The 60,948-nt window shown below is 38.3% G+C and overlaps 7 protein-coding genes across 11 annotated transcripts; 3 read left to right on the forward strand and 4 right to left on the reverse strand.

Annotated features, from left to right (window-relative positions):
- The first annotated feature begins 2,324 nt into the window (after positions 1 to 2,324).
- LOC121504927 lies at positions 2,325 to 7,658 on the forward strand. Its single transcript, XM_041780035.1, has 5 exons — positions 2,325 to 2,370; positions 2,474 to 2,812; positions 7,036 to 7,146; positions 7,258 to 7,292; positions 7,413 to 7,658. Exons 1-5 carry the CDS (start codon positions 2,325 to 2,327, stop codon positions 7,554 to 7,556), a joined length of 675 nt encoding a protein of 224 aa, XP_041635969.1. The 3' UTR covers positions 7,557 to 7,658.
- A 4,862-nt stretch (positions 7,659 to 12,520) lies between these two features.
- On the reverse strand, positions 12,521 to 19,988 carry LOC121504754 (HAUS augmin-like complex subunit 4). The gene is made up of 9 exons (XM_041779814.1): positions 19,808 to 19,988; positions 19,208 to 19,347; positions 18,201 to 18,332; positions 17,779 to 17,919; positions 15,504 to 15,600; positions 15,248 to 15,393; positions 14,974 to 15,104; positions 13,081 to 13,149; positions 12,521 to 12,910 (listed from the first exon to the last, which is right to left on the reverse strand). The coding sequence occupies exons 1-9, from the start codon at positions 19,872 to 19,874 to the stop codon at positions 12,724 to 12,726; spliced, it is 1,110 nt and encodes a 369-aa protein (XP_041635748.1). The 5' UTR covers positions 19,875 to 19,988; the 3' UTR covers positions 12,521 to 12,723.
- A 3,895-nt stretch (positions 19,989 to 23,883) lies between these two features.
- On the reverse strand, positions 23,884 to 30,160 carry LOC121504484. 2 transcript variants are annotated; one of them, XM_041779287.1, is made up of 7 exons: positions 29,217 to 30,160; positions 28,964 to 29,120; positions 28,779 to 28,873; positions 25,472 to 25,573; positions 25,314 to 25,394; positions 25,172 to 25,236; positions 23,884 to 24,237 (listed from the first exon to the last, which is right to left on the reverse strand). In XM_041779287.1, exons 1-7 carry the CDS (start codon positions 29,269 to 29,271, stop codon positions 24,046 to 24,048), a joined length of 747 nt encoding a protein of 248 aa, XP_041635221.1. In that variant the 5' UTR covers positions 29,272 to 30,160; the 3' UTR covers positions 23,884 to 24,045. The 2 variants fall into 2 exon arrangements, with proteins under 2 accessions (XP_041635221.1, XP_041635219.1); XM_041779285.1 differs by having other exon boundaries at positions 28,779 to 29,120.
- Positions 30,161 to 35,064: 4,904 nt separating this feature from the next.
- rbm4.3 (RNA binding motif protein 4.3) lies at positions 35,065 to 39,293 on the reverse strand. The gene is made up of 4 exons (XM_041779284.1): positions 39,183 to 39,293; positions 36,823 to 37,241; positions 36,100 to 36,740; positions 35,065 to 35,734 (listed from the first exon to the last, which is right to left on the reverse strand). Exons 2-3 carry the CDS (start codon positions 37,229 to 37,231, stop codon positions 36,121 to 36,123), a joined length of 1,029 nt encoding a protein of 342 aa, XP_041635218.1. The 5' UTR covers positions 37,232 to 37,241; positions 39,183 to 39,293; the 3' UTR covers positions 35,065 to 35,734; positions 36,100 to 36,120.
- Positions 39,294 to 41,779: 2,486 nt separating this feature from the next.
- Positions 41,780 to 42,936, forward strand: tifa (TRAF interacting protein with forkhead associated domain). The gene is made up of 2 exons (XM_041779288.1): positions 41,780 to 41,939; positions 42,102 to 42,936. Exon 2 carries the CDS (start codon positions 42,102 to 42,104, stop codon positions 42,687 to 42,689), a length of 588 nt encoding a protein of 195 aa, XP_041635222.1. The 5' UTR covers positions 41,780 to 41,939; the 3' UTR covers positions 42,690 to 42,936.
- A 146-nt stretch (positions 42,937 to 43,082) lies between these two features.
- On the forward strand, positions 43,083 to 49,321 carry LOC121504214 (TRAF-interacting protein with FHA domain-containing protein A-like). 3 transcript variants are annotated; one of them, XM_041778893.1, is made up of 3 exons: positions 43,083 to 43,226; positions 45,355 to 45,751; positions 48,432 to 49,321. In XM_041778893.1, the coding sequence occupies exons 2-3, from the start codon at positions 45,355 to 45,357 to the stop codon at positions 48,530 to 48,532; spliced, it is 498 nt and encodes a 165-aa protein (XP_041634827.1). In that variant the 5' UTR covers positions 43,083 to 43,226; the 3' UTR covers positions 48,533 to 49,321. The 3 variants fall into 3 exon arrangements, with proteins under 3 accessions (XP_041634827.1, XP_041634825.1, XP_041634826.1); XM_041778891.1 differs by having other exon boundaries at positions 45,355 to 49,321; XM_041778892.1 differs by lacking the exon at positions 43,083 to 43,226 and adding an exon at positions 43,560 to 43,616 and having other exon boundaries at positions 45,355 to 49,321.
- A 1,053-nt stretch (positions 49,322 to 50,374) lies between these two features.
- On the reverse strand, positions 50,375 to 58,958 carry LOC121504512 (RNA-binding protein 4B-like). Of its 2 annotated transcripts, XR_005991471.1 has the most exons (6): positions 58,899 to 58,958; positions 56,254 to 56,680; positions 55,509 to 56,145; positions 51,927 to 52,006; positions 51,446 to 51,522; positions 50,375 to 51,363 (listed from the first exon to the last, which is right to left on the reverse strand). XR_005991471.1 is itself a non-coding variant. In XM_041779325.1 (4 exons), the coding sequence occupies exons 2-3, from the start codon at positions 56,660 to 56,662 to the stop codon at positions 55,529 to 55,531; spliced, it is 1,026 nt and encodes a 341-aa protein (XP_041635259.1). In that variant the 5' UTR covers positions 56,663 to 56,680; positions 58,899 to 58,958; the 3' UTR covers positions 52,015 to 55,226; positions 55,509 to 55,528. The 2 variants fall into 2 exon arrangements, 1 of the variants encoding a protein (XP_041635259.1); XM_041779325.1 differs by lacking the exons at positions 50,375 to 51,363; positions 51,446 to 51,522; positions 51,927 to 52,006 and adding an exon at positions 52,015 to 55,226.
- Positions 58,959 to 60,948: the final 1,990 nt, after the last annotated feature.

Below are 60,948 nucleotides of genomic sequence, written 5' to 3' on the forward strand. Positions count from 1 at the left end.
TGCAGCAAAAGTTGTGCTGGACTTGCTACAGAACTTTCTCCATGCTTGCACAAACACAGCTTTTCCAACTGTGATGACAAAACAGACACCTGACTGGACCCTCCACCAATGTCAGCAGTTTGGATCTGACCCAGTTAGAGTTAATGGAAAAATTTTGAGAAGAAAACAGGCATTACGGAGGAACGGTAAGAGAATTCCCACATGTCAGGACATTATTTCTGTTTGTGAGTAAACTTGTTCAGCTCTACAGTAAAAGACAGACTATTGATATGGTGGGATCTTTACAGAAGCGTGTTTCTGCACCTTTGTGTGGACGCAGATGCTCCTGAAACGCTGTGCATGGGGACGGGATTATTTTTGAAGAAGAAAAAAACTTTGGTTTTGAAAATGTCACACAGACACTAACTATAGACCAGGAGTGATTAGACACACATGTGTGATCATATCAACACAAATATGAGTTCAGAAATCCATTTCCGTAAAAAGTCTTGAGGGGGAGTAGTCAGATTTTCTTTCAAATCATGTGTGACTGTGGGTAGAAATCATCAGAATCAAATCAACAAACAGTCTGTTTTGACTCACCTTACAGATGAACGCAGGTTGGAGTCAGTGAGATGAAATGCAACAGCAATAAAAGTCTCCTGATGCCTAAAAAAAACGCTGTTTCCATGCAGCACAAGCCATAAACTCCTCTGAGCTGCTCAAAGATGTGTAGACACTGGCATCGCCAAAGGTGGTTTTAAATCATCCATGGTGGCAGGACAGACTTTTTGTCATCTTAACATAAAAACAAACTTTGCCCAGGTAATGACTCAAGTGGTTGCCATGGTAGCTTCTTCTTTCTCCTCCTTGGTGGGTTTGTAAACCAGCTACGTTTGTACCCCCCACCTGTTGTGTTAGACTGAGTCTATACACTAGTGAGCCTGGGAAGGGATCAGTCTTGCTAGTGTGAAAGCAAGCCAGCAGAGGAAGGGGGAGGGGGTTGAATCAATTTGAAACAACTGGGTCTTGTGTGAAAGCACTCTCTGTCTACCAGGTGAAGCCACGTCATCATCATCATCATCACTCCAATACCAAGGCATAACCAGATGTGTTCTGCTGCCCTCTAGTGTCAAAGGTGCAGCAGAACACATCTGGTTTTGTCTTGGCGCTCATATATTCTGCCATGTCATTGTTGCCAATTAAAAACCACACATGGCCCAAAAGTCAGAAGTAATTTTTGGGTTAGATGCTCCAGTTACCAAAGACTCACTGAGGGGAAAAGTCTGGAGATACGTCAGAGCAAATGTGGTTCTGATTTGGCCCTCATACGTTTTGCCATGCCACATTTCAGCCACAGATCCCACATGAATGCCACATTGGCCCAAAAGTTGATGCTATCAGAGAGGGAATGTCTCTGATTGGTTGAGATGTGAATTTCCAGCTGCTACAAGCTGCAGACAGTGAATGGTAACCGCTGAGCTCTGTGAGGATGACAGAGGGCACCACAGGCATTTGTAGTAGCTACTTTTCACCTGTAGAGGGCAGTCACCATGCACATGTATTTGACACAGAAGTGTCCATCTAAATACCCATATTCAGAGATTTTTTTTTTTTTTTTTTTTTTTTTTGGTGTTGCTTTAATAGCTGAAATCATTTCCTAAATTTAATCAGATTCCAGGAAACTTCAGTCGACCAGTTATCTCTGAAAAGGAAGAGAATCATGGCGTCTGTGCAGTCTCATTAAACCTCTAATCTCTGTTCACGCTCACCACATAACAGCCACAGCGAAGTCAGCTACCATCCTTTTACACTGTGACATGCACTCAGTCTTCTCATCACTGCTAGAGCTTATCTTTCACAGGCATTATTTTTATTAGAATAATTCAGTTCCTGGTACTGAGCCCTGTGGGACGTCACAGGTCATGCATAGGCATCTTGACCTGTGGTTGGCCATCTGAGCAAAGATCATCCTGTTACCATGTCTTCAGCCAGTCATGAGCTAGCCCTCCTCCACCACACCTTTACATCTTTACATTAAGTCATGGTTGACTGTATCAAAACCCTTTTTAAATCGATAAATTTTCTGTGTTTTGTTTTCAAAGTCACTGAACAGCCATCCAGTAAGAGCACCTAACTAAATTATGATGCACATCAGAAAATAAAGAAATAAAAAAAATGGCTGATTGGTTGTGATCAGGCTTTTCACATTTGAGTTACTAAAATAGTAAATGGCATCTCTATGCTGCACAGACCCCGCCCCTTTGATAGACTCCGCCTCTTTAAACCTCATGTAGGACATCTGCTGTATAAAGAGTGATAACAGTCACTCAGTCTTGTGCACAATGAGGAAGTTTATCTTGGTGTCAGCTTCTCTTCTCTGCAGCCTCTGTAAGTACGACACTATTTACTCCTCACCAGTGACTGCTCTGATTATCATTTAGAGATTTAAATTATTACATCCTCAGCTGAAGTGGTCACATGTCTGTTTCAGTTTGGATGGTTGGCTCTGAGTCTCACACTCTGGAGGTCCAGCCTGGTGAAGATGTCACACTGCTCTGCTCCAACTTTACCAGTTCTCCTACTCAGATTACCTGGTTTAAACTGGTCATCAGAAGAGAGTTTCCCTGCGTGGCCCACATGCTTCAGTATGGTGAACCTGCTAGACTCTGCAGTGGATTTCAAAAGGGAAAATTTGAAATGACATCAAACAACTCGACTGTTTTTCTCCACATCAAAGAAGTGGATTCATCTGACTCTGGGCTGTATTTTTGTGGGTATAAGGTGGGCAGAAATCCAGTGATTGTTGATGCTACATTTTTGGAGGTGCAGGGTAAGTTTCTACAAAGTTTATTCCATCTTTTAAGTTCCTTTGAATGGGTTAGTGATGCACTGATACTACTTTTTAAGCCTAAGCATAGGTACATAAATTTGGGTATTTGCCCATACCGAACAAAAATATGAACTCTAGGGCAGTTCTTAGAATTATTTTGGAAGTATGAACCAGATGAAAGTTTAGCCATATCTCCATGTAGTGTTAATGTGATGAATAGGAAGCCAACTCATAACACTTTTGAGAGCATAGTACAATAATTTAACCAAGCCCCTCATGATTTAAAACTGTGCCGACGCCATTTGCAGCAGTACATGCATCCGTTAGCATGTTTACACATTCACCTTTACAGACCAGATACCTTTCTCAGCCCAGGTACCAGCTCTTAAACTTGGGTATTCACCCAAATTATTTTAAAAGTATGTTTTAATTACATCAGATGTTTCCCATTCTGTCCTCCTGACAAGTTAGCAGCATAGTCAGCACTCTACTCTGCTTTTGTCATCTTCATTTATGACAAAATATTTCCAAACTGCAAACACAGCTCCAGCTTCAACCACCTGTTCATGTACTGAGAGGCTACTGTCCTGCTGAGTACAGTTTCTGCAATCTTATATCAGGTTAACTACTTACTGTTAACCCTCAAATACCAACATGACGGCAGCAGGCTTTTACCGTACTCAAATGTTGCAAGTAATTAAACTTTTCAATGTCACTCAAATACTGTAAGGCTCTCTGTGGCCACATGCTTCACCTCATATGTATATTAGAACTAATTCATCTACTTACCCTACTAATAACTAATCTATTCACTGCACTAATTTCTAATTTAATCTACTTCGGTGTTTCTCAACCATTTTTCCCTGGAGCCCCCCCAGGACCCAGGAGAGAAGAAACAATTACATACTGCTGTTAAAAATCAACATAAATTTTAATTGTTTCACTGATAAAACCTTAAAAAAGGCCTATGCATGGTTTTGTTATCAAAAGACCTTTGTATAAAGTACTTAATAACTGCTTTATCACGGTTTTAAACAATATTTGCAAATCTAGTTTTGGCAGCCTCAGAGCAGACAAAGCCCCACCCCCCTAACATTTTTGGCGCCCCCCTTGGGGGTCCTGGACCCCAGATTGGGAACCAATGATCTATTTACTGTACTCAAATTCCTATATGATTCATTTTTTCACTGTTACTCAGATTGTGTGAGAAGGCTCTCTGTGGTTAAGTGCCTTATTTCTGACGCTTATGTGCACTTATCAACTATCTGGAATGATCCTATCTACCTCGTGTAAATCTGACCACATCCTTATAATTTTTTATTCTGCTCATGTCTAGTCAGCATGCTTGCACCCTTTGCCCATCTCGCAACCATACTTTCAATACACACGGCTTGTATATACTAAAAAAAATCTTTTAACACTTCATTTAAAAAGCTAAACAGAGTCAGAGTCAGTAGTTGGAGTAGCAGACTGAGGTATGCAGAATGAGATGAGTGGAAGATCTGGACTAGATGCTGATGAACTGAAAGGAGGTGGCTGGGGTGGAGGCGGGTCGCATTGAAATGATCGGCTGACTGTAAAAGAGAGAATGACAGATATAGAATATGGCAGGTGCATGATGATTGTTCAAATTACATTGTGGCAGAAACTGATTAGCTTAGTACTTGAGAGGGAACGCCCATAATCAGCTGATCACAGGAGCGGGAAGAGAGAAAGAATGGAAGAAGGGAGAGGTGTGAAATGTCCTGACATGCCAAGATTTTCCTCAGTTTTCTTTCTCCACAAAACCGACTACACTGATCGCAGTTATACTGATGGAAAACTTAAGAGGGGTATGGGGGCAGAATTTTCCCAGCATGCTCTTGAGCATTGTGCTTTAGGACTAAAAGTCAAAGGAAGTTATTTAAATATGATCTGATGTTGTCTGTTATGCGGTATGCACTGTTAAGACGATTTTGCATGTTAAAGATGAAAGCGTTGCTTTTGTGGTTTGACACTTTGGCAGCGTGAATGAAATTACCGAGTCGATTGCACACAGACACTGAAATGTGTCACAATATGAGCGGCATTTGACTACATTTAAAGTAGAAAGTATGATTATGTGATTCCAGTGATAAACAGTTTATGCTAAAGCTTCATGTATTTTAGTCTCCAGTGCTTAAAAATCTGTGGGCCATATTCAAGTACAATTGAGTTAATCTAACTTAACTTAAAATATTGATACCTCATAAATACTTCATGTTGTTTTGAACATCAGGTCTGATGAGTGTAGTGATGATGCTGCAGGTTTTGTACCTTGCATGTTCAGATGAACTTACTACAAATGTAGAAAAGTTGATCAGTTGACAAAAGACAGTCAGTAGATATTTGTTGGCTCATATCAGACTTGATTTTCACAGACGTTTGTGTTCACAGGTCTGTTTTTGTCACCTCAGATCACACAGCATTGACACTGCCAAACAAGCTGCAACAAGCATTTCACACTCATTTTCACACTTGCACAAGAACTGTAGACTATGTTTCTCTTTTATGCATAACAGCTGCTCTACAATGTTCCATATGCATACACTGTTTTTTAATTTTTCCTAAAACCTCGGTATAAGCTTTATCAGTCCTCAACAATTATATTTCTATCTGGGTTTTATTTGACAACATTACCAATGATGACAACGGCATCTTTTTGCAAAATAACTTAAAATCTAGTGTCCCAAACTATTCAAAACAGAGTTTCAAAACACTCACTAGTTTCAAAAGGACTGAAAACAGAAATCTGTTGTGATGTTTTGCATTAGGAGGTCATTTATAAAGGTATTTCAAAATCAGAGCTATTTCAATGAAAAACATTTTTACAGATCCAGTTCTATATTAACATAAGATCCCGTCTTTGATATCACCTTAACAACTCTCTCAACCGTTGAACTTGTAAGTCCATGTATAGTTTCTGCCTGTGTTTCCTCTGAGGATGCCAGAATAGCCTCCCAGAGCTGCTGTTCTGGGGTAAACTGCCCTCCATCCACCCTTATAGAGCTTCCTTTAAAGGATGCTCCACAGGTTCTCAGTAAGGTTAAGTTTTTCTCCTTTTATGTCTCCAGCTAGCAGCCAAGGGCTCAGTGGGATTTTTTGCAGCATGGTGTTATCTTTCATGACAATTTTACTCTGGAAGGCACAGTTCTTCTTTTTGTACCATGCAGTGTTAATTTTGTCAACTGAAACTATGACTAAAAATCTTTGTCGACAGCCTTTATTTCCATGACATAAACTAGACCAACCATCCACTACTCCTCCATCTGAACCATCCAGGGTTGCACAACAGGAAACAAGACTGTTTGAAAATGAGTCTTCATGTATTTCTGAGCCCACTGCAATCATTTCTCCTTGTGGGCGTTGGTTGAGGGTGGCTGAAATACAGCTTCACACACATCAGCAAGCCTCTGAAGGATTCTGCATTGAGAGGTTGTTGGGACTCCAGAGGCACCAGCAGCTTTAAATACCTGCCTCCGACTCATCAGTGAATTTTTTCACAGATGTTCTCTTAATAACGATGAATTTGCTTTTACAGAAACTTCCCTAAATATGCCCTGAATCACTCAGATCTTTTCACAGTTTGGTGGTTAATGTAAGTACCAAAACTGTGTGGCGGGAGCTTCATGGAAAGGGTTTCCGTGGCTGAGCAGCTAAATGCATGCCTCGCATCACCAAGTCCAATGCCAAGCTTTGGATGGACTGCCTGACCGCATTGTTCCAACTGTAAAGTTTGGTGGAGGAGGGATTATGGTATTGGGATGTTTTTCAGGATTTAGCGTAGACCCCTTATCTCCAGTGAAGGCCAGTCTTAATGCTTCAGCATACCAAGACTTTTGGATAATGCTATGCTTCCAACAGTTTGGGGAAGGTCCTTTTCTATTCCAACATGAGAGTGCACAAAGCACAGACCATAAAGACATGATTTGATGAGTTTGGTGTGGAAGAACTAGACTGACCTGCACAGAGCCCTGACCTCAACCCTAGCGAGCTCCTTTGATGAACTTGGATGGAGATTGTGAGCCAGAAACATCCAAAATTTGTGGAAAACCTTCTAGGCAGAGTGGAGGCTATTACATTTGCAAAAGAGGGGCAGCTCCATATGAAAGTCATTCTTTTATGTCCATCTAAAAAAATAAATCAGATTGTGAGCCACAAGCACTGAGCTGAACAGTGTTATTTCATGATCTGTTTTGTTGTAGATGATCTGGATGGAATGACAAAGCTGATGCTCCTGATCCTGGCTGGTCTGGCTGTTGTCCTCGTAATGATCATCATATGTCTGGCTGTTAAAATCAGACAGCTTCAGAAAGGTGACACTGACTTTTCTTCATGTTTCACATCCCTTTTTATCAAACTGAAACTGTATGAGTGAAAAAACCACAGCTATATCTACAGCTGACCATGTTTTATTTGTAACGTAGCTCAAAATGAAGAAAAGAACCCACAGCAGAATGAGGTAAACGTTCATTTCGTTTTTCTGTACTTTAGCTGACATGAAACCACCAAAACATGATTAATAATCAATAATATTCCTATGATTGTTATTAATGTGTGATTGGAAATATTTGATTCACAGGGTCCCGGCTCAGATGACCTGAACTATGCCGCCGTGACTTTTCATCCAAGAGCAGAGAGAAACCACAGACAGGCTTCAGACAGAGAAGTGGAACCAGATTGTATTTATTCAGCCACAAGACAGACAAAAAGCAACTGCAACTGAAAACAGAAATAATGCTTTCTTTTTAATGCAACAGTGTGTTTTGAATAGTTTCTAGAAGTGCCAACATTTTAAAAAACTTTACATTTATATCACAAGGGTCAAAAGTCCCAATCTTATGTCATACTTCCTTCTTATAACTGTCTACAAAGTAATGTCTGTAACTTTGTGTTTTTCCTGCTGCCTCTCTTGGCCAGGTCTTGAAAAAGAGGTTTTTAATCTCAATGGGACCAACCTGGTTAAATAAAGGTTAGATGAAAATAAAATAAATAATGTCAAACAAAAATTTAAAAGTAATTGTATAAATTTTCAGCTCATGGGCGGAGTGAGGGGGCTTCAGCCCAGAATGTTTTCTTAAAAGCCCCGAATCTTTCAGGTTGGTTGTTAGTATGTTGCTTATGGCCTTGCTGATAACAGCATGTAAATGTAATTTTCAAAGTAATTTAAAAAATCAGATCTTTATTTTTTTCTTTACTTTTAAGAACATATATATGGAGGAGAATTAGGGACATTTAACAAAAAATATGGTATGCATTTTTTAGAAATTCTAATAAAAACGACAGAAGTTTGACTTTATTGCAGAATTTTTAAAAAGGCATGCCGTTTTTTTAATGGCCCTAATACTCTTTTATATCAATACACTCACTGCAGTGTAAAAATACTTTTAGAATTGTTCTAAAAATACAATTTTCAGCATTTTTGTGAATAAATTAATATCTCCAACCACAATTAAGAGTTTCAATTGTAAACTTTTTCACCAAATTCCTACCTTACTTATGCAATTTTACTTAAAATGTAAACTTACGACATTTTTAGGAGGCAGAAGTAAAAATTACTGGTCTCCAGCATGGTGGATCATTGTTTTAGAATGATAATGACACTTTTAGCTCAGTCAGGTGAGAAAAAATGATGTTATTAATGAAGTATTTTTTTTCTATGTTGAACAACATTTTAAAAAAGGTGCATAAAACTGTGCATAAAAATTCTAGTGAAGTGCCCGACCCTTGGCCATCTTTAGTTTGGGCTAAGCCCCGGATTTTAAACATGTCTGGCCCCGCCCCTGATTCAGCTCCTTTAAAGTAAAAGACATAATTCAACAGAGTCCAGCCAACTGGAGATCACATGAGAGCAGTGATTGTAGTATAAAGACACCTGTGTCTGGAAGGTCCAGTCGCTGGTTAATTAGTATCCCTGGCTACCATTACACCATGGAGACAAAAGAACACAGGTGATGGAGACAAAACATTTCCAAGGTACTGAACATCCCCAAGAATTCAGTGAGAGAGACCACCAAGACACCTATGGCTACTCTGAAGGAGTAACAAGCCTCAGCAGCTGAGATGGGAGAGACTCTGCAGACAACAACTGTTGGCTGAGTTCTTCACTGGTCAAAGCTTTATGAGAGAGTGGCAAAGAGAAAGACACTTGGAGAAAACTCAGATTCAGTCTAAACTAGAGTTCACCAAAAGGCATGTGGGAGACTCCATAGTCAAGTGGAAGAAAGTTCTTTGGTATGATGAGACCAAAATGGTGCTTTTAGGCCATCAGACAAGACGCCAAACACTGCACATCACCATAAACACATCGTCCTCACTGTGAAGCGCGGTGGTGGCAGCATCATGCTGTGGGGATGCTTCTTGGCAGCCAGCCCTAGAAGGCTTGTAATAATAGAGGGTAAAAACGAATGCTGCAAAATATAGAGAAATCCTAGAGGACAATCTTAATCAGTCAGAGTGCAAGCATACTGCAAAAGCTACACAGAAGGGGACATGCCGGTAGTCAAGTGGTTAGGGAACGCACTCTGGAACGATCACTCTGCTCTTTGACCCCAGGGTCTCCACCTCTGACGTTTGATCTACAGTCATTTCCGACTGTAGTGTTCCAACTACGTATCCCAGAAGCCCCGAAATTACTCACAGGGAGCGTGAGAGCGCCCCCTTGTGCAAGCTGCCGAAAAAACACTTTGACATATATATATATATATATATATATATATGGATATAATTCATGTTTTTAGTTGCTATCATCTCCACATACGGCATAAACGTGTTTCATTTTAAAACATGCATTTTCTTTATTTCTAATCATTGTATTTACTTAAGGATATCTAGCAGGCTAACCAGCTAGTACTATGACATGACCTCTACAAATGAACACAAACATTTACTGAAGTTATCAATTATATTCAAAAATCTATTACACCATAGTTTATAAAGTGTAACACACTCAAAGATAGATTTATCTGATTTTAATAGTCAATTCATACATTTTTTTTATCACTTAAAATTTAACTGTCAATCTATTCCGATTATATTGTTGTCAAGCCTTCTATTGTAATAATTTTTGTCAGATACTTTTTGTTCCATTTAGCACTTCTAAGTATTGTTTTATTGGTGGGTTGCAAACATCTTTTTCTCTGTTTTTGTCTCGTACCCCACAGGTTTCACAGGAATGGTAAGGCAGCATTGAGCAGGCGAATGCTCAGCATCACCCACATTGGGCTCTGCCCCCTATTGCACACTGCACTGAGGGGCTCCTCCCATTGGGAAAATCTCACTACAGACAGGTTTGCTCTTCCCAGATAGAGAAACTTTACTAGGATAGTTGGCAGAAGAGTGGTACTGTGAATGTGTGATCAAAAATCTGCACAGACTGAACATTAAGGATGTACCAGGAACTGGTGGATCACTTTAAACTGAGTAAGAAAGGAGAATTCATAAATACAAATAATGAGGACTTGAGATTCTACAGCAGATTAAATTTGTGGAAGAACTACTTTTCATTCATATTAATAATATTCCCTTGTATCTGTAGCACGTCACATAAAATGAACTGAAAAGAAGAAGAGAAAGTTATAAATCTCTGCAAAATCCCCATTAATATGAACTGCAAATTTCAGTATTGATTGAAAATAAAGCAATGAATAAGACAGTTATTACCAAAGACAGAACCCTTTATTTGATGCTGCTTTTATGTCTTGGTTAGTCTTATAAACACACCTGCAGGGAAAACAGATGTAAGCTCAAGTGGTTATATTTAGGTTATGTCATTTCAAGTCAAAATGGCATTATTTAGTTTAAAATCTGTAGCAGCATTAATGATGATCCTGCTTGCCATCATTTGCAACAATTCAGCCTTATTTTCTATTTTGTTTGAATACTGTTAAAAAGGTTTTCTACTGAGTTTCCAAAGGGAATGGTGTAACAGTGTCCTCTGCCAGAGCACCTGCAAACCTGATTGGTCAAGACCGTGTACCATGGTCCAACTAGTGTGCTGCATGTTAATTTGCTTTAGAACATTTTTGTCTTTTTGATAAATGTGCTGTCTATCCATGTGATATTTTTATGTGAACTTTCAAAGTCAATTTGATACATTTTTGTGATCATACTGCTTTGTGATCATATTGATCTTTAGATGGTTTCTAGCTAAAATCTTAGCTTTACTAAGAATCTCTTTGGTGTATGTTTTCAACCAACAGTTGGGTAAATTGTTTACTTTTATGTTTTTGCATTTTTGAAGTTCATTACTAAAACAGTGACTGTGAGAAACACAATGCACTGATGTTATCAGGTACATATATGTACATTTAATGACATGCTATATGTTTTTAACCAGTGGTTGTCAGCATTTTTTCCTTAGGCCCTACCCTAGGAGAAAAGCTAAGCACCCCAGGACCCACTCAGAAATGTTCAAATCCATTGTAATTGTTTAATTGTAATCTGAACATAATATGCCCACATAAATACAAAAATCAATGTATAACCTGTCCATTGTTGCGACAGTGTGCCGCTCTTGAAAACTGCAAGAGGATTGATTAATTTTAACAAAAACCTCTAAATTCTCAAATTTTAAAAGTCATGAATTTACAAGAAAGTGGACATGTTTTACTTTAAAAGTTGTAAATGTAAGTGAACAAAAACGTAGTGTTTTTGAGATTAAAAAGTCAAAAACCAACCATTATTTTCAGTTTGGTTTCTTGAAAAATTTTGGTCTAACACTATTATAAATGTAGGGTTTTTACAATTTTAATGTTTTTTTGTTTCTGTTGTCAAAATTTAAGACTTTATAAACTTTGAAATTGTAAGGTTTTTTTTTTTCTTTTGTATATTTCCTACTTTTTAAACTCTAAAATTCTGAGGTTATTTTCTTGTAAACATCTAATCTAATTTTCCTCCCTAAAAATGTGAACTTTTTTGATTAAAAATCAACAGATTCTCTTAATTCTTAAAAAAATATTTTAGGTTGGTCTTTATACATTTTGTTTCCAATCATGATTCTTAAAAATATATATGTACATCTAATTTTGACAACCTCAGAGCAGACAGGGTCCCACGACCCCCTCCTGAGATCTTTGGGGTGCACAGACCCCAAGTTGGGAACCAATGCTTAGACAGTCTACACAACACCGTCCCTGTGTTTTATTAAAGCTTATCACTCCAAGTGTGACTGTGAATAACCTTCTGTGGCTATCAGAATAAACAGGATGCTGGGGCCAAAGGTGAAAGTTGATTCGTAGTTTATCATCACCACTACACTTCTTTCTTTTTTTAATCCTACTTTAATGGCAAAATGAACACAGGATTGCTTTCACAATTTACATTTACACATAGATTTACATGTGAACTGACACCAGAAGTCAGGCTTAAGTTGGAATCTGCAAAATAATATCCCAACATTGTCAACTGTGTTATTCAGTGACAGGATTGCAGGATAGAAAGCTATTTGAAGGACAAAATACTTTGTTTTTAACCATATAAATGTTGTAATCTTTGCTTTCTTAAACTGACGTTGACAGTAAGCAAATACAGATGTGTAGTCACATTTATACCCAGTGTAAAACTACACTGTTTATATTGAAATGTAACTTTAAAAAGGCTTGAACTCTGCATAGGCTCAGGTAGAAATAAAGAAAGTACAAGTTTTTTCCACAATTACAGACTGAGAAGATTTGACAACTTTGACAAATCTGATTTTTCTGAGGTTTATTAAACAGTTTTAAGTTAGATGTTCTAATAGAAGCTTTCAGTCATCACTACTAAACATACTGCTTTACTTACTAGTGCCACAGCTTCAGTGCCAAGCATCCTAAAGCCTGTATGTTGTTGAGATCTAGGAATCATTATGAGAAAGGGATCGGTTGGTCGTTTTCTTAGAACCACACTGCATAAGATCATTTGTTACTGTAGTTAGTGAACTCCTTCAGAGCCCAGTTTTTCATTTCAATCTCCTGCCGTAATCTGCAGTACTCCTCGGCCAGAGTCTCAAATTCTTTGCCCAAGATCTTAAACGAACCCAGTTTCATCTCAACGGACTGCTTCTCCACCTGACAGGCCTTCAGCTCGGACTCCAGCGTCTGTCTGAAAATGAGCAGTGACAACGTAAAACATTTACAATTTTCTTTGTATCAAAATTTTCTGCAGGCTTAAAGCAAGTAATTAAAAACTGAATTCTTGTTTGGGTGGAGTGGTCTGAAATAAATCAGAGTGAAAAAGGAGAAACAAATCAGAGATGGACAAAAGCCTCTTACCTTATTTTTCTATGAGCAGATATCGAGTCCACTGTGTATGTGTCCAGTTGAATTTCCACCATCTCAGTCCTTCAAGGGAAGAAGAGAAAATTAGTTATCAAAATAAAATGCATTTAAAGCCTCAATTCCAAAAAGGTTGAGATGCTGTTTAAGCTGTAAACAAAAACAGAATGCAATGATTTACAAATCTGATTAACCCATATTCTATTCACATGAACAACATATGAGACGTTGAAACTGAGACATTTTACCATTTCATGAAAAATATTAACTCAATTTGAATTTGATGGCAGCAACACACCTCAAAAAGTAGGGACAGGGCCATGTATACTAGTAAGGAAAGGCCTCTTGCTGAGCTTTCCACACCTGGACTCTTGTACTGTGAAGCCATGCTGTTGTAGGTGATGTGGTTTTACATTGTCTGGCTGAAATAGTCAAGTGAGCATATGTTGTTCTAAAACCTCAATCTACTTTTCAGCATTGATAGTTCCTTTCCAGATGTGTAAGCTGCCAATGCTAAAGGCACTAATGCAACCCCACACCATCAGAGATGCAGGCTTTTGAATGTGTGCTGATAATAAGCTAGATGGTTCCTCTCTTCTTTAGTTCCCAGGACACAGCGTCTGTGGTTTAGAAAAAAGTTCAAATGTTGATTCATCTGACCACAGACCAGGTCTCCATTTAACCTCAGTCTAGTTCAAATGAGCTTTGGCCCCAGAGTTCTGAGAGACTCTGCCTCTTCCCATCATGATACTGACCTGTTATCAGTCAGCCTATTCAGGTGTGTTCAAACTATGACCCGGGGTCTAAATGCGGCCCACGGCTCAATTTTGATTGGCCCGCAGCAAATCCTTGAAATAAATAAAAAATTACCCACATTTGAACATGACGCGTGTACTTGACTGTATTCTACTTCATAGTTTCAGGAGAAGGCGATGCTGCGGTTCTAATTCTGTAAACAAACATTTTGACAAGAAGAACTTGTTGGTGTGTTTTTTGTGTGGCTTAATTGAGACAATATTCTACATGGTAAACATACTGGCAACCTAAGTAATAACATTATCTTATTTTCTAACTCCCTGATAGGTTACAGCAGCAAATAGAAGAACCAATAATATTCCAGAGGCAGAGCCAACAGTAGTTAGGGCCAAGCAGGGCTCCATGAAATCTCACTGGCCTCCCCGTTTACCTGAAAATGATTCTCTATTTGCCTTGTAAGCCGTATAATTGAGTGTTACGCGTTAGTTCAGGCAGGCCACGGAGTTGAGCACTGCCATAATCACCCAAGCCCTCATCGACTGATGACCAGCTGACTTGCTCTAAGCATGCTATTGGCTAACAGCTCTCATGCTGCCATATTTAAATTGCTCTTGCCTGGCCACGCTCTGTTGCTCCCTCTGCAAGCTGCTCTCACAACCCTCCTCCACCCCAGCTCCTCCTTTATTCTGCTTCTGACTTCATCAGTGTCATTCTGCTATCAATGAACTAGCCATTTAGGCATACTCCATCACTGAGCATACAGTATCTTAACCTACATTATACTGGTTTTACATTCTTATACATTTATCTACGTGGCCCCCGTGAGAAAAGTTTGGACACCTCTGATCTAATTTGTTGCAAAATGCTCCATCACCTGTTTTTCATTAATACCATGTACTTCTCCAGCCTTTTTTGACACATCCCTACTTTTTTTGAGATGTGTTGCTGCCATCAAATTCAAAATTGGATAATATTTTTCAAATTAATAAATTCAACATTTGATATGTTGTTTATATTCTATCAGAATACCACACGGTTTTTATCAAATTTGCAAATTGTTCTGTTTTTATTTAAATTTGACAATAGTTGTGATGACTTTCACGTTTTAATCTTATGCTACTGAATAATCCTTACTTGATTTTCTGAAGGACTAATTCAAATTTTCCCTCAAAATAATCCAACTTCTTCTTGTCCAAATCTGTCTGAATTCTTAGCCTGTGGTCCAAGATGAGAGACTGAAGAAGCTGAATACTCTTGATCAGCTCCTGGACACAGACCAAAAACAAAGAAAATTACATGATATCAAAATACTGCATTGAAAAGACTTAACAGAATATATTTAAGTCTTCCATACACACAGTTATTAATAGGAGAATCTCTTCAACACTGAGGATATGTATAATCTTACAGAGAGGTAGAGCTGAGTCTGTCTTTGAAGAAGATTTGCGTTTTTTCTGCAGGTTTCTTTCACGCTCTCTGCTCTTTTCTTCTCTTTGTCCAGCTGAGCCGATAAATGGGAAAACTTAATGGTTTTCAGACCCTCACTTTCATTCTCTAGGTGACACAAAACAACATCAGGTCATCTCACAGAAAACTGGCGTGATAAAGGATGAACGGTGAATGAGATTTGCACCGGCAGGAATGGGCAGATCTCATTTTCCTACCCCACTCAGGTTGATAGTAGGTGAGGAGGCTCAAACACTTCTTTTTCAGATGTTTCTCCAGCTCTCCTGGAAGACCCTGTTTCATTCTTTGCACATTCTGTTGAAGATAAATGCTGCTTAAACTCTCAAACAACCAAGGCAGTCATTTTGACTGATTTCAAAATTTGCAACATCATAACTTTGACGAAATAAAACCTTTGTACCAACAGGACCCGGACATTTCCTAAATGTGTGTATACTTGATTCTAACATTTTATCATTAAACTTTCAAAACACAACAGAGATCTGAGTGTTACTATCTCGAATGACCATAGCAGTCAAATTGACTGCATGCTATTTACAAGGGGTGTCATATCTCACTATTTGCTACATTTTCCCACTCTCTCTCCTGCTCTATTGTTTGTTTGTTTTTATGCTCTGTGAAGCTAAAATCTAGCTACACAGTGCATCCAGAAAGTATTTATTTCATTTTGTTGTTACAGCCTCATTCCAAAATGGAATAAATTCATTTTTTTTCCTCAAAATTCTACACACAACACCCCATAATGACAAAAATGAAAAAATGTTGTTTCTTAATTTTTGCAAATTTATTAAAAATAAAAAACATCACATGTACATAAGTATTCACAGCCTTTGCTCAATTCTTTGTTGATGCACCTTTAGCAGCAATTACAGCCTCAGGTCTTTTTGAGAATGATACCACAAGCTTGGCACACCTATCTTTGGGCAGTTTCACCCATTCCTCTTTGCAGAACCTCTCTAGCTCCATCAGGTTGGATGGGGAGCGTCGCTGCACAGCCATTTTCAGATCTCTCCAGCAATGTTCGATCAGATTCAAGTCTGGGCCACTCAAGGACATTCACAGAGTTGTCCTGAAGCCACTCCTTTGATATCTTGGCTGTGTGCTTAGGGTCGTTGTCCTGCTGAAAGATGAACCGTCGCCCCAGTCTGAGGTGAAAAGCGCTCTGGAGCAGGTTTTTATCCAGGATGTCTCTGTGCATTGCTGCATTTACCTTTCCCTCAATCCTGACTGGTCTCCCAGTTCCTGAAAAACATCCCCACAGCATGATGCTGCCTCCACCATGCTTCACTGTAGGGACGGTACTGGCCAGGTAATGAGCAGTGCCTGGTTTCCTCCAAACATGGCGCCTGGCATTCACGCCAAAGAGTTCAATCTTTGGTGCCTTTTGGTAAACTCCAGGTGGGCTGCCATGTGCCTTTTACTAAGGAGTGGCTTACATCTGGCCACTCTACCATACAGGCCTGATTGGTGGATTGCTGCAGAGATGGTTGACCTTCTGGAAGGTTCTCCTCTCTCCACAGAGGACTGCTGGAGCTCTGACAGAGTGACCATCGGGTTCTTGGTCACCTCCCTGACTAAGGCCCTTCTCCCCCGATCGCTCAGTTTAGACGGGGGTCCAGCTCTAGGAAGAGTCCTGGTGGTTCTGAACTTCTTCCATTTACAGATGATGGAGGCCACTGTGCTCACTGGGACCTTCAAAGCAGCAGAAATGTTTCTGTACCCTTCCCCAGATTTGTGCCTTGAGACAATCCTGTCTTGGAGGTCTACAGACAATTCCTCTGACTTCATGCTTGGTTTGTGCTCTGACATGCACTGTCACCTGTGGGACTTATATAGACAGGTGTGTGCCTTTCCAAGTCATGTCCAATCAACTGAATTTACCACAGGTGGACTCCAATGAAGCTGTAGGAACATCTCAAGGATGATCAGTGGAAACAGGAAGAACCTGAGCTCAATTTTGAGCTTCGTGGCAAAGGCTGTGAATACTTCTGTACATGTGATGTTTTAGTTTTTTATTTTTAATAAATTTGCAAAAATTTATCAAAAATAAAAAACTAAGACATTGTCATTATGGGGTGTTGTGTGTAGAATTTTGAGGAAAAAAACAAATGTATTCCATTTTGGAAGGAGGCTGTAACATAACAAAATGTGGAAAAAGTGAAGTGTTGTGAATACTTTTCGGATGAACTGTATGTTGGTGTCAAATAAATAAATAAAAATCTCATTCATCATAATTTTCTTTTTGTGTCCTGAGGTGTTTTTTACCTTTCCATCAATTTATCTTCCAAATCATCCAAATTATATGCAAATAATGTCTGAGCAGTCAAAATGACTGCTATGGTCATTCTAGTAGTTGCAGAATTCTGGTAGACCGAGTATTTAGGGCTGAATAAACTTAGTTCAACACCCTTTGCTGCAAAATCAACCACTCATCCGTTGATTCATGCACCAAAAGTACATTTTATAACTCACCTTCTCTGGTGGCATGAGGTCAATCACTTGTTGAGGGCTCAGACCCAGGACCGAGGGCTGATCCTGGTTGGTAGTGCTACTGGGATCAAGCTGTCGGATACACTGAGACACCAGCAGACACTTCTCCATCGTCTCATGGAACTATGGGCAAACACATTACCATATATAGATTTTTATTGTCAATTAAGAGTAACCCACACAATTTCACGTCATCATTCTAGTTAACATGAAAATCCAGAGTAAAGCTTTCAAATAAACTATGCTCTAAAGTCTTAATTATATCTTAAGTAGCCATTTTAAACTGAATGGAAACCTAATTTTCTTACCAAGAGTGATTTTAAGACTAAATATGTGTTGTCTGTGATTAACCGTTGGTTGTTTGCGTTAATCGACTACTGAATGAGTATGTGAAATAACTGTACCATGTTCTGGTCAGGAGGCACAGTAGCATGGTGCTTCCTGATGCAGTGCTCCTGGATCATCTCCTGCAGTCCTTTGTAGAGGCTCTCAGACCTCAGCCAGTGACGCCTTTGACTCTGCAACTTCTGCTCAGCCTGGAGAACACAGCAACAGTAGCTGAAAAATACGGAAAAACCACTAAACTCTGCATTAATCAAGCACAGACAACTTCAATCTGTGTGGCTGCAGTTCATTTGTATTAACACTAGAGGTCAGTAAGTCATTCAGAATTAAATGTACATCTGAAATGAACATATTCTTTGCACAGAGTGGGAAATCCAGAAAGTTATCAAGCTATCAAGGTCTCTGCAATTTTACATCATAAAACATTTTTCTGAAATTGTTCCACAATTTTGAGAAGCAGTTTTTGCAGATTGGTAAACCTCTGCCCATCTTTACTTCTGAGAGACGCTGCCTCTCTAAAATACTCATTTTACACGTCATGTGACTGACCAGTTGCTAAGTAACCTACTTAGTAGCAAAATGCTCATCCAGCTGTTTTTCGTTAGTACCACTTACTTTTCCAGCCTTCTACTGCCCACTCCCTACTTTTTGAGATGTGTTGCTGCCATCAGATTCAAAATGAGCTGAAATTTTTCATGAATTACTAAAATGTCTCAGTTTCGACAGCTGATATGTTGTTTATGTTCTATTGTGAAAAAAATAAGATATATTTGGTTTTCACTGGCATTTTACACATTGCCCCAACTTTTTAAATTGTGGTTGTATTATTATAAACAGTGCAGTCTAGACCTGCTCTTCTTATACAGTGTAGCAAGTAAACATCGTGAATCAATGCTGCAAAAAAACAGACTGTTCTGACTGACTGAATGTGAAGCACACTGTGCTGCAATGTGTATGAAATGTGGTATATCAATGGAGTTTGGCTTAACTTATTAACCACAGCAGCAATTACCTGTAAGTCACCTGTTACCATGGTTACAAATTATACCCCTACAGCTTCCATTACCTTGTCCAGCTCTGTTTTCAGTGGGACAGTGAGTCCAGTCTGGTCCACATGCTGTGACAGAGTAGCCAGGAGTTTACAGAACTGAGGATTCTGGGTCAGATCCTCTTCTGTCATGTCGCACAGAGGGAAGGAAGCCAAAACTGGATGGGAGATCACAAGCAATGTTAAATTATTATCTACAGTCAAAGCAATGCAGTCAGTGTTACGGTTAAACTAGTGACCATATTAACCGTTGCCATGGTTACATCAGATTTAAACGGTCTTGTTTGGATTTTCCACCAAAACATAATTAATGTGATTTTTTATGTTTTAATTAAAGGCCAAACAAAGTGGCGTAAGGTGGGACTCCTTAAGCCCTCAACATATGATACGACGACAGCCACTTAAGCGTTTGACAGAAAGTCACCAGTTAACACGGTAACTCTTAAAACCATAACACCAAAACTCATTCAATATCCCAGTTGTCTTCAATGGGTGCAAATGCTGTTATAACCTTTATACATTTTCAGCCTTCATTTAAACTCCTGAAGTAGTGACATGTGAACTTTAACAGGCTAATTTCAACAACGAGAAGCAGAAAGTGCGTGTTAAAATCCTTACCCTGTTGGTGCAAACTGTCCCCCTTCCCGAGTGACGATACCTGTGAAGGCTCAAGACCAGCCGACATCTTCTGAGCTATGCTGTTCTCCTTGTTAGCCTAGAATCGTCTTAGTTTGGGGATTTCTATCTTTAACGCTGGCAAGAAATCGATATGAAAACAGACGGTGCACTTCCTGAATAAAGTTGCGCGCCTTTACAAGAAAACCGTTCTATTGGCTAACTGGCGCATGTCGTCATCACGCAGAGGATGGAACGTGTGGCGTCACACATCATAGCAACCTAGGTTTTCGGAAACTTCTCGGGTCCGGAAAAAATACACCTGTCGCTGGCCCTATCTCTTGGGGGGAGGAGACCCGAGGGGGCGCTCTGCTCTCTTCCTATCGTGGAGCAAGAGTGGGCTTTACTTCTAACCCTTCTGCTTTCTTTTTCAGGATTCGGGTCTGAGTTGTTTTTTGTTGTTGTTGTGTTTGTTGTTGTTGTTGTTGTTGTTCAGAATTTTGACTTTAAGTCAGAGGAGAGCCTTCTTGGATCTCCAACAGGGCTGTTTCTCGCTTTGTGGGGGCCCTATCCAAGAGGCTGTTTGGGGCCTCTATTGCCACACTAGGATGGAGAGATTCCTAATCCATTAGATGATCCACAACCAGCCTATTACACTTCATGTACAACACAGGCTACAGTCATGATAACCTCTCATACTGAATTATTTATGGCCGTGATCATCGACTGGAGGCCCGAGGGTCACATCAGGCCCCCACAGCTTTTTTCTGGCCCCTAGAAGTTTAATAAATCCAGACAGTGTGAAGAGAAAATAAATATGTTCTGCTGTTTACTTTTTTAAAATAAACACAGCTACAAAGACGCCCCAAAACCAACTGAGATTGGAACAATTTTCTGATGTATGAATCAGTGTTTGATATGTTTGCATAGATCAAAGTATCAGCCACCATGTTTAGGATTCATGATTATATGAATCAGCTATTCTTGACTAAAACTGCCTTCTTCTGCATCAACTTTTTTGTCAATGTTTTTCTTCATTTTTTTTAAATCTTTTAAGTCAATTATTTTGCAAGTTTTTTCATTATTTGTTCATTTTTTTTTTGTTGTTTTTTATTTTTTATTTTTTTGTCCTTTTTTCCCTTATTTTGGGAGAGTACAACATACATGCATAAGAATCGACCCCTAAAATCTGTTTCCTGCACAGATTTTCCACCAATCATCACACAGCATTTTAGCATCAAAGGTAGTCATAAGCAGCAAAACAGCCCCAAAAATGTGAAAAAAATATCTCAATGTGGCAGGCTGCAGTATAGGAGATCACAAAGCTAAAGGCTAAAATTACAAGAAAATATAAATATTTTGGCAATAATTTATTAATTAGACCAACGTGTTCATATTCATTCCTCTGAAAGTCCAGCCCCCAAATAAGAACAGAATAAAGCTGGCCCTTTTGAAAATATAGTTGATGACCCCTGATTCATGGTCTTGACTGTTTTTTTTTTCTGTGGACAGACCAAACAGTCATATACAGCATATAAAATACACACTAAACTCAATAAATCAATCAGAATCAATCCTAAAGTAATGTTCAGAGGCAAATATCTGAGAAACATCTTCCACTGGATGATAACATAGCAGGTACAGTATCTGCACAACAACACAGTTTATCATTGCAGCTTATTTAATTCTTGTATCCTACATTTGTTTTTAAACATATAAGGGATAAAGACATTTTAATTTTCCTTGGATGAAGCTGAACATTCAGCTTTGGGGCCCCCTCGTGGCTTGTGGGGCCCTGATCTCCAATGCCCGGGTGGAGACTGTGTGAGTCAAAGAAAAAAAAAAAAACAGAATTCTGAGTTATGTCTCAGAATTTGGAGTTTTTTTCCTCAGAATTATGACATCTGAGGTTTTTTTGGTCAAAATTCTGACCCAAAAAAAAACTGAATTCTGAGTTATGTCTCAGAATATGGAGGGGTTTTTTCTCAGAGTCATGAGTTTTTTTGTTCAGAATTCTGACTTTAAGTCAGAGGAGAGCTCTGAAGAGCCTCTTGGAACAATTTGACCTGATTCTGAAAATTAAACCTTTTAAACCTGGAGCTGGTTTTATGTCGGGATTATTTTCCCCTTTTAAACCTGTAGCTGGTTTATGTCAGGATTATTTTCTCCTTTTAAACCTGGAGCTGGTTTTATGTCGGGATTATTTTCTCCTTTTAAACCTGTAGCTGGTTTTATGTCGGGATTATTTTCTCCTTTTAAACCTGGAGCTGGTTTTATGTCGGGATTATTTTCTCCTTTTAAACCTGTAGCTGGTTTTATGTCGGGATTATTTTCTCCTTTTAAACCTGGAGCTGGTTTTATGTCGGGATTATTTTCCCCTTTTAAACCTGTAGCTGGTTTATGTCAGGATTATTTTCTCCTTTTAAACCTGTAGCTGGTTTTATGTCGGGATTATTTTCTCCTTTTAAACCTGTAGCTGGTTTTATATTGGGATTATTTTCCCCTTTTACACATGTGACTGGTCTTATATTGGGATTATTAACTGTCCGTTTTACAAATGACACATTCCACCACTTAGAACAAAAACCAGGTCATCATTTTTAGATAAAAATTTTAAACCGAAATTATTTTAAAAAAAAAGGGGGTAAGGCATGATTATTAAGAATTCTGACTTTTTTTCTCAGAATCTTAGCAATCTCATATAATGAATTCTTTCACTGTTGTATTCTTTTTCCTTAAATTTGACTTTATATCGATTTTGAGTTTTTAACCTTCTAATTTGACCTGAATTTTAACTTTTTCTCCTGATTCTGACTTCTCTTTTCATCTCCTATTTTTTACATTTCATCTCATTATTGTGGTAAACTTCCTCTTTTTTCATCAACTTCGCTTTTCTTCATTTGTTTGCTCCCATAACTGTTTAGCTTAAATTTGTTTTTTCTAAATTCTAATCATATTACTATGAGATGTTGCTAAAGTAAGATAACTAACGTTTTCATCTCATAATTTTGACTTTTAATCATATACTGTTTTTTATCTCACAATTTTGACTTTTAATCATATTCTCATGTTTTTTATCTCACAATTTTGACTTTTAATCATATTCTCATGTTTTTTAATCTCATAATTTTGACTTTTAATCTTATACTTACGACTTTTTATTTCATAATTATGAATTTTTTTTTTTAATGAATTGCCTTACTTTCCCGTTAGTTTTGTTTGTTTGGTTTTTTTGTTTGTTTGTTTGTTTGTTTGTTTTTTGTTTGTTTGGGGTTTTTTGGTTCCATTTCCATGTTTCTCACTGGGGAATCCATTGCAAAGCTCCAGTCTGAACCAGTTGTGATGTAAGAAAGCAGCAACAAGAGGCAGTGCAGTTATGGCAGAAGACATTAGCGTGGATGCTGCTGAAGTGCCAGTTTTACCAGAACTTGACAACATTTCTTTATTAATAGAAGAACAAAGAACAGCAGAGGTTTTTTTTTTGTTTTCAAAAACGACAAATGTCATGTATTGCCATGTCTACAGCCGCCATGGTTTGCGGTGTTATGCAGTTATCTGTGGAGCTCACTCCTTCTGTAGGGGCGCAGCTCGGTAGCGGCTACATCACGTGTTTTGTTGCTCTGATTGGCCCGTAAAGATTTGACAGAGCATTTATCTAATCACCCTCTGAGTTTTTTCAAAGGCTCTGCCCTTTCCCAAACGCTGTCTATGAGTGGTTTTACACGTCCATCTAGTGTGTCAGGTTAGGCTTCCATAATTAACTGTAGAAATAGTTTTATTATTTTATTTTAAGAAGACCAGTGCTGTGAGAATGAAACAAAACAGTTATAATCTGTTTAAAAAGACTTCATGGAAGATAGACTGGTGTTTCCTCGGTCTGAGCTCCTCCAAGAGACTCCTCTCTCCTCGCCTCTTCAAAGTTTTGTCATGAGAAGTACCCACAAAGTTGGACCAAATAGTATCAGATCGTTGCATTAACTCGTGTCTTCGCTGATACCAATACCTGCATTTTAAGCATCGGATCAGAACAACTCTAGATGAGACAGAGACAATCACTGTCATGAAGGAGAGCAAGGTAATATGGGAGGCCTCCTTTTTAATACAAGACATTGCACCCTGATCACAGGACAGAAATACCAGTAGAAGTCTCTCACATGCAGGTGGAGACTACAGAAATACGTCAGAGAAAGAAGTATGAGCAGATAAAATAAAGAGGCTGAGTAGAACCAGTTAAACAGTAGTCATTTAAAATACATTAATAATGAAGCATCAGTGCCTTGTAAAGCTGCAGTCCCAGGCACTTCCTGGGTCCATCTGGTGGCCGTATTTACATAAAGTAATTCCTCCTCATAGTTGAAAGCAGGTATGTGATTTCTCTCTGCTCTTGGAAGAAAAGTCACGGGGACATGGTTCAGGTGGTCTGAGCCTGGACTCTGTGAATCAAATATTTACAATCACACATTAATCACAATCACAAGAGCATCATCAAAGAGTCTAGCCCAGTGATACTCAACGTGGGGTTCTTGAGCCATATGTGGCTCTTTTATGTCTTAATTCAAAATATTATATATTTATAATATTATACAGAGAAGCTTTGACCTCAGAATTTATCCAGTGCAAGTCACATTGATCAGTTTATTTCTCACACTAATACAGAAGGCTTTAATTGTCAAACATAATTTTCAGTCTGTATTTTTTTGTCTGTATATTTCCATTTCCCTTATTTGCAATTTTTTGCCACTTTTAATCATTTTTTGCTGCTTTTAGCCCATTTTTGCTGCTTCTTTTTGCCACTTTTATCCTATCCTAGTTTTTTGCCTCTGTTATTCTGCTTTTTGCTATTTGCATTTTTTCCCCTTAGTTTTTGTACCATTTTTTTGCCCATTCAAGCTGCCTTTTGCCATTAAATGCCCATTTTTGCCCATTTATTGTTACTTTCCATTCTTTTTTTTTTTTTCGGGGCTAAGTTTTTGCCACTTTTTGACTATTTTGCTACCTGTAACTTACTTTTTGTCAGTTCTCCCCCATTTCTGCCACTTACTGTTTTTGTCAATTGTCACTATTTTTGCCACTCTTTGCTGCTTTTGCCAATCTCCACCCATTTTTGCTGCTTTTTGACCATTTTTGCCACCTGTAACAGTTTTTATGTCACTTCTCACCCATATCTGTCACTTATTATCCTCATTTTTGACACTTTTCTGCCGCTTTTAGACCTTTTTGTCAGCTTAAACTTATTTATTGCCACTTTAACACATTTTTCACCACTTAGATTGTGGCTCTTGCAATTGTATTTTTCAACAATTTGGCTCTTTGGTTGTGCAGGGTTGAGTAACACTGGTCTAGACAAAGAAATCTAACAGACTTTACCTCGCTCTGTTCTTCACTGTCAGCTCCAAAACAGAAACAACATGTGCGGTCATCTTCAGGCAGAGCTGTGGATTCAACACAAACCGTCAGTTTGATTTTAAACAAAAGGAGGTGAAATGTAGAAGAAAACTAAAGCAGGTACCTTCCGATGAAACGCTCTCTTCTTCACTGTCAGCGCCAAAACAGAAACAACATGGGCATGTTCGCTCACCTTCAGGCAGAGCTGCGGAGTCAACACAAATCATCAGTTTGATTTAAAACAAAAGGAGGTGAAATGTAGAAGAAAACTAAAGTAGGTACCTCCCTGAAGCCGTATAATTTCAACAGCCAGACACACGATGATCAGTGCGAGGACAACGGCCAGGATCAGGAACATCTTCCTTGCTTCTACATCTGGATCATCTACAACAACACAATTCATGAAATAACACAGAGCTCAGGTGGTTTACAATCTGCCTGATGTTTGACTGAACATAAGAGGATAACAGGGGGCCATAGATAATCTAAATTTAAACTAAAGTCTTCAGTGGGTTTCTACAGGTGTCACAATCAAAAATGTCCCCCTCTTTCCTGAACATGTGTGTTTTTGAGACCACAGGGATAATAGCTACAGTTTATTTATGAATGTAAGCAGGAAGTAGAGCATCTCTGTTTCCCCACAATCAAAATAAAAACACAACATGTCAGATTTTTACCATGGGGAAATATAAACGCTCATTTCTACTACTTAAAAAGACAAAAATATTAAAGTTGGGTAATTAAAATAAGATAACAGAATCTTAACTTCAAATAATTACATAGTCATAGGTAGGAGAAAAAAGTAGACATTGTGTGATATTAATTGCAAATGATGAGACATGGAGAGTCAAAATTTAAAAATCAAAGTCAAAAATAGGAGATAGAAAATGTACATTAGTCAATTTTATGAGATTAAGAGGCAGAATTATAAGATAAAAAGTCACAATTATTAGTTAAGAAGTCAAAATGTTCAAATTGTAATTTATTAAGAGAAAAAGTCATAAATTATTTGATTAAAATTAAAATGATAAAGCAGTCATTCATACTTATGAGCTAAAACTAAATTAAACATTTAAATGTAATGACTATCCAGTAATTATGAATTTTTTATCCAATAATTTGAATGTTTTAATTCCATCATTTCAACTTTTTTTTTATCTCATACAGACTTCTCTTAGTTATCTAAATAACTTAATTTGTCCTAGAATATTTTCCCTCATAATTTTTCAGATATTTAAAATCAAAATTAAGAATTTTTTCTGTCAGTGCACTGGTAGTCAAGTGGTTAAGGCGCGCGCCATATATGCAGGCGACCCGGATTCGAATCCGACCAGTGGCACTATTTCCTGCATGTCTCTCCCCGCTCTCTTCCCTGTTTCCGACTCTATCCACCATCCTATCAAATAAAGGCAAAAAGGCCAAAAATAAATCTTTAAAAAAAAAAGATTTTATTTCTGTCACAATTTGGACTCTTAATCTATTAATTTCTTTCCCTTAGTTTGTTATTTTACTCAAAAGTAGGTACTTTATTTTTTTAATTCCACAGTGACTTTTTATCCCTTAATGTGGACTTTTCTTTTCCTAATTTGGACATTTCTATCTCTTTGTTTTTTTTTGATCCAACAGTGACTTTTTATCCCTGAATGTGGACATTTCTATCTCTTTATTTGTTGTTTTAATTACACAGTGACTTTTTACCTCCTAATTTGGACTTTTCTATCTCTTTATTTGTTGTTTTTATTACATAGTGACTTTTTACCTCTTAATTAGAACTCTTTTCTATCTCTTTATTTGTTGTTTTTATTACATAGTGACTTTTTACCTCTTAATTTCAACTTTTCTATCTCTTTATTTGTTGTTTTTATTACACAGTGACTTTTTACCTCTTAATTTGGACTTTTCTATCTCTTTATTTGTTGTTTTTATTACATAGTGACTTTTTACCTCCTAATTTGGACTTTTCTATCTCTTTATTTGTTGTTTTTATTACATAGTGACTTTTTACCTCTTAATTTCAACTTTTCTCTCTCTTTATTTGTTGTTTTTATTACACAGTGACTTTTTACCTCTTAATTTCGACTTTTCTATCTCTTTATTTGTTTTTTTCTCTTACACAGTGACTTTTTACCTCTTAATTTCGACTTTTTACCTCTTAATTTGGACTTTTCTATCTCTTTATTTGTTTTTTTCTTACACAGTGACTTTTTACCTCTAAATTTCGACTTTTTACCTCTTAATCTGGACTTTTTCCTCATATTTTTTATATCTCTTAATTAGAACTCTTTTATCAAACAATGACTCTCTTACTCTTGTTCATTTCTTACTTTTGACTTTTAATCTCTAAATTTGGATTTTTAATCTCATAATTTGAACATTAAATCTCATCATCTGGAGTTCTTATCTAATAATTTGGATTTTTCTTCTACTAACTTTTATTTTTTATTTCACAAGGCAGACTTTTATTTCTTTAAATTGACTTTTTTTTCCTCATAATTTGTACTTTAAATCTCATGATTTGACTTTCTAACCCCTTGTTTTGAAGTTTTTATCCTTCATAAACTAGTTTTACCTTAATTTGGATTTTCAATCTCATTGTTTGGAGATTAAATCTCATAATCTGGAGTTTTAATCTATTAATTTGGAGTTTTAATCATTTAGTTTGAATTTGATATTTTGCAAGGCAGACTTTTTATTTCTTTATATGGGCATTTTTCTCAAAAAAAAAAAATTTGTAATCTCATTATTTCAATTTCTAATCTCTTGTTATTTTTTAATCCCACAATGATTATTTAACTCTGTTTAATGTGATCTTTTAATCTCATAATCTGGCCTTAAATCTCAGAATTTTTACTTTTTATTTCATAATAAGGGTGTTTTCATATTTTAATTAAGATTTTTTTCCCCTCATAATTTGGATTTCAATTTCAGAATCCAAATTTTAATCTTGTATTTGGATTTTTTTTAATTTCATATTTTTCATCTCATAATTATGAGTTTTTATCTGACATTTTTTTCTTCCTTTAACTTTGACATACTATTTATTTGTTTCAACTTTCTTTTCAAATTACAATTATTCTTCTCATACTTTCCACTTCAGCTATTTTTTAAATAATGATCTTTTTTTCATGTGGCAGAAATGGGCTTCCTTAGGAAACTGAAGGAAACAAACTTGCTGGAGATTTGTTTTCTTTCTTTATCCTCCCAGCACCTTGGAAGGTAGTGAAGCACAATGAAGCACAATAAGACAGCTGTCAAACCATGCAAAACAGTCATTTTTACTGAGCCATTCAATGGTTTTGGGTGCCCAGGAGGTTGTTTTACTGCCGTGGTATTGAAACAGTTATCAATGTGTTTTAATTTGAACCAGAAAGCTTTATTGTCCCTTTAATTTAATGTTGGTTCCTGGTACTAACAGAGGGAGCAAATGAGATCACTGTCAGCAGAAGTTTTGAGGATGAAAATTTAACAATCTTTAAAGATTTCTTCTTTTCCTTGGAATTAGTAAGAACCCAAATGAAAGTGCCTGTGCTTGGTCTGAGTGAAAGAGCTGATAGCTTTAAAAGATAGAACAAACTTTGCAAAAACTTACCATGCACCACCAAAAATGTAGGATCAATAATCTTAGGATCACTGCCCTCAGTAAAGCCACAAAAATACATCCCAGAGTCGGACGAATTCACCTCTCTGATTTTGAGAAAGACAGTCGAGATATTTGATGTCATTTCAAATTTCCCCTTTGTGAATCCCCTGCAGAAATTAACAGGTGCACCATACGTGTACATATTGCAAACACAGTGAGGCTCGCTTCCGTTGACCACTTTAAACCAGAACATCCAAGTGTGGAAACTGGAGAAGTTGGAGCAATGCAGAGTGACGTCTTCACCAGACCAGACCTCCAGAGTGTTATTCTCAGAGCCTGAGACGATCCAAACTGAAACAGACATGACCACTTCAGTCACAAAAATTCCACCTTTTCTTCTAAATGACAGATTAATAGTGGTGAGTGTAGCCGCAGAGGTGTACTTACAGAAGCTGCAGAGGAGACAAGCTGATACCAAGTCAAGGTTCCTTACTGTGAACATGATTGTATGACTGTAAACACTCTTTATACGTCAGAGCTCCTGGAAGAAGTTTGCAGAGGCGGACTATTTTTCATAAGCAGAGTATACTGCAGCATGTTATTTACAGCAAAACATGCAGATTATAGTGCAACTCAAATTCTGAATTTCTTGACGTCAATGCTGAAGGACACACCTCTAAATATCTTTTTCATTATTATAGTATAAGATCAAGGTTGATGAAGTGACCATGTGTGGTTCTTTGCCCGTTTATGTCCATTCATCCACCTTCTTCTGCTTATCCAGGACTGAGTTGGAGTAGCAGCAGGCTAAACAAGTCCACACACCGCAGGTGGGCCAGCTCAGAACCTGGACTCTCCTGCTTTAAAGCCATGCTCTTGTAATTGATGTGGATTAAGCATCTTGCTATAATATGGAAGCCTTCCTTGAAAGACACATTGCCTGGATGTGAGCATATGTTGCTCTTAAACCTCTAAATACTTTTCAGCATTGATAGTTCCTTCCCAAGCTGCCCACACCATAGACACCCAGTACCATCAGAGATGCTGATAAGCTGGAAAGTCCTCTTCCCTTTAGGCCTTGTCCACAGGGAGACGAAAACCTCATATTTCAGTTTCGTTTTGAAAACGTTTTCCGTAAACACGGGGTCGTTTCAGGAAAAGTCCGTGTAGAACAGAACCACTAACGCCTGAAAACGCTGCAGTATATACGCCACACCTGAGAGTGGCGCTGTGACGCTGCTATGGTAAAGAGAGAAGAAGATTACGGAGCAAGCATATAAAGCTTCTGCGCCATACACAAACACAAGAACAAGAACATCTGGTGTTTGCTGTTCTCCTTGACCATCTGTTGTTCTCGGTGGAGGTAAAGGAGCATCCCATTTTGCTGTAAAAGCCATAATAAGGTCAGTAGCTTCTGCAGCACGATTACAACCGTGTAGTCCGCCATTGTTGTTTTGGCAGGAACTGCGCGTGCGCCCTTAGTGGGCTATGCTTTGTATGACGTAATCGTTTCAAGAAAGATGCGCTTGACTGTCCAGACAGAGGGTTTGGATGATTACACGTAAGTATCTCATCACGTATAAGGTGAAGAAGGTATCCTTCAGAGTTATTCATAAATACTATCCTGCCAATCACTACGTGTTAAACTTCAAGAGAGACATAAATACGGATGTTTTTTCAGGGAGGACCACCCAGAGACAGTGTTACATCTATTCTGGTAATGTCCACATACCAAAAAACTATGGAAGGACTTTAGCAGATTTACCATTGATCATGTTTTCAAAGATTTTGCTTTGTCGTGGGAAAAAGTATTCTGTTTTTACAAAAGGTCAAAGAAAGAGGAAAAGCTTTTTTTCTTCTTCTTCCTCTTCTTATAAAACTGTTTATTATTTTGACCAAATTTTCCACAAATGCAAATACAGCAACAAAGAAAAAAAAAACTTTATCTTTTTTCTCAAAGATGTTGAACAATAATAAAAAAAAGAGATAAAAGGTCAAACTATGCGGTAAAAAGTCATAATTATGAGATAAAAAGTCGAAATTATGGGATAAAAACTCGGAATTATTAGTTGAAAAGTCATAATTATGAGATGAAAAGTCAAAAAAATGAGTTAAAAAGTCAGAATTATGAGATAAAAAGTTAAGATTATGAGAAAAAACAGTCATAATCATGAGATAAAAAGTTTAAATTATGAGATAAAGGGTCAAATTATTAGATAAAAAAGTCCATTATTAGATAAAAAGTCATAATTATGAGATAAAAAGTCGAAATTATGAGATAAAAGGTCAAATTATCAGATAAAAAGTCATAATTATCAGATAAAAAGTCATAATTATGAGATAAAAAGTCAAAATTATGAGATAAAAGGTCAAATTATCAGATAAAAAGTCATAATTATCAGATAAAAAGTCATAATTATGAGATAAAAGTTGAAATTATGAGATAAAAGGTCAAATTATCAGATAAAAAGTCATAATTATTAGATAAAAAGTCATAATTATTAGATAAAAAGTCATAATTATTAGATAAAAAGTCATAATCATGAGATAAAAAGTTGAAATTGTGAGATAAAAGGTCAAATTATTAGATAAAAAGTCATAATTATGAGATAAAAAGTTAATCATGAGATAAAAAGTCGAAATTATGAGATAAAATGTATAGATTATGAGGTAAAAAGTCATAATTTTGAGATGAAAATTCATAATTATGTAATAAAAAAGTTGAAATTTTGAGATAGAAATTCATTCTTTCACTTTTCATCTTTTAATTTGACTTTTTTAACCTTACAATTTAGACTTTTTTATGTCATTATTTCAACTTTTTTTTATCTCATAATTAAAAATTAGGGTTCTATTTTCATTTGGCTTACTTCAATATTTTTTCTTTTTTAGCTGGCAGAAATCGGCTTCAATAGAGATGAAATGGTAGATGTAGGCAGATTTGTTTACTCTGGGACCCAGCCTCAAAAGGCCATTTCCATGTGGATGAAACGCTGATACAACAAAACTCTTGCATATACTCCTGAACTCGTCTCTGTGTGCTCCTTTTATATCAAGAATGTTACTGACTTGTTGCCAATTAATCTTATTAGATCAAAAATGCTCGTCAAGCTGTTTTTCATCGATGCCACTTATTTTTCCAGCCTTTTCTTGCCCTGTCTCAACTTTTTTTGAGCTGAGTTGCTGGCATCAAATTCAAAATGAGCAGATTTTTCATTAAGTGTTAACATTTACATCAGATAGGTTGTTTATATTCTACTGTAAATAAAATGAGTTTATGACATATGTAAATCAGTGGATTGTTTTAATTAGCACGTTACACAAAATGTGCCTCAGCAGAGGTGTTCCCTTAAGATGTAAATATTCATGCAATCAGATTTGACTCCAAGGAAATATGGTTGGAAAACACAACTTTAGACCACTGAGTAAGGGTTCAACAGGAAGTGTTTACTCCTATTTATTTTACCTGGAGTGTGTGTTTAAAAGCTGACAATCAAAGAACCCAAAACATTATTTTACATTAGATATTATCAATCAGCATGTCTGGAGACTTAAATAATCAATCTAATCCACTACGGTGCCTTAGGCTAGTTAAGAACTAGACTTTAAAACAAAAGTCAGGTCAGATTCATGCCTCCAATTAAAAGCTCAGAATGAATTTTACAAAGAGGGGAGAAACTGCAAAAAGTATTTTTGTTTCTTAGTTTTACACAGCCCTTTAAACATTCACCTTCCCATGTGTGAAAGAACAAAACAGACACAGATAAGACACAAAAACATTACAAAATATGTATTTACAAATCAAGTTTGGATCATACATTTTTGACGTGGACTGTCTCAAGGAAACATCCAGGCCTAAAGGATGTAACTTTATACTGTTACCACTGGAGGGAGCCGTTCCCCAGGTGTTTGTACTCAGGCAGCTGAAAACATTTTAATACTGAATAATGTGAATACTCCATAGCAGGAAACCTAAGGGTCAACCTGTAGGGACTAATAATAAGATACAAAATCAGAAAAAAAGACCTTGGCTCTTAAGTTTCTTAAGCTGCTAAGGGAGTGAGAATAGAACATTAGACCGTCTGTGTCTTCTCCGCGTCATACTTTGTAACTGTGCTTTCTTCATACTCATACTAACAGCATAGAGAAAGCCCTAAAAGAGGAGGCGCTGCTTATTTCAGATAATACTGAGATGTAGATTGTGTGAAAATTAATTTACAGTTATGTAAAAGGCTGCAACATGACAACGTTGAAGAAAAAAAAGCATAAGGGATCTGAATACGCTGTATGCACTGTACATAAAGTAGATTTATACTGTTAAACTGTGCAGTTGAAATGAATGCATACTACTGAGATGGAGCCAAAGTTAATGTTTCAATATTTTATTAATGCCAGACAGATTTCAAAATGGTAACACAATGCAAAGTTTATTCATCAAAAATGAATAAAATGACTGAAGCTTCCTCAGTGTTCTTCTTTCATTTCTTATTTCACATATTCAGAATTACGGGTGTCTGCATGATCAAGTGTTGAATGTGGCTCTCTTCATGCCCCTTCATACCATATTAACACTTGAACAATTTAACAAACCCCAGCAGCTTTTAGTCTTACCCTTAATAAAAAATGTTCTACATAAAAGCTAAACAGATAATCACATCCTGAAAAAGGACCATCAAATATATCTAAGGCTGAAATCAATCTCCAGTTAAAAACAGGCATTTGGAGGTTTGATTTGCAACCGAACGTTTATCAAGTATACCTGTTTAACTGCTTATTAATGCAAATATCTGATCATCTATTGACAGCAGCAACCAATGCATTTACTGTAGGAATGTAGACGGGGTTAAGACTAGGGATGAGCAGTGAAACCAGCCTACTAGACTACAACACCAATTCCATTTTTTTTTACCCAACACAACCCCATGATACTCCAAATGGCCAGCACAAAATGTGTTGTGGAAATTGTGATTTCCATGAATGTGCTTTATGTATACTGAGCATAAATGCAAATCTGACTGCATTCATCATGGACATTAACAAATTTACTTTTTGAGTCCTTGATGCAACATCAGTATATGAATTGCGCTTGAGCCTCTTGCATTTAAAAGTTGCCCCCATTCTCTTTTCTTTAATTCATGTTCTATTGGCATCTTCATCATACATTTTTCTTAATCTCTCACAATACTGAGACAGGTTTTTTTGTTACCTGCAAACTTCTGGAACACTCTTCTTCTCCTCTGTAAAGTACTGATGGAGATACCAGTACTATTTGGGAAAATGAAACCATACCCAATCCCAGTGAAAACAGTCATGGTGTTCAAACTGAGTATCAGAATGGGGAAGATATTCATTCAAGTGAATTTACCATGCTGGTTGGGGCAGCAGGATTTTAAGTCGTTTATGCCATACTCCTACCTTACCAGACTCGGGACAGTTTGCTGTTTTCAGCTAATGCGTGTCACCTGCTGCAGTCTTCTCCTGCTAAAGCCCGTCTGCTTCATGTTCTGCACTCACAGATGTTCTCCTGCTTAACTCAATTTTCACGTTGTTTCCAAGTTATGGTTTCCTTTCTATTGGCTTGAATCAGTCTGGTCATCCTCCCCCAACTTCTATAATCACGGCTCTTTCACCCAGAGAACTGCTGCTTTCTAAATGTTTTCTCCTCACTCTAAACCCTAGAGATGGTTGTGTAAATATCCAACTGAATCAGCATTTCCTTTTTTTGCATACTCAAACTACCATGACGTGTTCAAATTCCCATATAAAACCTTTCTTCCCATTCTGATGCTCAATTTGAGCCTCCACAATTGTCTCGACAGTGCCTATGTACCTAATGGTAGCTGCTGGGATCAGCTGATTCAATATTCGCATTAATGTATGGCTGAAAAGGTCCCTGCCTAAGCGCTCACTTGTGTAAGTGCACTGTGTGAAAACATAGCTTTACTAACAAGTTTTATTCCCTAATTTAGAGCAGTGTTTACCTGTACAGTCAGTCATTTCTTTGTAATCCCAGAAGTCCTTGACTTACCTGTGTACTCTGATGGTCTCCAGCAGATTCAGATGTAATGGCCAGAGGGTAAACTACTCAAAACTACGAACGTGGTAGAGTACAGGGTTGAGTTCTTAAACGACATAAGGGAACAAGTTTCTCTTCATGCTTTGAGGGGAAGTTGAAAATAACGCTGATGAAGAGGAAAAGGTTGCATTTCACCACAGAGATGTGAGTTTGATCAGCGTGACGGTTTAAAATCTGCTTAGTAAGATCAGAAATGAATGCTAAATCATGACACAAAAGCAGAGATGAAATTTATTTACGAAACATTAAAGGTTTCGAATCATTTCAAGCGGTTGCACTGAAGTTTGTCGCAGGGCATGATTCCTTCAAACATTATTACTGCACATAATTTTTTTTTGCTCAAAAACAACTTCCGACAATGGGCAGATTCATGTGAACGTTTTACGGTAAAAGCTACTTTCTGCATTGATCAAGCCCTGTCTTCTTTTGAATTTTTACAGCAGCGCCACATGGAGGTTAAGTTTACGATAGCAAGGCTTAACATTATGGAATCAACGTGCAGATTAGATTTCATACCAAAAAATTCAGTTAATTTTACAGTCACAGATATCGCCTAGTAGCTGTGCTGAAATATTTCAGCTTCCTATGGTCACACACAACATGATAACACTACTTATTCAAACTTAAAAGTACAAATTAAAAAAAAGGAAACGCCTAATTCAGACGTCAAGCATTTAAAATTCTACAGCACAATAAGTAACTAAAACAATCAGGGGAAAATACGACTGTAAAAACTGTCCCAAAATAATAAAAAGAGACATGGACGTCGGCAATTCACTTCGTCCTTTGAGCGTCGCAGGGGAACAAAACGCGCTCAGCCACAGACAGGAAGAGGATATTGTCACGTGCATCAGGAGGCGGCGAGCGGCGACGCAGTCGGACGACGGTCCTGGAAAAAAGAAGCAAATGACACAAATGATCTGCCTGCAACTGTTAATATGAAGCACGTTTTCCCAGCTATGAGGTCACTTTGATTTGAGTTCTCTATATTGAGTCTCGCTCTTTAGTCAGAGACTACTCGGTTTGTCTTTGGCGGGTTTATTTTAAGAGGTAGTGGCTAAAATCAATCTTAATGCACAGAGGTGCATTTACATCAAACTTGTCGAACAGCTCTTTGTACGGTTGTTTGTCAAACATCGATTGCCTGAGACATCTAGAGAGTGCAAGAAGAGTCACAAGCTGCCTCTGCCTTTACAGGGACGAAAGGATATTAGCAAAGATATGAACATCAGTCTACGTCAGACCTAGTCTCACCTTCACATGTAAGGGCCGTGCTTAATAAGCGTAGCGTGCTGGCGGTGGCGGAGGCAGCCGATCTGCGTAGAGGTCCCTACCACGTGGAACTCCATAACCCGGCACCCTGGAAACCGGCGAGAGTCGGGAGCGCTCGTAGGAGTAGCCATTACTGGCAGGGGGCATTGGTGCATTAGGCACTCTCCTAAGGGGGCTTCGATCTCGGGCATAGTACGAGGACGGAGGAGGAGGGAGGGGCCGACGCTCATACGGGTCAAGCGACGAGGTCATGAGACGATCTCGAACGACGGCTGAGGGTGGCGGGGGAGGTGGAGGGACGCCAGGACGCTGGTCTTCATATGGGGGTATGCCATACGGGCGGGCTCTGTACTTCTCGTAGTAATCTACCACGCTGTATCTGTCCCTCTCCCCTTCATAGGGACGCTCAGGATAAACAGCTCGCCTAGGGGGAGGGGGTGGCAGAGGAGGAGCAGGGTAACCTGGGGGCATGCGGCCTCTCATGTAGCCAGGAGGGGGAGGAGGCTCATGTCGCTCTCCAGGATAGCGAGGTGGCCAATAACCCCTATCTGGAGGAGGGGGATAGTCGTCCCGTTCGTCATATTTGGGGCGGCTCTTAGAAATCTGGACATGGATGCGTTTTCCTAAAAGGGGTGGATAAAACAAAAAAATCAGATTTGAAATAAAACTTTTCTTTGCAACATATTTACCAGTTAAAACATTTACCTTGAAATTCAGTATTGTCCAGTCCCTTGATGGCATCCATGGCCTCATCAGAGTTTGACATGTGTACAAAAGCAAAATTCTTGACAACAGCACACTCAGTGACTGTGCCATACTCTTCAAAGAGAGCTCTGAGCTCATCATCTGATCCCTTTTCAACATTAGCAACATGAAGCTTAACCGAACCCTGGTTCTTCCCATGGCTGGCCTCCACGTTGATTGGTGTGCCGTGAAGCTTGTAGAGATGCAGGTTCTTTATGGCTTTTGTGGCAGCCTTTCGGTCATCCATGTGGACAAAAGCGAAATTCTTGATGATGGCACATTCTGTGACTGTGCCGTACTCTGTAAAGAGTGCCTTGATTTCATCCTGGTCTGCATCCTGGGGCAGGTTTCCCACAAAAATCTTCACCATTGTTAGGGCTCTGTTTAATAGCAAAAAAGGAAATATTCAGGAAATAAGTGGAAGATGCTTGTTTACAATTAATAACATTTATCTTTATTTATTCTTTCTTGTACTCTAAATCAGGGGTGTCCAAACTTTTTCCACTGAGGGACACATACAGTAAAATACCAGGATAGTGGGGCCATTTTCATATTCCTCGCCTTGAGGTTCTTTAAAATAATAAAACCACATCTTATGTAGGTTACAATATGCTAAGTTGTTGAGTTTGCCTAATTGGTTAACAGCTGACAAGGTAAATAGACAATCATTTTCAGGATTTTGGGAGGCTGATCAGACTTCAGAGGGCCCTGTTTGGCCCTGGCTACCACTGGCCTCGCCTCTAAAATGTTACTGGTTAATGCTATTTGCAGCAGTACTCTATCGGGGAGTCATAAATCAAAATATTGCTATGACTGTGGTTGCAAATCTGTTCACTTTTTACAGTGTTGTCCCAAATAAGTCACAAAAAACGTATGAATACATTTTTGTCAAAATGTTTGTTTACAGAATTGACATGATAGCACCGTTTTGTGCAGAAATGACAAATTTCGATACATTCAAGCACAAACTTCATGTTCAAATGTGGGCTATGTTTCATTTCATATCAAGAATTGGCTGAGGGCCAGGCCAGACCAGAATGGGCTGTGGGCCGCAGTTTGCCCCCAGGCCATAGTTTAAACACCCTAAATCTAAAAATTATATAAAAGTATTTTTTGAATCAAGTGTTCTGTTGGTAGGGTAAACAAATGATCATTAGTGTTGCGTGAGAAGTCTAATCACAGATGCAATCTCAATGTCAGGCTGTACAATTACATAACCATAACTATAAAACTGACCTCCTCTTGGATTCCGCTTCTAGCATTTCATATCAGTTTCAAAATATACTGCAATGGTATGATTTGGCAGTATTAATGTGGGATGCATAAACAATATGCTGAGCCCACAGAGGTTTACAACACACCATTGTTAATACAAAAAGGCCAGAAACCAAAAGTAGACTTTTTTTAAAATACTAATGAAACGAACCATCCTGGTTATTCGAGGTTTGTCCAACAAAAGAGGCCAACAAAACTGTAAGTTGACAATGAAAAACTAAGAGGGGAATCCTCTCATTACTGATTAAACATACCATATAACGGTATCAAAATATACTGATTTGATAGAGTGAAACCAAACTATGTCGCATGCACAAAGACAGCCAGGATTTTACGCATATAGGTTTTATGTAAATACTACAACCACCAAGTCGCAATTTAATACGTTACTAGTGAAATTCTAACATTACCGGCGACGAAAAAACGGTGTTATGGTTTAAAAGGTGACCATTTAAACTAACGACTTCCGGCTAATGCGTCAGTGTCCAGATGAATGTCTTAATACGTTTATTTTCTTTTCTACAAATACAGTAAGTCGGTGTCTTTGTATTTACAATAAGAGCACACTGGGTTGGACTCGTTTCGTCTTGATCTTCTGTTGTAGCAACGACATTAACACACACATACACACGGCTGAAAGTCGCCAGTTAACATGGTCACTCTTTCGACCGTTACACCGTGCCCATTCTTTGTAAAATGGCTGACGTTAGTGCGACGACCGTTGACCACATTTCTGGTTTCAACATTATTTTAAAAGAAATTGAAAACGTATTTTGGAGCTTGTTGTGAAGTTGTGGCAACAATATAGTGTTAACAATGCGAATTATCCGACAAGAATTAGTGCGCTTCGTTTTTGCTTAACATTGTTAATGCTAACGGCTAACTAGCTACAGCTAGCCTGCTGGGCAACACAAAGCCAGGCTACCGAAAAAGGGACCGCAATGAAAAGCGCAAAGTGGTGCGTAAGCACTATGTTATGCTATATAAAACATGTCAATTGTTACATTTCCATGAGATGTGTGTTAAATGCTAATATTTTAGATTACCGTTTATGCCGGTCGGCGTCTGCGACGTATTCAAACCCCTCTTCGAGATCCTTCCTTGTGCTGAATGGACTTCCGCTCCGAATTCTCCAAAGCCCGAAGCCAGCCCGTTTCTTTTCTTCTCCGCCTGCATTTTTTTTACAACAACTACAGCGTCACCTACTGCCATTGGGGTGTTATAAATTGATGGGGGTTTCAACAAACTTTATTTTTGTCTACATCAACTGACCAGTTAACCCCATTCCATTCGTTAAAACTTAACAGCTGCTCTACATACAGGTACATCTAAAAAAAACAGAATATCATGGAAAAAGTTAAGTATTTTTTGTCACTCATTTCAGAAAGTGAAACCCATATATTATATAGACTTGTTACACACAGAGTGAAATATTTCAAGCCTTTATTCCTTGAAATGTTGATAATTATGGCTTACAGATAAGAAAATACAAAATTCAGTGTCTCAGAAAATTAGAATATTACATAAGATCAATAAAAAGGATATTTTGAACAGAAATGTCAGCCTTCTGAAAAGTATGTTATTTCTATGCCTTCAATACTTGGTTGGGCCTCCTTTTGCATGAATTACTGCATCAATGCAGTGTTGCATGGAGGCGATCAGCCTGTGGCACTGCTCAGGTGTAATGGAAGCCCAGTTTGCTGTGATAGCGGCCTTCAGGTCATCTGCATTGTTGGGTCTGGTGTCTCCCATCTTCCTCTTGACAATACCCCATAGATTCTCTATGGGGTTCAGGTCAGGCCAGTTTGCTGGCCACTCAAGCACAGTAACACTATGGTCATTGAACCAGCTTTTGGAAAACACAGTGGACCAACACCAGCAGATGCCATGGCAGCCCAAATCATCACTGACTGTGGAAACTTCACACTGGACTTCAAGCAATGTGGATTCTGTGCCTTTCCACTCTTCCTCCAGACTCTGGGACCTGGATTTCCAAATGACATGCAAATTACTTTCATCTGAAAGGACTTTGGCCGACTGAGCAACAGTTCAGTTCTTTTTCTCCACAGCCCAGGTGAGACGCTCCTGACATCGCCTCTGGTTCAGGAGTGGATTGACACGAGGAATGTGACATTTGTAGCCCATGTCTAGGATTGGTCTGTGTGTAGCAGCTCTTAATGTGCTGACTCCAGCCTCAGTCCGCTCCTTGTGAAGCTCCCCCAAATTCTTGAATGGATTTTACTTGCCAATCCTCTCAAAGCTGCGGTTCTCCCTTGTGCTGGTGCACCTTTTCCTACCACACTTTTTCCTTCCACTCAACTTTCTATGAATGTGCTTGGATACAGCGCTCTGTAAACAACCAGCTTCTTTAGCAATGACCTTTTGTGGCTTACCCTCCTTGTGGAGGGTGTCAGTGACTGTCTTCTGGACAAATGTCAAGTCTGCAGTCTTCCCCATGATTGTGTAGCCTTCTGACCCAGACTGAGAGACCATTTAAAGGCTCAGGAAACCTTTGTGGAGTTAATTAGCTGATTAGGGTGTGACACCATGACTTTCCAATATTAAACTTTTTTCACAATATTCTAATTTTCTGAGACACTGAATTTTGTGTTTTCATTATCTGTAAGCCATAATCATCTACATTTCAAGGAATAAAGACTTGAAATATTTCACTCTATGTGTAATGAGTCTATATAATATATGGGTTTCACTTTCTGAAATGAGTGACAAAAAATACTGAACTTTTTCATGATATTCTAATTTTTTGAGATGTACCTGTACATACCTTATCCGTTAAGTCTTTGCGCATGTACCATGTGTATGCTACCAAACAAGTCTTAATAATAATGGTTCAACCGTTCTTGTATTTATTAACTGATGCCGTACGTCCTTCCTGTTATTTCCAAGCAAGAGAGGAAAGCACGTGAGTGACGACTTCTCCTAAATAACCTAAATGGTTAATGGTTTACAGGATTATTTTAGAACAAGGATTAGTAATATAGTTTTATATGATTTTCTATGACAGCATGGCTTGGTTTTTAGTCATGGGTTGGTTTTTGATGCAGCTGGTGCAATAATGAAAAATAATGCAATGACTTCCTTTCTGTTTCACATTGCATCATTGGGGACTTTTCTGTACTGTAATGGTGCGTTTAAGTACACATCTTGTATATGAGATACACATGTCAGATTTATCACTATACTTTCTAAACATAGTGATAAATCTGAGATGTGTATCTTATACACATCTCAGATTTATCACTATGTTTAGTTAGAGGTTGAGAAAGTATAAGACTGTTGTATACAGGCAAAAAAGGAAGGTTACTTTGGTTAAAACTCACTAAAAAACAAACTAAAACTAAACTAGAAAAGATTATGTATGTCCAAGGGGCTTGCATTTGCATTTTTTGGCCTTTCTGTATATGTTAACTGCAAAACCACCAGTTACACTGACAGATTGCCAACACTCTTGCTTATCAATAGCACTAAGCTCTCTTATACTGACAGAAGAAATCTAAAATGGTCCTTTTCAGCAATGATTGCTGCATTTTCCTTTTGTACTTGAAAGCAGCACACTTACTACTGGGTCTTGGTCTTGAGTGACTCCTCCTCTTCCTCCTCCTCCTTCTCCACAAGAGGGGAGTAAACACCAGATAGCAAATATGACTTAGCAGGGCAGTTCCTGTTTTCACTCTCAGTACCATGATCTCTTGTTCCTATGAGATTAGCCTACTTTTGATTTTTCCTCATTGAAGGACAGAGCCCAGATCTGTATCTCCAAACTGAAAAACTTCAAAATTCAGGTAAGACAAAGACATCAAATGGCAGGAATTTCTGTAAAATGTAACTTTACTTTTTTTCTGGTTAACCCTTTTAGAATCCTAACTGTTGTTTGTCTGAACAGCCTTTTATACCTAAGGTTCAACAATTCACTTAATCTGTTCCTGATTTCATCATTTATCCAGATGAGTGTGTCCCAGACAATGGAGACAGAGGAGGATCTCCTCACATGTCTCCATATCAAGATTTACCACCCTCAGCAGAGCTCTAAGGGCCTCTACCACCTTCTTCCTCTAGGGACCAGGGGCCGATATTCAGCTGATGACCCTCTCCGGCTGGGACGTGACGCCAACGCCTGCACCTTTGCACTGAACGACATGCGGGTGTCTCGCAAACAGCTGGTTCTCTTTGCCTACCGGACCCCACAGAGTCCAGATATGCTGTTCACCATCCAGAACTTAAGCCAGAGAGGGAAGCTGTCAGTGAACAGCTCAGCGCTGGGCTATCTGGAGAGGATGGACCTCCCTGATAAGGCCCTAATCCGGTTCGGAGAGTATGAAATGCTCATTGTCCGCGAGTCAGGCGAGGCTAAAGCGAGCTTTGAGGTGGAGTTTGAGGTGCTGACAACATCTCCATCCAGAGAGACATGCATGTGTGTGCCCAGTAAGAATCCAGTCATGGACACAGGCTCCTATGGGATTAACAGTTTAACAGCTGAATTTTCATTGATGGGCCCACTGGAGATTGACGAAACTCTGATTTGCCAGTCGTGATGTGAAACCAATGCCATCAGATGCTGTTACTTTGCCTTCAGAAATATTACTGCACAGTTGTTACACGTGTAAACTGAATAAAATCCCCTTCTTCAATGTGAAATCATAAATCGGTTTCATCCTGCATGCACTGCACCATTTCTATGTATTATTTTAGCTATCATTCTTTGCCTTTTATATACTGTGATAAACATTTTTAGAGCCATGTGTAGGTTTTCTACTTGATTTCATTAAATTATTAAGAGATTGTGTTTGGGTTTTGTCTTTTCTGAGTGTGACTGTGTATAGCTGTGCGTTGCTATCTGAACCGAGAAATTCCTAACACATGTTGTTGTTTCTACTGGGTCTTGAGTAACTGCTCCTCCTCCTCCTCATGAGGGGGGTAGACGGCAGAAAGTGCCAGCATGATAGTTCCTGTTTTCACTTATACAACCATCATTTACTGTCTTAGAGACGGACCCAGACAGACTATTCTTCTTTTAAGGACAGAAGAAAACACCAACATCTATCTTCAAATAGAGAGACTTCAAGATTCAGGTAAGGCAAAGACATCAGACAGCAGATAAGTGTATTATCAGTAGTTTGACTTTGGTTGTCTGGCACACCACTTTATCTCACTGCAGTCTGAAACTGGGCGATACACTGCGTTCCAAATTATTATGCAAATTGAATTTTAGTGTCAATTCAATTCAATTTTTTTGTTTTTCAACTAAACTCATGGATGGTATTGTGTCTCAGGGCTCTTTGGATCACTGAAATCAATCTCAGACACCTGTGATAGTGAGTTTGCCAGGTGAGCCCAATTAAAGGAAAACTACTTAAGAAGGACATTCCACATTATTAAGCAGGCCACAGGTTTCAGTAATATGGGAAAGAAAAAGGGTCTCTGCTGCTGGAAGCCTCAAATAGTGCAATGCCTTGGACAAGGTATGAAAACATTAGACATTTCACAGAAAATTAAGCGTGATCATCATACTGTGAAGAAATTAGTGGCTGATTCAGAGCACAGATGGGTTCGTGCAGATAAAGGCATGATGAGGAATGTTTCTGCCAGACAAATTCATTGGGTTAAGAGAGCAGATGCTAAAATGCCATTACAAAGCAGCAAACAGGTATTTGAAGCTGCTGGTGCCTCTGGAGTCCTACCAACCTCAAGGTGTAGGATCCTCCAGAGGCTTGCAGTCATGCATAAACCTACTATTCAGCCCCCCCTAACCAGTGCTCACAAGCAGAAACGGTTGCAGTGGGCCCAGAAATACATGAAGACTCATTTTCAAACAGTCTTGTTGACTGATGAGTGCCATGCAACCCTGGATGGTCCAGATGGAGGAGTAGTGGATGGTTGGTGGATGGCCACCATGTCCCAACAAGGCTGTGACATCAGCACGGAGGTGGCAGAGTCATGCTTGGGTTGAATCATGGGGAGAGAGCTGGTAGGCCCCTTTAGGGTCCCTGAAGGTGTGAAAATGACCTCGGCAAAGTATATGGAATTTCTGACTGACCACTTTCTTTCATGGTACAAAAAGAAGAGCAATGCCTTCCGTAGCAAAAATATCTTCATGCATGACAATGCACCATCTCATGCTGCAAAGAATACCTCTGTGTCAAAAAAAGCAGGGACAGGTAAAAAAAAAAAGGCTGGAAAAGTAAGTGGTACTAATGAAACACAGCTGGAGGATCATTTTGCAAATAATTAGGTTAACTGGACACAGGTTAGTGATGTGACTGGGTATAAAAGAAGCATTTTAGAGAGGCAGAGTCTCTCAGAAGTAAAGACGGGCAGAGGTTCACCAAACTGTGGAAAGCTGTGTCTAAAAATTGTGGAAAAATGTTAAGAAAAAGGTTCTCTGACATTAAATTACAAAGTCTTTAAATATCCCACCATCCGCATAATATCATAGAAGATTCAGAGACCCTGGAGACATCGCTGCACAAGGGACAAGGCCAAAGGTCAATAAAGTCTGTTTCTGTTTCTAGAAATAATTGTCTGTCAATTGCCATGGTATCCACAAACACATGTTGAAGCTGGATCATGCAAAGAAGAAGCCATATGTGAATGCAATCCAAAATGCAGCCGTCTTCTCTGAGCCAAAGCTCATTTTAAATGGACCTAGGTAAAATGGAAAACTGTTCTGTGGTCACTTGAATCAAACACAGTTCAGAAGCCTGCATCTCTGATAATGGAAAAGTGGGTGGAACTGGAAAGGGGGGCAGACTCCTGGCCAGTTTCAGCCCATTTTTCCTAAAGTTACCATTATTTGTCGGACTACAGCATGCTTTTCTCTTTTGGTGATAACTTTTGTTACTACTCATTAAAATAATGTTGTTTTTTTTCTATAAAATCAGTTTTAAGAAATGTTGCCAATGGTTTTGTTTAATTTAAACAAAACTAAGTTTAGGACCGTTATTTTTGTTGCAATGGTATGAAATAGATTTTAATATGGTGGATTTTTGTTTTGACATACCACACATTAAGATCACGGTCTTTCAATAGCAATTTGTTATTTCTTTATAGTACAAAATAGGGATGTATATATTGGAAAATCCATTTAGCTACAAAATATAAAGATCAATATTTTGGTCCACATGTTTAAGACTCATAATCTGATGTCACTTATCATTCAACTACTCACTATATTCTTTCCTGATTTCTTTATTTTTCCAGATGAGTGTGTCCCAGAGTATGGAGACTGAGGAGGATCTCCTCACATGTCTCCATATCAAGATTTACCACCCTCAGCATAACTCCAAGAATCTCTACCTGCATCTTCCTCTTGAGACCAGGAGTCGACACTCAGCAGATGACCCTCTCCGGCTGGGACGTGATGGCAATGCCTGCACCTTTGCACTGAACGACACACGGGTGTCCCGCAAACAGCTGGTCTTCTATGCCTATCGTATCCCACAGAGTCCAGATATGCTGTTCACCATCCAGAACTTAAGCCAGAGAGGGAAACTGTCAGTGAACAGCTCAGCACTGGACTATCTGGAGAGGATGGACCTCCCGGATAAGGCCCTAATCCGGTTCGGAGAGTATGAAATGCTCATCGTTCGTGAGTCAGGTGAGGCTAAAGCGAGCTTTGAGGTGGGGTTTGAGGTGCTGAAGGTTCCTCCATCCAGGGAGACATGCGAGAGTGTTCCAAGCATGAGTCCAGTCATGGACACAGGAACCAGTGCCACAGCTGAACAGACAAGCATGGGCACATGCAGCAGTTCCATCGATAGGCTTGATGTATTTTAGCATCTTCCAGTCATGTGCTTTAAATGAATGTTTTCCATTGCAATCTGGATGCTGTCATCTTCTATCAAAACTAACCACTACAGTCCTAACTACCATTCCCTCATCGATAAGAGGACAAGACATGCTCCTTTTCCATATTTTGTAAGGACGTTTTTACCTCGATATCACAGATCCTTTTGACCTTTTATTGTTAAATCAGTCAAAATTATATCAGCTCTTGGTTCTGGTCCTGTTTCTTCTGTTTTGCTTACATATATGTGTTGTTTAATTGGTACATTCCTGTTTTCTGTATGTTTTTAAACATAAGTAGCCCCAAATTAGCTGTCCCTGAGGAAATAACTAAAACAGTTTGAAGTGGGTCAAAATGAATGCGAAGCAAGTCATAGACACAGCTTTATTAAAGGTTTTATCCAAGCATCTTACTCTGAGTGTTGGTCAGCCATTTTTATAACAAGCAGTTCAGGGACACACCAGTTTTATGGCTCTTTCATGCGACCCCCCCCAAACAAAGCAGAGCGGCTCTGCAGCTGACACTTTGTAAACCAGTTTTCCAGGTTAACTTGAGATAAGGTAGTCTGCATTTATCTTCTCAGGTTACAGACACAGGTCAAGCTAGAAACTAAAAACGAGCTGGAATTTAGGTTTGCTCTCTGTGGGGTGAAATCAAGGCTAAACTGTTTGGAGGGGAAAAAAACATTTCACCTAGGCGGACCTTCAGCTGACATCAGAGAGATACCAGCGGTAGATAACGACAGGTCACATTCAGGTCAGATCTAAGAATTTGAGCTATTGTTTTATAGTCATATGACAAAGTCCGGCCTCAAATAAATGATATCAGATAAACAATCAGTTCTTAACAACTGAAGGCTTCAACATAGTCAAGATAATTTTGGACTATGAAGCATCATCCAAAGCCCATAAAACCTCCCCTGCCTGAGTAACAACACCATTACCGTCCCTGGATTTCTGGAAAGTCAGTCAAGAAGGGAGGGTCCTTCAGGGAATCGTCATCTGAACTGAAATGACCCCAATGAGCCAATAGTATTTACCAAAAGAGAAAAGGAGAAACATTTCCTCTAAAAGGAACACTAACAGAAGAAACTGTAGTGGCAAAAAGGTGCAAGTTTGTATCCTGTCTCGTGACCAATGCATGGTGGGTAAAAACTGAAAGCAGGCTTGTATTGAATTTAGCAGGGTTTCAGTTTCAGTCTGACAGGACTCATTTTCTTACATAACACGGAATATAGCAGCATGGTAGTCATCGCTGAACAGGAACATCTGCATTTTTACTTAGAAAAAGAAATTGTGATATCTACATCAAGGGACACTGGGTCATGATAAAAAAAAAAGTTAGCATGCCAGCAAATTCAGCCACAACTGAAATCTATTTTTGTCTCTAGTGATTGAGTCTCAATGCAGCGTTCAGCCATCCATTATCTACACCGTTTATCCTGTTCAGGGTCACAGGCTCAGCTGTCACTGGGCGAGAGGCCAGGGTACACCCAAGAGTGGTCAGCAAACACCAGGAGAACTCACAGCTACGGGCATTTTAGAGTCACCAGTGATCTCAACTAATGTCTTTGGTCAGTAGGAGGAAGCAAGAGTACCTAGAAGAACATACAAACTCCATTCAGCAGTACCAACATTTCTTTTCCAGGGGTGTCTAAACTACAGGTGCATCTAAAAATATTAGAATGCCATGTAAATTTTCTTTTTTCTACCATTATTTATTTCAAAAACTAAACTTCTAGTAAAGTAAAAATGTTTTAAAAAGGCCAATTTGCAAATGTTTTCTGAACCTTCATTCTCTCACTCTGGATCGGTACACACAACCACAATCATGGGGAAGATTGCTGACTTGGCAAATGTCCAGAAAACTATCACTGACACCCTCCACAAGGAGGGTAAGCCACAGAAGGTCACTGCTGAAAGGGCGGTCAGTGCAGATTCATTGAAAGCTAACCGGAAGGGAAAATGTGGTAAGAAAAGGAGCACACACCACAGGGCTGAGCTAAGCCTTCAGAGGACTGTCAAACAAAGCAGATTCAAGAACTTAGGGGGCCTTCACAAGGAGAGGACTGAGTCTAGAATCAGTGGATCAAGAGCCACCACACATAGAATTGGACTACAAGTGTCGTGCTTGTATTGTGAAGCGACTCATGTACCACAAGTCATTGAGGTCTCACCTGGGCTAAGGAGAAAAGGACTGGACTGTTGCTCAGTGGTCCAAAGCCCTGTTTTCAGATAAAAGTAGATTCTGCATTAAATCTGGTACTCCCAGAGTCTGGAGGAAGGTCGGAGAGGCCCAGGAACCAAGGTGCTTGAAGTCCAGTGTTTTCAGTTTCCACAGTCAGTGAAGGTTTGGGGTGCTGTGTTATCCACTGCTGCTGGTCAACTTATCAAGTCCAGAGTCAAAGCTGTCAGCCATCTACCAGGAGTTTTTGGAGACCTTCATGCCTCCATCTGAGAAGTTTTATAGAAATTCTGATTTCCTTTTTCAGCAGGAGAAGCCAAAACTACCAGAAACTGGTTTCCTCTCCATGGGACGACTCTGTACTACTGGCCAGCCAACTGGCCCAACCTGTGGAGAATCTCTGGGTAAATGCAAAAAGGAGGATAAGTGGCACAGACTGTTAGGCTCCATGCCACATAACTTTGATGCAGTAGTTTGTGCAAAAGGAGCCCTGACCAAGTACTGACTGCAAAAACGAACATTATTTTACAGATGGTCAACATTAATGTATCATTAATCCCTAATTGGGCTAATATTTTGAGATAGTGGGTTTTTTGTGAGCTGTAAGTCATAATGATCAAGATTAAAACAAAAGCAAGTCTTGAAATATTTCACTTCGTATGAGATGAATCTAGAAAAATGGAAGTTTAACTTAGGTGCACCTGTACTTTTCTGTAAGTGGCCCTCAATGGAAAAAGTTTGGACACCCCTGACTTCAAACTTTCTTTGGTGTTTTCACAGTGATATTGAAATAAAGCTCCCTTGCCTCCATGTTGCAAAATCAGACTTAAGTTTTATATTCATATGTGAAACTATCCTTGCCATTTAAGCCAAGAAAACAGTAATTTATAAAAACAACATAAATGAAAGCTGCTTAAGAAAAGGTGGCATCTTTTAGATGAAGCACAGGGCAGCTTTGTTTATATAAAACAAATGTTGGAAATGGTTTTTATATTATGAAAGTTAAATGTGAAGTTGCAAACACCTACTGCAGCACAATAAATTAAGTTTTAATGTTTTATAGTTGTCGGTCGTCTTAATTTTTATTAGCAATGGTACCTTAATATAGGAGTACACTCATAAGGCATGCCAGTTCAACTGCTCATTAGCACATTTATACAATTACCAATTACATGGCACTAACCAATGCATGTAAGAATGTACACAGTTGAAATGAACATCCTTTTTTGTTGGATAACTGTTTCCTTTGTATCTGTTTATCAAAATCAATAAAAAAAATATAAAAACATTTGGTTAGGATGGAGTCTGGGTTATTAGGGGGTGGTGGTTAGGGAGGGGAAATTAATCAAAAATTAAATTAAATCGCAATATGGCCTGCTGCAATTTTCAAATTGCAGAAGTTGCAATTTTTTTTTAACTTGAAATTTGAGTCAAAATACCAGTTTAAAGCTTTTTTTGCAGCAGTGGTTTTATGCATTACTTATGAATGCAAACATTCAAGACTCATTGTTTAGAACAGTCTACAAAAAATCCTTTCTTCAATTTTACAGATTTTTCTGATTTAATGAGGATGACATAAAAATGATCATTCCCTTCAATACAATAATTCCAATCAAATTTGCAACAAGTAAAATCATCACAATTAGGTTTTTTTTTTCAAAATTGTTTAGCCCTTCTTTAATATAATATTGTGTTGGTTATAATATATAACAATTTATTACAATAAAATACAATAACTTTATTAATCCCCAAAGGGAAATTAATTTGTCTGGAGTCTCATCTGTTTATGGTAGAATTATACAGTCTTATTGCTGAATATTGGGGAATTTATATATATATATATATACATACATACATACATACACACACACACACACTATTCGGAGAAAAAGAAATCGCAATTAAGAATCTTTTTCCAAATCGTTCAGCCCTCATGGTGGTGATGGTTCCTGACTGTTGAGTACAACTAACTTAAGGGATTCTTAACTTTAGCATCATTTTCTTCTCACATCCCCAGATAGTACTCTCCCTGATCACAGTACATTCACTTCTTCCTTATCTTACTTCTCACTACAACTGCACTTGGGTTAAATTTATAGTCTTTAAGAATGAAACTCCATTACTAAACATGTGGGAAGAAAAAATACAAACATTCTACATAACTATTCTACTATTTAATTGTCCTTTTTTTACCTGATCATTTTAAACATCCCATGCAACAGTAGGTTAAAAACAAGTCCACATCCAAAGTTCACAGTTTGAGATCATTTATTTAAAAATATTCATCAGCTTACAAGGCCAGCAAACACTTCAATATAACCATCTACAGTTTGTATAAAAAGTATGGGCTAAAAAAGAAGTTTCTTTAAAAAAAAAAAAAAAGAAGGTTTAAAATTGTGTAAAAAGAGGTAATAACACAGTTCAATTTATTTTTTTTTTACAATTTTACCCAAATTTTTAGTAACAACTGGAGCTTTATTTTTTTTACTTTTTTATTGGCCAACATACAAAAAATCTGTTACAAAAATATTTCACTTAACTGAAGCTTATTTACATCTGTTTGGTTGAGTATCCCCCTAAATATATATATACATATGTGCTTCAAACCTCAGTCAAATAGTTGGAGGGCTCCAAATACTTGGCGCCATTTTCTTAAAAGGAAGTTTGCGTTGAATACTTAGCTGGATTTAAGAAGAGGTGATCTGTCAAACAGATCTACAATTAGGTCTTCGATTGGACAACAACTACTTTTACCATAGCGCTTCTATTCGTTAACAGATTTTAAATAAAGAGGTGTGACTGAATCGCAGACTTTGGGTTGTTATTTAAGGGATTCAACAAAATGGTACTCATTGTAGGGATAAGAAAACTGGCACACAGGGCCATGTAACTGCTCCTCATTTGTCCAAATATTTAAAAAAAACTCTGATAGTGGAGGTTTTCTGAATGAACTGGCAGTAAATCCTAAAAGACAAATGTATGAAATCCCTTCAAATTAAAGCTGCTAGTTTACACTTCAGTCACAGCTTTTTTTTTATCCCAGGTCTATTTTGGTGGTTGACAGAAGCAAAGGATAGAAAATGTGTCAATTTACAATAATTAACAGCTTAACTGGTTTAACTTTCCTGCATGAAGGCTGCGCCAACTGCAAAGATGTAACATTGCAGGTTTTCTAAGGACCTGACGCTCCAGCTCATCAACCATTGGCCAAGCTTTCCCTGAAGAGCCACTTCTGCTTCCTGTAAAACAAAATCTCAGTTCAGTCAAAGCTCTCACAGTGGACAACAACATCAACTCCATGATCAAGTCATGCTGCTTTACCTTGGAATTAAGAGCCATCTGATCACATTTTCCTCTTGTTCTGTTTAGGTACTCAACAGCTTCCACACCAGAGAGATCTGCGGAAAATTAAGACATTATAAGCATTTCTGCCTCAGATGACTGATATTGGCTTTTATTCCACTATCACATATAAATAATGCATTAATAAAAGGCCAAAGCCTTACAAAAATCCTCAAGCACAACTCAAATTTGTATTTATTAAGACTTTGTTATGAATGATGAAAAGATGAATTATTAACTTCACATTTGAAATGGAGGAAGAAAATGGTGAGGATTGGGGAAGAAAAATTAAGTGAACAAGAAGGAAGGCCAGAAGCATACTCAAAAAGAAAAACAACTGCATTTTTTCTGAATGTGTCATGTTACTTTACATTTTTCAGAATATGGGAACATTATGGTTTGAACTAAAGATGGAGGTAGGATAGAAGTTTACTGCATTAAAATTTAAATCAATACCAACCTTTCCTCAACTGGATGCTGTACATCTTCCCAGGATGACTTACCATGAAGCGGCATCTCCTGCTTACAGTCTAAAAAAACCTATAAAGAGCAAAAATACTAAGAAACCCAAGGTTGCATATAACTCTGCCAAAAATACAAAAATGTTCAACTTAAGATAAAGGAAGATAGAATGTATAAATAGTAATGATGACAGTGAACAAAGAGTTTCAAGTACAGACTATCACAGGACAATAGAACTGTGGACAATATGGATAATTTCACTTTCATAACAAAGGTTCAACAAAAGATGAGAATACAGATGACAGCAGTTGGAATTGTCCTCATGGTCGAATACTTTTAGAAGGATTTTCTTTGTGAACATTTACAAATTCCATAAGAATGGAGCAGTCTTCGGGGAGTGGGGGTCCGACTCAAAGCTGTTTTTGGTTCACAGTTAACGTTCACAGATTTTGCAGGGGGGGAAAGGGCTCACATGGCTGGCTCAAGCCTTTTTGGCACCCTTCGTAATAAAAAGTGATTGCCCAGAGATTGTTCAGAGTTCAGGCTTAAATTAAGCTGTACTGTCGTTAATATTACCTGGAATATGTTCTGGGGACACTACACTACACTACAGGTCCTCAGCTGAAAGCATGTGTGCATGGAAGCGTCTATTGTTGCATACACAGCTACAGAGCAAGCTGTGCAGTTATGGTAGCGCATTATGTATGGACCACAAAGACAGTGTTAATTTTGGTAGCCATTTTTAATTTTAGTCTTTAAATGAATTGCATTTTAGTTTTAGTCACATTTTAGTAATTTCCATCCTTTTTAGTTTTAGTCCATAAAAAGTCCTCACATTTTAGTTGTTACTTTTAGTCCAAGCATTTCTTACCTAAATTTGGTACCAAATCATGGTAGTGTGTTCTCAGCACTCTGCCAAACCTGAGGTCCCTGCTTTCTATAGCTGAGAGGCAAAGAGATACAGCTACGTGGTTTTTTGACAGATTTACCCAAAGTGAAGAAATATCACAGATTTTGAATGTCCGATGAAACCTATATTACATTTTAGTCATCTTGATGAAAAACTAAATTTAGTTTTTGTCAGTTTTAGTCATCACAGATTTTTTTTTGTTTTTTTTTAGTTTGAGTCCAGTTTTTGTCATGGGAAAAAAGGCTGATCAACATTTTTAGTCATAGTTTTAGTTGACAAATTTAACACTGCACAGAGACTTGCCTTCTCATCTTTCTTGCCTCTTTATTTAAACCCGTTTCATGTTCACCAATTTAATTTAAGCAGATCATCTCAAAGATCAGATCTTAAAAACTTTCCAAATATCTTGCAGAATCTAATTAGTATGGCTGTTTTTAGAAGAACCCTTACGTCTTCACGTGTGAAACCATTAAAGTCTTTGCCTAAATATCTATTGTAGTAAGGCCCATTTCCACACCTCATGAAGGAAAAGTATCAGATTCGATTCGCTACCAAGCTGCATCGTGATGTGGAGGTGGAAGATCCTGAAAAGATTTTAAAATGTCCAATAATCAATAATTGACACTTTAAATACTGTGGAACAAAAAGGTGGGAACAAAAAGGTGGAACTCTGACACCCAGCACTTGACAGCAAGATTTACATTATCAGTTATTCATCTGTGAAAAAGGACATTTTTATGTTCATAATTCCTGACGTGTTACAAAGAAAGGATGCTGCTACCTTTGGTTCAGTGCAATTTTAAATATCCAGTTTACAAACATCTTCCATTAGAGGAGAGTGGAAATTTTTTTTTTTTTTTTTAAACACAAATTTAATGTTTTAATTTTGTTTGACACAGTGAGAACTACAGAAATGTAAAAAAAAATAAAATTAAAAACTAAGTGCATCAATCGGCTGAGAATCGAATTGTAGCCCTATGAATCGTAATTGAATTGTGGAGTGCCCGAAGATTCCCACCTCTAGTGTAATTGTTGCATCAGAAATGAACAAGAAGTTCATGGGATGGCAAGACCAGCCAAGAGATTATATTCTTCCATGCAGCAATTTTAAAATTCTCTCTTTTTCAAACAACTTCTATGTATTCATCTCAACGTCGCGTACTTTAATCTGCAGAAGCAGGCAGGCGATGATTGTCCTTTTTGTGTAGCTGAAGCATCAACTGATGCCCTTAACCTATTTTGGAGCGCTCGGTCTGAAGGACTAGACACGATCATATTTCATAAACACCTTCATGATACCAGATCTATAACCAGGGTTTAAAGCTTTGACCAGGGAAAGCTTGCTTAGTGCTCTACCTCTAAAAATTTATGCTGGGGGTGCGAGTCAGTTCACAATACTGTTAAAGCTTTCATCGATTTTGTTTTCCCCAATAATGACTCCAGAGAGTTATGGCAAAAAATCTAAACGGCTGAATCGAAGCGCTCGTCCTCAAACCTGTGGCTTGCCTTCATTCGTAGGAAGTTTTTTTTAATTGGGCACTGCATGATTTGAAACATTACCAGTGGAAAAAACAACAACTAAGAAACTTAACACATCCTAGAGGATTTACAATGCGTGCTACACGTGACAGGCATTGATAAGACTGAAAAGATCTGGCCTGGTGAAGAGTGGCCTACCCAACGAGGAATAACTTCACAGTTAAAGCGTTTTTGGTTTGATTTGTTTTTATTAAAAGGCCTTCAAATGAAAAGCATCTTGTGAAGTAAATAAAATCATACACACGGTGCTAAAGACTTTCGCAAAAAAAAATAACACAAAGCGTAAAAAGAACAAAACCACACTGGAACTTTTGATTTGTCATGCTAACAAGTGGCGCAAATTTTACTGATTTCGGTACAACCCCTACACACCATGTACTATAATGAAGCACTTAAATATTAAATCTCCATTAATTCTGAAGATTCTTGCCATCAACCTGCAACCTTAGTCTAAACACAATGTTTTTGCAATGTCTAGAATGTTTCTCATTTAACCGACTTCCCTTGTTATGAAATAACAGTCACCAAGAGGTCGTATCCATTTAAAGACTGAACAAAGTGTTTTTGGCTATTAAAGTAATGTGTCACACTGAATAGACTGAGCACCTACTCTGCAAACATTTGAAGGATTTGAAAAGTAAAACAAGCAGAGGAACAGAAAAAGCATAAACAGCTCAGAAGAGGATGTGAACTTTAGACAAGGAAACGTATGGTTTTAAATACGGGGCTGTCCGCAAAACAGCATCTTCCAGTAAGTCTCAGAGGAACGCAACGCAATCCGCCATTGACGAGGGGATGCATAGCGCCACGTGCATCAGCAGACGGCGACGATCTTGTCATATTCTAAACCTGGAAAGAGAGCACACCACACATGTCAAGGAGCGCGTTTTACTCAGGGTTCGCGCAAGACTTTTCAGTTATATTTTACGTTTCTATCAGCAATGTTTTACTGTTGAAAACTGATTTCTTGGATGGACTAGTTTCAGGAATTACGAGCTTTGATGGAGATGGTTTTAAGCGTGATTCTCCCTTTACTTACGGACAAAAAATTATTGGTAGATATTAAATATTTCTCAATTATTCCAACTCTTGTAAATGTAATGATATGAATCATCCACTTTGTAGTCTCACCTTGGATTTTGTTCCAGTGTCTAATAGCCTGCATAACGGGGCGGTGGTGGTGGTGGCAGTGCCATCCTGTCAGCATAGGGGTCCCTTGGGCGTGGGGCAGGATACAGCTGAGATCTGGACAGTGGGGACAGACGGGAGCGCTCATACCCGTACCCATTACCAGCTGCTGGAGGAGGCGGTGGGGGGGCACGTCTGATTGGGCTTCGGTCCCTGGCCATGTAGGATGGAGGAGGAGGGGGAAGAGGACGGCGATCATATGGCGACTCCATTCCAAGTCGTTCTCTAACCAGTGCTGAAGGAGGAGGTGGAGGAGGAGGGGGGATGGCACGGGAACGCCTGTCATCGTAGCCCCCTGTGCTGTAAGGACGCGCTCTGTATTTCTCATAGTAATCAACCACCCCATAGCCATCTCGATCAGCATAGCCACGTTCAGGATATGGTCGCCTGGGTGGAGGAGGGGATGGTGGTGGAGGAGGGTAAGCAGGCATACGGGCTCTGTAAGGAGGCTCAGGCCTTTCCACTGGATAGCGAGGAGGATAATAGCCTCCTCTGGCTGGTGGCGGTGGAGGATAGTCAGCAAACTCATCATATCCTCCTCTGGGTCTGCTTTTGGATATCTGAACATGAATGCGCTTTCCTAAAACAAAAAGAAAGTACATAGTACCTCAAAATCTGTGGCTAGAGAGAGCATGGTGACCCCTCTAAGCTTAAAGCTCTCCAGTCATTGAAAAGCATAGCTTCTTACCTTGAAACTCTGTGTTATCAAGACCTTGTATGGCATCCATGGCCTCATCAGAATTGGACATGTGCACAAAGGCAAAGTCCTTGACAATTGAACACTCTGTGACCGTGCCGTACTCTTTAAACAGCTCGCGGAGTTCTTTTTCATAGCCTCTCTCCACATTGGCTATGTGGAGCTTCACGGGGCCCTGGTTCTTTCCTCTGCTGGGCTCCACATTGATAGGCCTGCCATTCAGCTTATGTTTATCAAGCTCAGCAATGGCTTTGTTGGCAGCCTTGCGGTCATCCATATGCACAAAGGCATAATTTTTGTACTTTGCACATTCAGTCACTGTGCCATACTGAGTGAAGAGAGCTTCCACTTCCTCCTTTTTGGCTTCAGGAGACAGGTTCCCAATGAAAATCTTCACCATCGTTGCACCAGAGTACGTCTACAAAATAGAGAAAGACCATCTGAATCAATATAGGCTCCCATGAAGTAAGAGCAAGTTAACAGTCAAACAGCAAATTGTTACAGATTCATACAAGACACAGCAGCCTCCTGCCATGATGAAACAAAAAACAAGTCTATGAACAGAGGTTCATTCATAATTGCAATATTATTAAGTTGATGAATTGTGAATCAATTTGAGCAGTTAGCATAAACATTTAAATTTGTTGTGATGCAAACTATCATCGACATGATCTCAGTAGCAGCAGATATCCAATTATGAAGTAAAATATCGGTATCAGCTGATAAGAACATTTCTGCCAACATTTACAACGGGGATTTTGGCTGTAAAAATCCACCTTGATCACCTGTAAATATTGGCTTTTTGACCAAATGCATTAGAGTTTTTGCTGGGCCAACAAACCTATGTTAGCTGAAGTCTCTTACATCATTATCACTCCTTACACCTTTAATAGCACATTTTAAGGAGAGAGTTTTTAGGTCCAAACCTCATTTTCAATATAAGTATTTGCCAAAATAAATTTTGTAAAAAAAAAAAAAAAAAAAAAAGATTAAATATATAAAATAAACAATTAGAATATTGGATATTGGCACAAATCCAATATCATAGACCTATAACAAACTGCAACATTAGAAAATAAGACATTAGGCCAGTGTTACTCAACCAAAGAGCCAAACTGTTGAAAAATACCTTTGCAAGAGCCACAATCCAGATGCGGAAAAGTGGCAAAAACAGCTTGAAGTAGCAATAACAAAAAGTTAAAGGTGGCGAAAATGGTCAAAAAGCAACAAAAATGGGGAGGACAAGGTGATAAAAGGGTCAGAAAGAAGCAAAAATGGGTGAGAAGTGACAATAAATGAGTTACAGGTAGCAAAAAGTGGTCCAAAAGTGTCAAAAAATGAGTGATAAGTGACTAAAATGGGAAAAAAGCATTTAAGAGTGGCAAAAAACTGGCAAAAAATAGGAAACAAGTAGTATGTAATGGCATAAGGTAGCTTAAATTCAGTGAAAAATGGTGGAGAAAAAAATGGGGAAAAGGGCAAAAATGGGATAAGTGGCAAAAAGAAGTGGCTAAACTGGGCAAAAACTAGGAAAAAGTGGTATTTAATGACAAAAGTGGGTAAAAATGGGGAGGAAAAACTTTTAAAAAGTAAAAATGGGACAAAAGTGGTTAAAAAAATGGGTGAAAGTTGCAAAAAATTGTCAAAAATGGGCAAAAATTTGGGAAAAGGCGGTATATAATGGCAAAGGGTAGCTTAAATGGATGGAAAGTGGCAAAAAACTGTGAATAAGGGTAAACAAGTTTGACTTTAGCAAGGTTTTCTGGGAGAATGTCTTAAGGAGACATAAAAGAGCCACAAATAATCACAAAAGAGCCACACGTTTAGCATCACTGCATTACGCTATTATAGTGTATTTTTTAATTGAAGAGATACACTAAAGTAATTTTAGAAGATAATGTCTTTTCTCTGTTTCTACATGGTCATCTGTAAAGCCCATGTATTCTCCTGGATGACCTGCAACATGAAGACAAGTAAAATTTTACTTTGTAGCCAGGTACATATCTTAAATTGAATGTAGTTGAGCATTTTCCTTTATTCATAAAACGTATCATGAAGGGTTATTGAAAGAAGAATTTAATTTTCTCAGCTCACTGCAGTGTTTCTCTGTACTTTCCAAAATCGCGTCACCTGAACGCAACTCGACGTCTGGAAACGAAATTTACGATCCCTGACGGTGATAGCCGAAGAGTTCCGAGGGCGACCCGAATAACGTCATTAACAGGAAATAGAAAGCTTGTAATCAAAGCGTTTGCCGGCTACAGGCCAACGAAGCCAAATTCAAATTTGCCGAGGGAAAACACAATTACCTTATAGTAAAATATAGACTTAGTCGTCTAAAAAAGTTGCTTATTCCCACGTACTCGACTGCAAACCAAGAAATATCGTAAATGAAAGTCGACAACGATTCCGTCCAAGCACTTCCTTGTCGGCTCCTTTCTATGGTTCTATCACCATGCTAACATTAGCTGTCTTGTGTTAGCTATTTTGTCTCCCGTCTGATAAACAGAATAAACGTCTGTTCCCTTAAATGCAACTGCATGCAGCTACAAAATCATTTTAAAAAAGACGACAGCTCACAGAGGAGCCAGATACAAAAGGAGAAAAACTATGAAACAAAAGCGTTAGATACTCACCGCTCGCGGACGGCGCCACAACGATGTCGAAACTCCGGAGATAGGATACGGCGGATACGGGCGCGAGATAAGCGCACAAGTCTGACTCTCATTGGTGGAGAGTTCTGTCTTTCAAAAAAGCACGAAACATGATTGGATACTATTATGATGCAACAACTTAACCGGAAACGGTAAGGTAGGACTGTTTTGTTGAAAGTTTCGGATTCATACCTGTTATCAAACGCTAATTAGCGCAGAACCACGTTTTAAAAGAGCATTATTCGGTTTGTTTGCATTGTTGTAGTATTTCTATCATGCCTTAAATCTCTATTAGAAAACGTTTACTTTAGTTACGTTGGTCAATCGGATAATAGACCCTATGATTAAACTTATATTATGATAACTTAATAAAACTCCCGACCCCTTTGAAGACTACAGGAAATGGAGTGGAAGTGTTCTTTAATCAACCATTAAATAACCTTTATTTAGGATTTGAGAGGAAGCATATTTTAGGAAAATTTACCAGAAAAAACTTAAATAATAATAAAGCTTTTAAAAAAAGCTTCTCCCATTGCATGTATTTAACTTTTTTTATTAGTTTTAACTTTCTGTCGAGCTCAGGTAGGCTAGTTTAATTCTTTTATATATAACACATTAAACGTAATGAATTCTTTCTCTCTTTTTTTTACACAAAAACAGTCAGGCTATTAACATTTTCAACACTTTGTAAGCCAAATGTAAACTTTAACTCATCTTGGCCACTTTTTAAAAAATAATTTTTTCCCATTCCCTGTCTCTTATTTAGTGTGAAGCATGTTTGATTTCATTTATATCTTCCATTTACTATTCATTTAATGCATGGACAGGTATTCTAGGTGTGAGGAGGCTGAATTGTCGTGTGGAAATTCAAACATTTTCTCACAGTCAGTCGATGGCAATGGCAAATTTCTTCCATTTTTCAACCATAGCTTAATGTTTGCAATGAAAATTGTATGGATGTATTTCACATTCATCTGGGAAAGCTCCCATATAAACTGTTTTGAAAGGGCAGGACTTTTCAAAAAGTTCTTGGAAGGTGGTTGGATGAACATTCAGTCCGTCACGTTCATTGGAGGCTGTTTGGAGCAACAAGACAAAATCAGGGAAGCATGCACATCTCCGGTAGTAACCTGAGCTCAACAAACAGGCACTGCTGTAGTTTATTAACGGTGGAGCCTGTTGGAAATCTCTAGAAAACAACTGCTTTTAACTTGTTGTCATTGGAATACGGAGTAAAATATAATACATAGATTAGTGTCCACTTAGGGCTTCCATATATCATTGACTTTTTGCTACAATCTTTTGATGTATATTCTCAACCCACTAATAACAGCATCACCATCCACTCATGGGTCCAGAACCACCAGTTGAGAACAAGTCCTTTAAATTACCTCAAATTAAGCCCAAAACCTTGACTAACTTGATTGTCCTACTTTGGATTTATTCTGAGGGTGACTGAGTGTTTGCTTATAGAAACGACCAGTGTGAGTGCGCCTTAAAATGTGCCCAGGCATGGTACGGATTGCCTTGACAAATTACAAAAATCTCGATGTTGGAAGTACCAGAGATTGAACAGGATTAAAGAAGAGTTTAATTTTTAACCACTTGGGGGCAGCAAAGACCAGGCTGTGAGAAAAACACAACTTCATAATAGTTAAATGTAAATATTAAGCAGGAACTGTATGAGCTAACAAGAGAACATTGACAGTGATATATTGAAGAGTCATGTGCCGAGGAGTATAACTGTCTCTAATAGTTTTTTAGTCCACTCATCATTTTAAAGGACATTTCCACCAAATTCCCCAAATATAAAAATTAATTTCCCTGTTTTAAAATGAAAATACCTAAAAATTTCAGGGAAAAGTCTCCCCCAGAAATAAGTCAAAATCCACCAAAAGTCCAAACATATTTCCTAGGTTCTTATGAAAATGCAAAAAAAAAAAATGTCAACGCAAATTTCCTCCAAAACTTAAAAAAAAAAAAAAAAAATGAACAACAAACACATCTCCCATATTTCCATGAAAATAACTAA

This window comes from Cheilinus undulatus, linkage group 22 (assembly GCF_018320785.1).
Source record: "Cheilinus undulatus linkage group 22, ASM1832078v1, whole genome shotgun sequence".
NCBI lineage: Eukaryota > Metazoa > Chordata > Actinopteri > Labriformes > Labridae > Cheilinus > Cheilinus undulatus.

Excerpts from the sequence above, each read along its gene's own strand:
- LOC121504214 (XM_041778891.1), top strand. The coding sequence starts at position 45,355 with ATGAGTGTGTCCCAGAGTATGGAGACTGAGGAGGATCTCCTCACATGT.
- LOC121504484 (XM_041779285.1), bottom strand. The coding sequence starts at position 29,271 with ATGTTCACAGTAAGGAACCTTGACTTGGTATCAGCTTGTCTCCTCTGC. Across the intron at positions 25,574-28,778 it reads TACATTTTTGGTGGTGCATG|ATGATCCAGATGTAGAAGCA; the intron begins GTAAGTTTTTGC and ends GTGTTGTTGTAG. Across the intron at positions 25,395-25,471 it reads AATTATACGGCTTCAGGGAG|CTCTGCCTGAAGGTGAGCGA; the intron begins GTACCTACTTTA and ends TTGACTCCGCAG.
- tifa (XM_041779288.1), top strand. The coding sequence starts at position 42,102 with ATGAGTGTGTCCCAGACAATGGAGACAGAGGAGGATCTCCTCACATGT.
- LOC121504927 (XM_041780035.1), top strand. The coding sequence starts at position 2,325 with ATGAGGAAGTTTATCTTGGTGTCAGCTTCTCTTCTCTGCAGCCTCT. Across the intron at positions 2,371-2,473 it reads TTCTCTTCTCTGCAGCCTCT|TTTGGATGGTTGGCTCTGAG; the intron begins GTAAGTACGACA and ends TGTCTGTTTCAG. Across the intron at positions 2,813-7,035 it reads TACATTTTTGGAGGTGCAGG|ATGATCTGGATGGAATGACA; the intron begins GTAAGTTTCTAC and ends GTTTTGTTGTAG.
- rbm4.3 (XM_041779284.1), bottom strand. The coding sequence starts at position 37,231 with ATGGTGAAGATTTTTGTGGGAAACCTGCCCCAGGATGCAGACCAGGAT. Across the intron at positions 36,741-36,822 it reads GGACAATACTGAATTTCAAG|GAAAACGCATCCATGTCCAG; the intron begins GTAAATGTTTTA and ends CACCCCTTTTAG.
- LOC121504754 (XM_041779814.1), bottom strand. The coding sequence starts at position 19,874 with ATGTCGGCTGGTCTTGAGCCTTCACAGGTATCGTCACTCGGGAAGGGG. Across the intron at positions 18,333-19,207 it reads TGAAAACAGAGCTGGACAAG|GCTGAGCAGAAGTTGCAGAG; the intron begins GTAATGGAAGCT and ends TGTGTTCTCCAG. Across the intron at positions 17,920-18,200 it reads TGCCTCCTGACCAGAACATG|TTCCATGAGACGATGGAGAA; the intron begins GTACAGTTATTT and ends GTTTGCCCATAG.
- LOC121504512 (XM_041779325.1), bottom strand. The coding sequence starts at position 56,662 with ATGGTGAAGATTTTCATTGGGAACCTGTCTCCTGAAGCCAAAAAGGAG. Across the intron at positions 56,146-56,253 it reads TGATAACACAGAGTTTCAAG|GAAAGCGCATTCATGTTCAG; the intron begins GTAAGAAGCTAT and ends TTTTTGTTTTAG.